The sequence below is a fragment of the Balearica regulorum genome, chromosome 2 (assembly GCF_011004875.1).
Source record: "Balearica regulorum gibbericeps isolate bBalReg1 chromosome 2, bBalReg1.pri, whole genome shotgun sequence".
NCBI classification, from domain to species: domain Eukaryota; kingdom Metazoa; phylum Chordata; class Aves; order Gruiformes; family Gruidae; genus Balearica; species Balearica regulorum.
The window spans coordinates 55,087,096-55,159,184 of NC_046185.1; positions in this window are offsets into that span (position 1 = coordinate 55,087,096).

Here is a 72,089-nt window from a genome sequence, read left to right on the forward strand (position 1 = left end):
CCCCTAATGTGCTGTAGTAATTACCTGAAAACTTGTAGCAAAGAATCTGATTTTTTTTTTATTTTTCCTTCACATGCATCAGTGAGACAATTTAGATGCCTAACCATGACATATTTCTTGCATTAAATTTTTTAAAATGATTATATTCTGTAAGCAGGCTTACCCAAAAGATGACACATGTGGTTTTTCTAGTTCCTAATCATTCTCTGCCTGTTTCTTTTAGTTGCTTCGGAATTTCCATCTTCTCCTTCCCAACTTTCAAACTGCCTTCTGAGCAATACAGCACATCCACAGAGTAGATGGGAAGAAGAGCATCTTCCCATCGTAGCATATGGATCCTTCACCTGCCTTCTCCACTTGCCTCCCGTCTAGCCACATAATTGGCATATAGAAGCCAGGGCTAAATGATACACATCCTCTTAGTCCTTCCTTACTTTTTACCTTCTTGCCTCTTCCTTCTCTTTCCTATTCCCTGTCTTCCAATTTTGTTTTAAAATCACGTATTCTCCCCATTGCTATCTGGAGTGAGGATCAGGAAAGTAAAATGGAATTTTATGTTACATACAAAACTGTCTCACCTATGCACTGGCTGTCAATGAAAGAAAAAAAGCCTTATAAAGAGAAATCACCATCAGGAGGCTGAGACCAAAAGGAACTCATTACCATGTGCCTGTTTCCTTTTGACAAATACACAATACATTTAGTATTGTCAATGGAAGACCTCCTATTATTTTAAATCTCCTGTTGAAAAATAATTTTCTTATGCAAAATTATTCTGCTTCTTTTTTTTCAAGACCATCACTCTCATGATTATAATTTCCCAAGTCAATGTCTGTTATTTATATCCACACTTTACTCCTGCTGAAAAGGATGAAGCTTAGACATATATTCAGTGTTTTCTGGAGACAGAAAATGAACTGAAAGAACAAAGCCAGGGGTTGTATTACAGAATTTTTTAAAGTAAAATTGACTTTCTGTAGTCACTGCACATCATTTTCCTGGTAAGTAGGCAGGGGTTTCTTATCAAGAATAAAGGCACCTGAATTTTTGTGTGTCATTTTTATTTCAGTTTTAATGAGTGTATGATTATACATCTTCATTTTGAGGATATTTTTCTTGAGATTTTGTTGTGCTGGACTTTTCACTTCACTGTTGGACAGCCAGGACATGACAGACAGGCATGGGAAATTCAATCCAGCCAGCCTTGCTTGAGAGACTGGAGCTCTGGTCTACCTCAACAGCCTGCTATAAGGAAGCCAAAAATCATGTCCAAATGGGTTCAAGTTCAGCATGTTTGTACCCTCATATTGATTCTCATTCTTCCAGCTTCCTTCATGCTTTTCTTTTTCTTTTGGCACCAGAGCCAGAGTGACAGACAGTTACAGGATGAAGTTGTATAACATCTGCTTTGAAGATAAAGGAAAAAGGACAAATAATAAATCAGTCATTAAAGGTTTTCTTTCTTAGTAGACTATATTCCTCTTAAGTTTTTATGTAACTTCATTAATGCAAAGCTAAAGACCGAATTAATTTTAAGTGAATGTGATAGTAATTTAGAATAATCCTTATTTTTGTGCAGAAAAGAAGAAAAATTGTCTGCTCTCTGATGTGGACCCTAACTCTAGTTTGGATCAGACATGTGCGCAGTGCTAAATCTCCTGATGCAGCTAAAATCTAACTACTTAGGTCCTCTCACCAGTTGGTACAACACAAACCTCCAACCCAACAGAGTGCTGCTGGCAACTTTTCTTTTTCACTTTGTGCTCCAGACATTTCTTGTTGTACCTGAAATAGTATTGTATCACTGAAAAAAACCTAGAAGCACTGGGGTTTACTTATATTTTTCTTAATTGCTATTAAACTGGTTACCTCTCATTTCCACAAAGAATATTTAAGTGAAATGGCCAGTCATAATCACAGACTACTGTAAAGATCAATGTGCAGTATATACTTAAGGGCATTACCATTAAAATATAAAAATAAGGCAAATCATAGCCATGGCTGTGGAAAGGGTCTAACACTGAGCTGTTACAGCTAAGGCCGAATGACAGTTTCTAATGCAACTCTCTGCCACTGCTCCCTCCTTTTCTGGATATTTCATCTTCTTGGTGGCAATGTTCTGTGTCTCATTCCTACCCCAGGGCAATTAAAAAAAAATTGAGCTAAAATAGTCCTTTTTTCCTTGAATATAAAGAGAGCACTAAACCCAAATTTTTCCCATTATAAAAAGAAAAAAAAAACAAACCTCTCTTTCTTGAGCAGCCTTATAGACAAAATAGCCATGTGCTTTAAGATTCAATGCAGCACAGGAAGTATAAAAATCCTTTCCATTGTTCTGAAGGAAATTAATTTTAATCTGACCCAGTCCTGATCCTACTTTTACCTGTGTCTTTAGAGCAGTCAGAACAGATCCAGCAGCAGAAGGCTCATAAATTCCCTTTCCTCATCTGAAGCTATTCTAGGATCAGATCACACAGACTTTATACAGGGGAGCCCTTGTTCTCAGAAATAATTCTTAAGCACTCCAGTAGGTCTGCTATATGTGTTTAAGGCTCATCAACACATATGAGCATTGAGCAATTTTTCTTCTAATTGTTATCTATGCTTTAATCCTTTTTTAGTTACTACTCATACCATCCTTTCCAGAAGTTCTTCCACTTATGTGACATATTTGGATTTTAAATGGCTTATGCAAGAGATCACAGGATATTTGGAAGAGATTCTGGTTTTTCTGCACTCGGTGGCAAATCACCTATTAGCTTCAGAGAATCTAGAATTAAAAATCATAGATCTCTGTTGGCACAGAACTCTATTATATCTAACAGACCATGTAGCCTCCCCGAAAAACTCTTTAGATTGGTGCACTTGGTTTTATCGTCTCTGAAAAAAAGAATATAGCCTTCTGCCAAGTGCATTGATCTTCTGAAATCAATGTTACACAGCTTTCAAGCACTGATATTAGGTTCATTTTACAGACTGTAAAGCTTGAGACATGCTTTATCTTAATTTACATCCTTCTCAATGTGAAGTCCCAGTTCTGAACTTGAAAATATTTCTTCTCCATAGGAAGGGATGTTTTTGGGTTTTTGTTTTGTGGATTTTTGTTTTGTGGTTTCCTTTTCCTAGTTATCTGTCTTCAAGACCATAGCCTAATTTGTATTCTTCTACTTTCTTCTCAAAACTGGAATCTCATCAAATATCTTAGTGAAGTCAAGTATACTTCAGTCCACCTGTATTATATCCACAAATCTTGTTTTTATATCTCTGAAAGATTCATTTGAGTTGACCAGCTTTGGGTTTGACAAGCGCACATAGTATTAGCCAATGTACTTAAACTATCTATCTATCATCTGCTTTGTTAATGAACCCCTCTTGTTGTTGAAACTAAATTTTTCAGTTTCAAATTTCCCAAGTCTTTATATATCTTCAATGGGAAAAAATAGATTCAATAATTTCACTTTAAACCTGAAACACTATGTCATGCAGGTATGTCATGCCATCAAACCAGCCTTCACGAATCCTATATGCTAATTGAAGATGTGTTTCAATAAATGCATTTGTGTCTAAAGGTTATTAATATTATCAGTGACTTCTCATTTATGGGAAGAAATCAACAGTTTATTTTTTAATAACCACATCTCAAATTACTTTGCAGCTCATACAGCTGCTTCCCTTACTCTAGCTTCCACAAGGGTTTTACAGAGAGAAACACAGCTGAACTGTACTCAGCTTTGTTTGCAGAAGAAGTGCTCTCCTCCTTTGCTTAGACACAGTGTTTCCCTGTGAGTTCATTCATGTACATCAGGCCTAATTTGGGCCATTTTATGAAAAAAAAAAAAAAAAAAAAAAAGGGAAAAAAAAAAGGGGGTGTGTGTGTGAAGCTTGGAATGGCTGCATACAGTCCTAGCTATCCAGAAGGCAAATCAGCTGGAGACGGAGCACGGTAACAGTATGCCAGCTTCCGAGCCCAACTCAGTCTGACAACAAATCCCTGCGGGACCGAAGGAGTCTGTCACTGGTAATGACACACAGCTATTGGCAGTAAAGGTAGCTTTAAGGTGCCTCCTACCTTCCTAGTAACAGCAGGCCCGTTGCTGAAAGCACTGAGAATTTTACACATTAGCTATTATGCAAAATTCAGATGGCAAGTTAGCAAATCCAGCAGTCATATTAATTTGGTTTGCACTTAGGAGATTCTGCATAGTTCTCCATACACAAGTGTTAGGAAAATGGTATTTTATTTTTTGCAGATATTGTTAGGACTGATTAAAGTTTTGGTTTCTGATTCCAATTCTGATGTGTCATAGCAATTAAATGCAAAGTAAGGATACATAAATCATATGCTACAATAAGCATGTCTCTAAGATAGACATCACATGTCAGTACAAAGATTTGCAGACAGACAAATCAGCTGTCAACCATGCTAATTGCAATGCTTTCTGAAAAGTGACTCTACCTCCATCACCAAAAATAGGACAACGTAACCTGTAGCTAAATAAATAGCATAATTATGTGTTTGTAGATAAGCCATTTTAATTCCTTTTGGGATCAGTCCAGAAAAGACTTGAGCTCTTGTCCTACTGCTTATGTCTAACTGCTTAGAAGACCAGAAGTTATTTTTTTCTTTCTTAAATCAATAGATGCTTCTTCCTCCAACAAGGTTCAACACGGCTCATTTAGTCTATAAAAAATAATTTTATTAAACGTAACTAGCTATCTGTGCTGCACTAAAAAAAAAATAACAAAACCAGAGGTTAGAGCAATCCCATCTAATAAAACACAACTTTTTATCCATCTTTGTCCAAAAGTTGTTTTTAATAACTATCCTTTTCATGCTACAGCAAAGTGGTTATGATAATAAGAAAAGTCAGCTTAAATACAAAAAATATTAGTAAAAGGCACTATTTGGATGACTTCAGCATTTGTTTAGTTCTAAACCTCTGATTTTTTGGCATCTTCAAATTCCAGCACACCAAAATGTGTATGATAATTCTGCAAAATGGCTCCCACTGGTCTTCACTGATTGGATAGACCATGATCCCAAGTCCACTAAACTCATGAGGGAGGTTGGCCACGATCTTGGAGCACTAGTGCAAGTCACTGGGGTGATCGCACTCCCAGTAAGTAGTGAATATGTCATTGACTTCACGGTCTAATATCGAGTCTTGTTTGTGAGTACCAGGTGCACAGGACTTGATCACAAAGACAGGTTGCGAGAACCAGCATCATTTTAAAGATTGCCATGGATAAACACTTCTCCAGCTAAGAGAGTTCATGGAGATTTTGTGCTGCAGAGAAGATGACAAAGAAAAAAGTAAGCACAACTATAGCAAGAGAAGATAGCAATTGCTAATATCCAGAGTGACAGAACAGAAGCTGGATGTTACTAATGACTTAATTTCTCTCCTGCCTCAGCCTAAGATAAGAGTTTTCAACCTCAGCTCATCTGATCTCAGAGAAGATGAGGCAAAGGAGAAAATAGAAACCAAAGTATCAGAGTGAATATGAAATATCAATGAAAAAAAGAATAGATATAGATAAATATGAGTACTCTAATTGCCTAGTGCAAATACATGAGTGTGTGTTAACTTACTGCAATTCATAGATTGTCTTTCATAATTTTATAGAAAAAAATATTTTATCCTCCTATAGACCCCTCAGTAAAATAAAAATAAAAATAATCCTAGCCTGTGAAAAGCCAACTGCTAAAATATTAGTAGCTGTTCAGTTTACTCAGAAGAACTAAAGTGGTTCATCCTCCTTCTGCTGGCTCTCCACTCAGCACCCTTCCTTCTTCAACCAGCTGGGTGTCATCCTGTGGCTCAGTTCCTCCTGCTCCTAACCCTTCTTTCCATCAGTCCGTCCCAGAGGAATCACTTTTGACGGCACTCTTTTAATAACCTTCCTAACAGGATTGTAAACAACTGTACTAGCATAAGGCGGATTACCCGATTCAGTTTCTGCAAAACCATACCACAAATGCAAGGGAAGTTTTAGCAGACGTGCACTTACGGGAAAACACACGCAAATGGTCAACTGAGAAGGGGGGCTATGCCAATTTCCTTGGGCTTCATTTCCTCTCCATTCCTCTCTGCAATACATCCAAGCAGGCAGGAGATAAACACTTCCCTATAGTTGCAGGGTAGCTGGCTTTAGCTGTTCAACACTGTGAGAGATTTCAACACCTAAATCTTGCTGAGACCCTAGATAATGCTGTGGACCTGAAGATAATACTGCTGTTGGGAGAGAGTGAGTCAACTTTCCAGTGCAAATATTTGCTCTTTAATGGAAACTCGCACATCTCTAAGCATGTTCAGCTCCAGGACTGAATCCAGTGATGAAAAAGTAGGCTTCCCATGTAATTACTGCTATGCAGCATGATATATCTTGCCTTCTGTTTCCTGTCTGAAGCAGACTATTCTTTCCACAAAATATAATGCCAACTGCTGTTATGATTTTTGGCACATTCCCAGGACTTTCTGGAATGATATGGCATCAATAATGTTATTTATGCAAGCTGCCCATCTAAACTCAGAATACCTTGGCACTCATTCCTATACCAAAGCTCCCAATCACTACGTGAAGAGGCTGAGTGCCATCTGAAAACATAGACGTGATGTAGGCAGCCAACACATCCTTTTTTATGATCATATGTGTGCTTAGGGCAGGAGTGCTAGCAGACGGTCTAGCAGCTTGCTGCTTAGACTCAGAGAGATGCCCCTTTTCTTTATGAATTTAAACTTTTTTTTTTCATTTTGAGGAGTACTTGACTATTCTTAAGTCTCTTTTAGAATATCAATGTGTTGAAAAACACCTTGTATTTATTGTTATAATGCAGAGATCTTCTTACATTATTCCTGGAAGAAAATCTTTTCCAAGACAGAAATTCTACTAGTAAATATTTTTTGCCTCTTGGCCAACATTATCAAATGTAAAAAGTCTTAAACACTTTTTATAAAGTCCTGAAAAAAATGTTAGCAGGTCCTGTTATGTGTGATATGACAGAGGAAATACTGTATTCATTCTGACTTGGGCCTGATTCTGGCCTCTTCTGAGTTGGAGATGATGAGAAAGGATTAGGTCTTGACACAGTAGTCTGACCTCCTTCTGGCAAGGTATTACAGCAACTCTTTATACCCACATAACATTCTCAATTACTTTTTGAAACTTTTTCATTTCTAGGATAAAATGACTGTGTGTAATGGGTCACCCATGCTGGGTGATAAACTATTTCCTCTTTTTTTTTTTTTTTTTTTTTTAAATTTTGAATATCCTATTTCTTGTGCATTAAGAAACAAAGACTTATTTGATTTAAAAATATTCTGAAAGCTGTCTCAGTCTTGTCAAACTCTTTGCAAGAGCTTTTTCTCACCCAGTTATTCTTATCACTCTTCTCTGAATCTTATGTGCTTCTTTATTATGCATACTTTATACAATATTCCAGACAGGAATAATACAAAAGCTGCATTTTTGTTGCATATAAAATAATTATTATATTCTTCATACTATTGATTGTTCTGTTCCTTATACATAATTAGCATAGTATTTGCTTTGTATCTGGAATTGCATAGTGAACAGAGATCTCAATTTAATTGACTGCAATGATGTATAAGATCATTGACATTAATGTAAAATCCTGTAAAGGGTAGGAATGTTTAATTCCTCTCCACCTCATCCCTCGCACACTTCACAGTACTTGCATTTATTGGTACTAAAATGCATTTTTCCATTGTTGTAACATGTTTAAGCCTTTCTTTGACTATATGTTACCCCCGACTACTTTCCCTAGCAGCATGGAGCACCTTGGAAGTCAAACTGTGGCAACTGAGTGTCTTATAGCGACATGCTTTATCTATAGGGAGATGTTCAAAGTGTCAGAGAAGATAAGAGAGAGGCACAGTGTTTCTTCTGAAAACAATGCTAACGGCAGCCTATCGTCTCACACAGGCATTCTGCTATATTGTCTTTAATTCTTGTTTCCACCAGATACAAGCACAAAAATTTCTTGTCTCATGCACTTGAATGAGTAAGAGCAATTTAAAAAATATAGAAAAAAAATTGCTACCTGTTAGTACTTTGGAGCAGCAACTGTGTTTGATTAGATACTTCAAATTTTGGATAACAAATAAGCTATTTAAATTTATCTGTTTCAGAACTCTGAATATATTAACTCCAGGACTGGTAGTTCATTGCTGCTGCTTGAGATATCTGTAAAAATTATTCTTTTGAAACTTATTCTTGTTTCTCATTATTTTTCTTTTTTAAAAAAATGAAAAAAGGGAAAGGACAAAGAAACAGTTGCTTCTCAGCAATATGCTTGATTGTTGCTTGACTGAATATTCAGAGGGCCAGTCTCTTTCACAGGCTTCCTACTTCTGTTATACCACAAAAATGCAAAACAATCTATGGAATGCTATTTAAAGTTTTTGGAATTAGAATTTAGAATACTTAAATGTGGAACAAAATTCTAAGTTTAAGGAATTCCAGGGCCTACTTATAAATATCCTGAGTATTGGAAGTAAAAAAAAAAGTATTAAAATATACATACATCATATGCATGTACATGTACATATACATATACATAGGCATAGGCATATGCATATACATGTGTGTGAATTTAAGGTTCTAAGGTCTAACTTTGTCATTCAGCTTTGATAATGTTAATGTCAAGATGTATGTTCTAGGGCAGAATATATCCGATAACTTCATGAACCCAAGTTGTGGTCATCTGTAACATTTATAACATTGTTGCTGTAATGTCTAAAGATAATTTGCTAGATAAGTTTTGGTCACTTGCTTTTGTTCCTGGAGCTTGGGCACATGACAAAACCACATGATATTACAGCTGACTGTTCATGAAATCTGTTGGCCACTTGTATTCTTACAATTTCAATATTTTGCAGGATGTTATTGTGCTACTGATTAAAAAGGCTTTTTTTAACCTGTTTTTCTGTCATGGATTTACGATTGAGGAAAAATAGATCTATTGTTTTGAGGTAAATTCTCCTCCTTTTTATGCAGATAAGAATGTAGAAATCTCCTGATGAAATTTTTATAAAAAGATTTTTATTGTTTTTTTTACTAAATATAAAGCTATTAGTTTCTGATTCACAATGAAATTTTTATATCAACATTACCAGGAACTAAAATATAAAATGAAACAATCGTGTTTTGGAAATACAGACTGTCAGCTTTTGATTTACAGTCATGTCTTTGATGAATGCAAAATTCCTTTTCTGGAGTTTTCCAGGCCTTTTTGGACCTAGAGCTCCAAGAATAGTTTGGAAAGCCCAGGAAGGCACAGGGTATAGGACAGGGTATAGAATAAGGGGTATTACAGTTTTAAATTCTGCAATGAAATAAACATTTGAACGATCACTACTTTTAACCATGCATGTGCGTACATCTGGAGGGGGGAGAGGGTGGGTGGAGAGCCAAAGCTGCTTTTGCCCTGTTTGGGTTGTCTGAGTTATCACGTAGGGCTGGTATTCCTACACCTCAAATTCACTGAGCAAGGTTGCAGACTGGATGAAAACCAATTCCTCCTGCATAAACTAGCACTATACTGCATATATTAGTCCCACTTTTACTAGTATCCCCCCCTTGTTTTTTCATAAAGCATCTTACCTGCGAGCATTGCAAACAAGCAAAAGTGTTCCCTGCTCTCTGCAGCTCTCTCCTCGCTGCAGGAACTGAGCAACAGAGGGAAACAAACACCTCCCGTCGCTTCGATGTGTGCTAGCCCCTTCCTCCTCCATCACCATACCCAGCCTCAACCAGGCTGCGATAAATATCCTTGCGCTAACACTGTCGCTGTTTATATGACATTCAGAATTGATAGCTTCAGGGAACGGTATTATACAGTGGAAATAGCTTGCAGCTTGGGCCTCAGCTGCTGAAACTAACTACTGAAGTGCTGTGAAGGGTGACTTATTCCCAGTCAGCCAGCTATTTGGTTTCTCTAAGGTCTTTGACAGATGAGCAAATCTCGTTGCAGTAGTTTAAGACATTATCATCCCCAGCTGTCAGCTCGGCGATTCTGCTGGAAGTTACCACCTCCATAATAGCGTTTGCTATTTGCAAAGAATCAGTCCGTCTAATTCACAGCCTGGCATTTTGCTCAAACTCAGTTTCAGGGGAAGATTAGGTTAAAATACTAGACTTCTTACCAGGGGGTCAGAAGTGCAAGTAGCTACAGCCTTCTCCAAAGTGGGAACTCTTCTGACTCAGCCATAATAACTTGAGATTGAAGGTATCTCAAAATCTAGTTTTGTAATTCATGGGTATTCTCAAATATTCTTTCTATCAGAATCAAAATTAAACCATTTTTATTATTAAAAAAGTATCCCACATAGCTTTGTTCATCCTAAACTGAAAGGTAGAACCGATAGTACTAAAGAGGTTTCAAATTGTTTGCAATCTGATATTAAGAATCTATTTCACTGCTTATGGCTTTTCCATACTCAGAAATGTTTAGTCTGAAATTCTGCACAATCCATGCTTAATTTTCCTGGAAAACTGTTTTAATGAAAATAGTTCTACTTTTCTGAAGCATGAAACAAAAGAAAGGAGTATTTGTTTGAAAACATTAGGGGAAAAAAAAAAAAAAGAATTCATTCATCTTTTTAGGACACCCCTTTTAGAGCAGAGAAAAAAATGCAACAAGAAGTGGCTGTTTGTAACACCAGCATGTCCTCTTCTGGGCCCAGGAAATTAACTTGAGAAAATTTGCAGATCTCATTGTGGATTTGCTTGAATCTAACAGCGAAATCCTCTGAAGTCATCCCTTCTAGAGATCACCGTAGCTTTACATCTCCTATTGCTGATAGCTCACAAAATTAGCTGATAGCTCTGGAAATTAGCTGGGCTGTCCTCCACCACTCACAGCCCTTATCTGTGCAGGGCTCTTCACAAAGTGTCTGACTGTGCGATAAGGGGTTGGCACTAGATTATCTTTAAGGTCCTCTGCAATCCAAACCACTCTATGATTCTGTAGCCTCAGGCTATGGGGATAAAGTTGTCTAAAATGGGTGAAACACCTCATTCAGCACACACAAAGATTTTTTCAAGAGAGAAGAACATAGGCATGGCCACAGTGGGTTATGACAGAGGTCCATCTGGTTCCTCCAGGACTGAACTAGTGATACCTGGATCCACAGGCACTGACAGGAGTGTACTCTCCCAGCGGTGTGTGGCTTAGAAATTTCCAGACCAAAGAAATTTCTGGACCCAGGCCTTACATGTTGATTGATTTATTTAACTGCTTTTTGAGCCCCTGTAAACTTTTGGCTTCTGCTGTCTTCCATGGCAACAAATGTTATATTTGAAAAATGTGAAGAATGGATTTTTCTTTGCTTTGAACCTTCCAGTTGCTAATTTCTTGTGATGGCTCTTATTTTTGTATCATGAGAAGCAATGTCATTCTCTCTTTGTGTTCTCCAAGCTACTCATGATAGCCTATGCATCTGTTGTAGTCCACTTCAGTTATGTTTTTCAAGGCTGAAGAATCCTACTCTATGTAATGTCTCTCCCCATAGTTGTCTTGCCTTGTAACTCTCCTCTTGACTTCTCTGATTGCATAATACCCTTTCCTGAGACGGGACAGGGAGACGGGAATACACAAACCATTCAATATGAAGTTACATCACCAGTTCACCATGTCATATTAATGTTTTCTGTTCTTCATTCTTTTCTTCCCTTGCTGTTTTTTCTGACTTTGGTAAGTTTGGGTTTTTTTCATTCTTTAGTACTGACCTGATACTTTAAACTGCCAACGTTAGTCTAAAGTTTCTTTTCTGAGGAGCAGCAGCTAATCTAGAGACTGTTGTTTATGTATGGTTAGAATTACTTTTCCACATGCTTTATGTTTATTGTAAATAAATAATACCCTCATTGTATTGCTCAGCTACCCAATAACCTTACAGCCTTTAATAATTCTTTTCAGTTGTATTTTCTTTTTACTGTGTTGAATAATTTAGTATCAGCAGCAAAACTTTTGTATTTGTTATCAGTTCCCTCTTATGAAATCCTTATAGCTACAGGTTGTGCAGAAGAGGCAGTTTCCTGCATGACTTTTTTTTCAAAAAATGAGACATTATATAGTGAATGAGGCAGGAGTTTGCCAAGAAGAAAAGAAAATCTCAGGTGTCATGCTACATATTCATTTAGGGGAGAACATTTGCTTGACTTTGCCTGATGTTTGATAGTTTTCTTTTATGGTAGCAGCTGTGCAAAACATTAATCTTGTGTAGACTGAGTTGCATATAGTACATACATATAATTTCACATAACAACAGAATCACATTGTGTTTTACAGTTTGCTGGCTAAAGTCTCCTTGCAAACTAACGATGACAAAATTTCTCTATTTCTGTTTGTTAGCCTACTTGTTCACTGGCTCTTGAAGCACTGAAGATGCATTAGTATTTCCAGGAAACCTGTAGCTGCTTGGAGAACTTAAGCTGGGTTTCCCCTTCCCCTACATGTGAAAAGAACCGTCTGATGAAAAAAAAATATTTTTTTTTTTTTTGTCTAAGCAATCTGATCATTACTATACTCCATACCAGAAAGGTCAAGGGAGTGTTTGTGAATTTTTGTTCTATCTGCTTGAAATAAAAACGATAGTTTATGAAGTTATTTTCAAAGTAATTTCTGCATAGCATAGAAATTATTACAAAAATAACATATTCAAAATCCATTTAAAGATTTCTATTTCATCTTCTGTATTGTATTTATTCATGGAGATAAACAGTGTTTAGATGATAGGAAGTTTTTCAGCCTGTGGCTATTTCATTTGGGGCTCGATAGGTTTGTTTCCAGCACTTCAATGTATCTGATAATGAATCTACCCTTAAAATCAGAATTTCAGAACCCAATATTTTCTCACCATTTCCATTATTTAAGGGTGAAGGATTTTCTGAAGTTGCCAGAGGAAATCAAAGGCAGCATAATGCATCACGTACTTCTCTTTTGCTTCACATAGCATGCCACCGACAAAGCTCAAGTACTCGATACAGTATTTGAAGAAGAAATTAGGTCCAGGAGCTGTCTTTAGCTGAGGAGACAAGTTTCTCTGGGTCTGCACCAGCACACGACTTCAGGCAGAGGCATGGACACAGGCACTGGTGTGTGTGTACGTGGCTGTCTACACCTTTTGCCAGCACACTTCTGGCACAGTTTTGGCCTGGGCCAACTGTCATGTTCCAGGCAATGTCTGGGCGTGCCTGGGACATAGCAGAGGGGAAAGAATATTCTCCATAGTTCACTTGGATGGGAGAAAAGCAGGAATACATCTGGACACATGCTGTGCAGCACCAACTGTGATTCACCAGTACAGCGCTCAATTCTTCCAGATACTGAAACACCTCAGAGATCACTCCCCACTGCTTCAGTCTCAGCTGGAGTTTGTGATGCCCCTTATGTGCCTATGAATGTTTGCAAACAGTCTTTTGTTTTTGTGCTCACACTACTGAAAAGCCAACATCTTTAAGAAAAAAATTTCTTGAAACGCATTGCATAACTTTTAATGAAAGGTGTTCTTGCATTGTTAGACTGGTCCTGCTTTTCATATGTGTGGTAATGCAAATATCATGCTTTTGTATGCTGTAAGATTACTCTTGTAATATAACTGTAGAAATAGTAGAGCAGTGCCATCTGTGATGCTGAGAATCTGAACGTACAGCGTTTATTCAGCTATGGAGGGTTTATTTTGCAAATACCCATCTGAATCTCTGTAGAATAAACCACGTACAGAGTGTTTCATTGTGCCAGAGTTATGTTGCATACCTGATACCTTCCCCTTCACTTTCCCATTTTAGTCTTTCTTAAAGACCCAGAAGGGAACAGTTTGACTTTCCAGTGGAAGCCATTTCTCTTCTTAAAAGACTTCCAGGGCTGTTGACTCCTTCATAAGTTCCTTCTGCCTCAGAGGCTCTCTGATCCATCTCTGCTAGAAGATCTTGAGGAGTCCTTACCTCATTTATTTGACATTTCTTTTGTACGTGCTGGATCAGATGTACTTCTGCAAAGGAATTGTGGTGGTTGTGTTGGTTTTGCGTGGCAAGGTTTTGGTAGCGGGGGGGGCTACAGGGGTGGCTTCTGTGAGAAGCTGCTAGAAGCTTCCCCTGTGTCTGACAGAGCCAATGCCAGCCGGCTCCAAGACGGACCCGCCGCTGGCCAAGGCCAAGCCAATCAGCGCCTCTGTGATAACATATTTAAGAAAGACAAAAACAGTTAGAGAGGGCTTTTGCAGCCAGAGAGAGGAGTGAGAAGATGTAAGAACATCTGCAGACACCAAGGTCAGTGAAGAAGGAGGGGGAGGAGGTGCTCCAGGCGCCGGAGCAAGATTCCCCTGCAGCCCGTGGTGAAGACCATGGTGAAGCAGGCTGTCCCCCTGCAGCCCATGGAGGGAGGATGAGGGGGTGTAGCGATTCCACCTGCAGCCCGTGGAGGACCCCACGCCGGAGCAGGTGGAGACACCTGAAGGAGGCTGTGACCCCGTGGGAAGCCCGCGCTGGAGCAAGCTCCTGGCAGGACCTGTGGATCCGTGGAGAGAGGAGCCCACGCCAGAGCAGGTTTGCTGACAGGACTTGTGACCCCGTGGGGGACCCACGCTGGAGCAGTTTGCTCCTGAAGGTCTGCACCCCGTGGAGGAGACTCACGTTGGAGAAGGTCGTGAAGGACTGTCTCCCGTGAGAGGGACCCCACGCTGGAGCGGGGGAACAATGAGTCCTCCCCCTGAGGATGAAGAAGCGGCAGAAACACCGCGTGAATGAACTGACCGTAACCCCCACTCCCCGTCCCCCTGTGCCGCTGGGGGGGGCAGAGGTTGAAGCCGGGAGTGAAGTTGAGCCCGGGAAGATGGGAGGGGTGGGGGGAGGTGTTTTTAAGATTTGGTTTTATTTCTCATTCCTCTACTCTGTTTTGCTTAGTAATAAATAAGATGAATTCCCTCTCTAAGTTCGGTCTGTTTTGCTCGTGATGATAATTAGAGAATGATCTCTCCCTGTCCTTATCTCGACCCGTAAGTTTTTTTTTTCATTGTACCTTTTCTCCCCTGTCTAGTGAATGAGGGGAGTGATAGAGCAGCTCTGGTGGGCACCTGGCCCTCAGCCAGGGTCAACCCACCACAGTCTTTTTTGGCGCCCAACGTGGGGCTCGAGAAAATCGAGATAAGGATAGTGATTGGAAGAGGTAACGGGCAAAACATTGACTGAACATAACTTGAGAGTGATATAGTGGTGAAGGGATTAGAGGTAGATTTTGTGTGTAGATTGTCCACTCCTGTTTGGTGTTGTGATAGTGTTGTTTTGATGTTGGTGTGTGGAATTCTTTTTTCCTTTCCTTTGTTGATGTGATTAGTGTTTGTGAAGTTTTGTGTTGAATGTATATTTTAATGATAATTCTTAAATATGTGATTCACAGAGGCGAGGGGTGGAATGTGTTGGTTTTGCGTGGCAAGGTTTTGGTAGCGGGGGGGGCTACAGGGGTGGCTTCTGTGAGAAGCTGCTAGAAGCTTCCCCTGTGTCTGACAGAGCCAATGCCAGCCGGCTCCAAGACGGACCCGCCGCTGGCCAAGGCCAAGCCAATCAGCGCCTCTGTGATAACATATTTAAGAAAGACAAAAACAGTTAGAGAGGGCTTTTGCAGCCAGAGAGAGGAGTGAGAAGATGTAAGAACATCTGCAGACACCAAGGTCAGTGAAGAAGGAGGGGGAGGAGGTGCTCCAGGCGCCGGAGCAAGATTCCCCTGCAGCCCGTGGTGAAGACCATGGTGAAGCAGGCTGTCCCCCTGCAGCCCATGGAGGGAGGATGAGGGGGTGTAGAGATTCCACCTGCAGCCCGTGGAGGACCCCACGCCAGAGCAGGTGGAGGCACCTGAAGGAGGCTGTGACCCCGTGGGAAGCCCGCGCTGGAGCAAGCTCCTGGCAGGACCTGTGGATCCGTGGAGAGAGGAGCCCACGCCAGAGCAGGTTTGCTGACAGGACTTGTGACCCCGTGGGGGACCCACGCTGGAGCAGTTTGCTCCTGAAGGTCTGCACCCCGTGGAGGAGACTCACGTTGGAGAAGGTCGTGAAGGACTGTCTCCCGTGAGAGGGACCCCACGCTGGAGCGGGGGAACAATGAGTCCTCCCCCTGAGGATGAAGAAGCGGCAGAAACACCGCGTGAATGAACTGACCGTAACCCCCACTCCCCGTCCCCCTGTGCCGCTGGGGGGGGCAGAGGTTGAAGCCGGGAGTGAAGTTGAGCCCGGGAAGATGGGAGGGGTGGGGGGAGGTGTTTTTAAGATTTGGTTTTATTTCTCATTCCTCTACTCTGTTTTGCTTAGTAATAAATAAGATGAATTCCCTCTCTAAGTTCGGTCTGTTTTGCTCGTGATGATAATTAGAGAATGATCTCTCCCTGTCCTTATCTCGACCCGTAAGTTTTTTTTTTCATTGTACCTTTTCTCCTCTGTCTAATGAAAAAGGGGAGTGGTAGAGCAGCTCTGGTGGGCACCTGGCCCTCAGCCAGGGTCAACCCACCACAGTGGTGTACTGTAGTACCAGTGAGGTTTACTACTCATATAAAAAAATGAAGAATTTGCAAAAAATAAAAAAGCTTAAAAACTAAATCTAGAAATCCAAGCGGCTTTGTGTTTCTTTAATGTTTCTTTGGCAAAATATCTCCTCTTAAAGATAGACATCTGGTAAACTGGGGCAATAACATATTCTAGAATACAACCTGGTATTTGAGAAGCGTTTAAAATTTATTTTTTTTCCCCTGATTAATGTCTAGGAATTATGAGGTGGGGTTTTTTTGTTGGTGGGGTTTTTCTTGTGGTTTTGTGGGGTTTTTTTTTGTTTGGTTGGTTTTTTTTGTTGTTTTTTTTTTTTTTTTTTTTGTGGTGTAGCTTATCTGTGGCCTCCCTACAAGTCAGAGGAAAGAGAAATCCAGTTCTACATAGACAGTTCAATCGCTTGATGAGTTTGGCCTAGAGCCTAAAAATAATGATTGTGGATGTCTATTATTAGACATCTAAATAAAAAAGTTACAAAGCTACTGAGCACCTTTTACTGTTTTACTGGGTTTATGGATTCTCCCTTTTGAGACTGCAGAATATCTCTGTTTAGGGAAATAAATATACATTTAGGTCATGAACACTCTGAATCTTGGTATGAAGAGTTTTTTCTTTGGTATTTCGTAGGAATGAATAAATGAACAAAAATTTAGATAATCTTACATGAATAAGGATAATACCAAGAGAGTATATGAAGAAGAACAAAAAGGTTTTGAAATTTATACTAAAGGCTTCAGGTTTTTTCTACATATCTAAAATTACAACATTACGGCTTGAACAATATTTCTTTTCAGGGATTAAATAGTTTTTATAGAAGGATTTTGTGCAAGATTTGGTTTCTAAATAAACTGATTTTCATTGTACCTCTGTCTTGCTCTTTCTAACTTGAGAAGTGCAAGGTTGCGCTGATGTGAAATGGTGGTATTACATAATTCCCAGAAATGGTTGCTTCAGAAGCATCTTTTTTTCTGACTCTTTTGTTATTCACTCTCCAGTTTTTGTAGTATTAATTTCCAGTAGGTTTGTCACTGTCAGTTCCAAAAGCACAGGACAGGCCTTTCTTTAGCGCTGAACTATAAAATTTTTAACTAGCTATTCTAGGATGTGTCAACCTCGCTTTCATTTGTTAATTACTTGTATGCCAATTAGAAGTAGCTTACTTTCCATCTTTTATTCTTTTGGAAACACCATATTCTCATAATTTCTAATTTACTTCTCTCCAAGTATCTTGCATAAATCCTGGGAAACATGCTGCAGGATCATTTAAAAAGCAAGTAAACAAAATAAATCAGCCAAAATAAAAAATGTGGGTGCAAAGAAGAAAATTAAGCGTTAGAGCTGGGGAAAAATTTAAGATCTTTGGTACTCAAGATGCAAGTATTTTTCATGTTCTTTGCATCAAATTTTTTAGCTGCATGAATACTGCTTATTTTTTCTTTAACCCATTGTTACGGTTTTTAACCCATTGTTATGGTTTTTAACCCTTTGACAGGTTTACAAATGCTGCAGTTTCTGCTTTTTCTATTCACAGCAGGAAAATGATATTTTAGTCATTTTTATGACTCACTGTCTGTTAGTTACAAGGAAAACCCTAATCTTTACTTTCATGTGCTGAAGAGGTTTAGGCCATTGCTCTTTCTTTTGCTCAGAGTGAGGTAAATGAATCATTAAGATAAATATACTTTTATTTAACCCCCAATGGATTTTAATACTGGTACTTTATTGATTTATTGTGTGTATAAAACAAAGCAAAACAAAACAATCAAATACTTTGCCTTTTTTGCGCCAGACCTTTTAAAGGCACAATTTGCCACAAGCTTTTTGTTATAAATGGCATCCAAATCTCAAAACATAGTTCCCAAGGCCCAATCATACAAGCAAAGAAGGAGAAAGTGGACAGAGCTTGTGGTTTTGTATTGCTTGCCTGCTAGCTGGATTTGGATTTTGAAATAACAGGAACTCATGTCTTTCAGTAGACTTTCTCCTCAGAGTAAAAGAAGAACCCACAGAGAGTTGGGACTTTGTGTGTCAAAACACAGTACTTATTTGGGACTGACAGCAAAAGCTCTAACTGGTCCCAGGGGAGTAGAAAGTTTGATCTGAAGTGAGAGAAAAGCTACTGAGAAACAAATGGAAAAAGGAAAAATAATATCCCTGTAGGTCAGAGGGGTAACGCTCTGGCAATATTAACTTCAGATTAAGTATCCAGATGTGTCAGTTCTTGATGGACAAAAAGCATGCACAGAGCAACAGCTTGGAATTACTGATGTCTTGCGAAAGCCAGAGGAGAGGGAACATGATGCTGTTTTAATGGCAGATATCATCACAGATGGTTCGGACTTCTGATGACTCCGATATGTTTGCTGCCTTGCAGATTTTGTCAGACAAGTCAAGAGAATCACTGCCAAATGTGCTAAACAGCTGAAGGGAACACCTCTCATGCAGAAATCTTGAGTTCCACCTGAATTGTAGTTTAGAAAGAATATAACCTTTGAACTGCAAAATCTAAATTCCCAACTACCAAATCCAGAGATGCTAGAAGGTATCCTTTGAAGAAACAAGTAAAATTGACTCTGTGTGTATATATTATACACCCGCTTCCTCTCCAGCACAGAACGTTACTGGAATGGTGGGGATCGACAGTCCTAGTTACTGAATATGTTTAATCTTGGAGACAAATTCAAAGTTCAGGTAAACAAATAGTGTTATATTTATATATTAATTTTATAGTCACCAAAGTTTCCTTAAAGCTAACATCAGTTAAGTTTATTGGTATATTCTTGAGGAATTGACTAAGGTATTTGCTGGTTTGTGCAATATTCCCAGATACAAATTCATCTTGTCTAAAGGGAAATGTATAAGAAGAGATATCTTTGTTAATTTTTATTGTGGAGACTGGCAATCAAAGTTAGGCATTAATCTGATACATGAAGTTCATAGAAATCAGTTGTTTCAAAAATTGTAAATTTATACTGATGAGATAAACTTCATTCTACAAAAGCCAGACATCAGCATCTCACCTGCTGAGAACAAAAGATTAAACCTCATTATTTTCTTTTCTTGTAATTTAAATCAGGAGGTAAGAGTTTTCCACTTCTCAGATTTTATTCAAGGAACAAAAAATATGGAAAGAAACTTGATTTTTTTTTTTCGGTATGAAAACTAAAGACTACACTAGACATGTCCACAAAGTTGATTTCTCCCTTTAGAACTGCATTTCTTTTTAGGAAGCCCTTGATAATATTGCTTGGACAAGATCAAATGAGGTACAGCAGAACAAAGATCAGCACAAATAATGCAGCACCTGTTCCATTCAATCCATTTTAACTTTTTTAATGGGAATTATGAGGACAGTAATCCTCTGTCATGTAACAGCTGGGTCATACGGAGGGTAACATCAGTAACTGTCAAAGTAGATCCTTAAGCTCACTTAAACAGTGTACACTGAGCTCCACAGAATTCAACTCTGCAGATAGGATACTGTTGTATAGTACAATACAGAGATAAAATAATGAAGGTGTTTAAGGAAGGTGTTCTGCTAGAAAAGAACATTAGTTTGTCATGGTCTTTTAGCTTAATTTAGTGCTTCAAGGGACAAAGAAATTGTCTCGTCTTTGTTATATTGCCTACAGAATCTGGACAACTCTGAATAAAAATCACTTAGGTATCCAGAGGGCAACATAAGGGGAAAACATAGACATCTAAGTTAATATGAGTGAATGAAAAGACTTCTATGTGACCCAATTAGCTCCTTGAGAAGCTAAGCTTTTTCTCAGAAAGCTCCTTCTATGCCTGAACTTCACCTATTTTACAGCTGAGGTGATAGTCTAAGGACATCTATTTCATTTAACTTCAGTCACTCTAGTCAACTCAGATTGACAGGCATTTCAGGAAAATAGCTTATTCCATTTTTAAAACAGGTAAAAGGTGTCTATTTCTCCCCTTAAAAGGGAAACCAAGATTGCCAAGATGGCTAAGGGATCAATTCCAAAGTGCTTGTTCCTTCCCATATTTGACTAGGTAGAGTTCCCATACTGGATGTCCTATGACTCCGAGATGTCCTATGAACCTCGGTGGCAATTCCCAACCTCATGGCTAAAGAGATCATCCCTCACCAAGGCAGTAGGAAGAGATTCAAAGGAATTACTCCCATTTTTTCAGACATCCTTAATATTAGCCTTATATCCTGGGTTCGTTCCAACTTGCTGTTGAACCTGCACTGCCCCGCAGCCCCAAGGCATGGGCACAGACACAGATGAAATAAGAAACGTTGACTTTGTGACAGAGATATTGGAGTATCCAGCCAAGGATGCTATGACTTCAGTAAAGGCCTTTGTCTCTGGGGCTGTATATACAATTTACATTAAAAAGTTATTGACTAAAAGCATCAGTCATGCAGTGAAATGTCTGTCTGGGAAGCAGAAAATGTGGGTGTGAATCCCATACGGTCAAGGGACTAAGACCCATCCTGTCGTCTGAGTGCTTCAACCAACATATGGAAAATGGGCAACCCTCCTCTGGTTGTATCTAAAAGGACCGTGAGGCATTGCTTTGTACCAAGTACACAAGTGAGGTGTCCGAATGAATTGATTTCTAGTTACAAATCTACTCGCATATAGGCATCTAAGGTGTATGTACAGGCAACTAAGGCATATGTCTAAAAGAAAGAACGAATTTTAAATATACTCCCTCTCTGGCATTTTCTACCAACTGACCTACTTGTTTTTCAGGCAGTTGTCAGTTCCAGGCACTCTCAGGGGCCTGCATTTCTCCATTTCTTATGAAATGAACTGAGGCATTTAAATCAAATTCTCTCTCTCTCTTCCCCCCCCCCCCCCATCTGGTCCCTCTCCTTCTGTTTCATTAATTAATAATATTTTCTTCTCTTCTTGTCAGGTGCTTTCTCCTGTGAGAGACTTGAGGTAGAGAATTAATGTCAGAGAATGTGTGAAGGAGGTATTAATGTTAATCTGCTACTACAACAGTATTTTCAACATAAGGTCTGTAACAACAGTACCGTATAATGCAAGACAAGAGACTGAAATAACTGTGAAATTACCTAGCATTTTAAGGGTCACATTAGCTGCGAAGTAATATGCCAGGGTCTTATGCAAAACAGTGATACTGGATAAAATTAGATATTGCCAAATAAGAGAGAACATCTCTTATGAAGCTGCTCAGAATTCGTGACCTGCATCAAATAAAAAACTCTTCAATAAGAAGTATATGAACTGTGTACACAGTATCTTTGAACAGAGAGTACAGTTTTTGGCAGATATTCATCTGATTATAAATTGTTCTTATTGAGCTCACAAGGTCACTGCCCCAAAAAATTAATGTGCTCCTGTCATGATTAAGGAGAAAATTGAGTAAGAAACATGAAGATGACTTTACATCTCTGTTTGGTATAGGTGTGATTCAACCCACCTCTGCTATATGACGTGACCGTTACCACCTCAGGTCTGGTGTCTCCAGGTCAGGAAGGATGTTAATAGATCAGAGTGGGTGCAGAGGAGACTGTAATTAGAAGCCTGGAACTGTGCTACGTAGTAAAATACTTGAGAAGTTGCCAAAGAGAAGGTTAATGGGGCACTTGACCAAAGCTGATGAATATTGACATGGAAGAGTGAAACTTAGATGTGTGTCTGAGCCTAGAAGACAAATATAACTAGATCCAGTGGCTGGAGCACTAGAAATGAGCTGCAGGTTCTTGGTTCTGCTGGCAGTTAACTATGGGAACGGTTTTACAAAGCACTGTGGTGAATTATCTCTCCCTTGGCTATTTTCCCTCCACCTTGGTTTGGGTGGGGTTGTTTGTTTGTTTGTTTGTTTGTATGTCTGGTTTTTTTTGGGGGGGGAGGGAGTGTGTTTGTGGTTTTTTTGTGTTGTAGTTTTGTTGGGGTTGGTTTTTTTCCTCTAGAAGGGAAGCCCTAGTTTAAAGAAGAATTAATTTAGGAATTTGTCTGACATCTGCCACATGTCTCAAACTGCAGTTCTCAAGCTGGAGTTTAGAAAATATTTTGGGGACATGGATGGGTGGTTCCCTGACAAGCCCATGGAAACCAAAGGGGAAACGGGAGGAGGAGGAGGTATCTGAAACTGGTAAGAGCCCACTGGTAGAGAAGTGGGGGAGAAGGGCTCTTACCAGGAAGGGTTAAATCCCTTAGCTTTATGCCTTCTTCCCTATACTAAGAACCATGTGCTAAGCAGATGCTCCTGGGGATGTGCAGAGGACGTACTTTGAGAAATGTGACTGCAAAGGATGCCAGACAGGGTGATTGCACGGATGTCTTCTGACTTTCTAACTTATGTACTGCCCCCCTCACACTGGTTCATGTAATATTTTATTTTTTATTTGTATACTAGTTATTAAATTTATTCATAAAAATACAACACTCGAGAAAAAAAATGAAAGTTTTTTCTGAGAGTTATATTTTGTAAATTTTGAATCCACTAAGTTATACATTTAATGATCACTTTAAAGGGGCATTTTACAATCATATTGGTTTATGATTGTAAAGCAGGAACTGATAAGATAGATAACCTACTTTCCCCAAAAAGTTAATTTCTCCTCAAGTTATATTGCAACAATGAGCAATTTCTCAGCTGCTTCCTGCAAGATCTCACAAATCATAACAATTTTTAAATTCAGAAGCTATGCCAAGAGCCTACATCAGTATTTCAGGCATGTCAATATATGACTTCAATTTCAAAATCACTCAGTGCTTAGAAACTCCCACTGACCTCTGTGGAAGCTTCTCCCTACTAAGTGTTTTAGAATAAGGTTACTTTTTCAGATTCAGTAATAATAGAGAAGCCTAATTTGTGTCTTGAAGTCTTAATAACTTTGGCTCAGTTCTTATTGATGATATCTCACTCATATAGTCACAATTCCTTGGCAGCTTTGGGCCAGGATTTTTTTCTTTTCCTATGTGATAATAAATTATTAGGTTTTAATTTAAAAAAAATCTTAACACTGTAAAATGATAGAGAAGCCAAAAGAATAATTGACTGTGAAAGTAGCTCCAAAGTAGGTCATATGGCCAAAAGCAAAATCTACTTTTGTTGTGCTATCACATTTGTACAGAAGTACCACTAGTATTAAGGATATTTTAAAAAAATGACAAAAGCAAGAAAAGTCCAAGTTAAATGACTTGCAGAAGTGCTGAGTACCCACAGATCTGACTGAAGTCAGAAGGAGCTGCAAGCACTTAACACCACTGAAAATCAAGGAAAATGTTATTTTTTGCTTTTAACTTACGCTGATATGTCTTTATAATGCTAGGATTTCCAACACTGAGAACTTGTGGTTTCTGGTGGCATGGCACTGTATGAAGTCCCCAAGCCTTACAAAGCAGACCTCCAATAGCACTAGCAGCTTGGGTCTGTGTGAGATTTGGTGGGACTGGTGTCAAGCTCTTCTTCCACGCACACATCCCAGAGCCCCGCAGAAACCTCGGTAGCCCATTCCATTCCTGGGATTGCACTGGTCTTTGGGCAAAGCAGAGGTTATGGGCACTTTGGACTGAATGAAATTCACCCCCGAGAGGGCTTCCCAAAGGCTCATGGAGAACAGGCAAGCACTTAAACTCAGTGAATATGCCTAGCATAAACCTATTACTGATTGTGACTGTTCTGAGAAAGAAAAGAGAGTAAAAGAATGCAAATTGTGCTCTTACAGTCTTTTCCTTCTTGACCTCGTTCCTCTGAGGTTCTATCTGTTTAAAACATAATATTAGTGGTATCATCTGTTTACTTGGTAAAATTGAAAGCTATGAATCTAAGATAATTCAACTGGAAAAGAAAAAATTCTTTCTTTCTCAAGAGTAAAAAAAGTTTGATATCATTTGAGCGATACCTGAAAGAATAGGCAATAACATAAGAACTAGGGAAGAGGACTCTATGTATGCAATAGCCTCAAATCCAGAGATTATGATATTCCAGTTTTTATATATTGAAACTTCCAATAATGTGTTAGATGTGTGGAAAACCTTGAATGTTTTTAAGCCATCCTGAAAAGAATTCAACCTGGTCCTAATTATATTCTCTCTCTCTCTCTCTTTTTTTTTTTTTTTTTTTTTTTTTTTAAATCCTAGACAGCTATGAGACAGGAATCTTCTTTTCCATTCTCACACCTTCCCACCATAAGAATAAAATAGGATCAACATTGTTGACTATGCCATGCCAAATGGAATTTTTTTTTTTTTTTTTTTAGCTTTTATATATGATTTATACATAATGTCAAGTGCTGGATTGTCTTGAACTAAAAGGAGAAACATCTCACAGAAAAAGTTGAACCCTTTTCAAAACATATTTTGTTTGCATGGGAAATTAATTTGAAATGTCTTGCTCAAACAGTGTAGTTTTTGCTAATTGGGGGGAGAAAAAACTGTGCGGAAAACTCCTTTTATTTGCCATTCTTGGAACTCAGGAATATATCATTATTGTCTCAGAGAAACACATTTATTTCTTAATCAACACATTCAAGGATTGCCATGAACCAGCAAGCAACGTAGGATTACATTTAGCTGAACTTTGATATGACTTGACAAATATGTGGAAATTCACAGTGTGTGTTCACTGTATTAGGTGGACTGTTTATAACCCATTGATATTGCTTCACTGAAAACAGCTAAATAGAACAGATAAGCACATTTGAACAGTACAAAGCAGTCAGCTAAATGACACTACATTATTATTTTTCCTCTATGTAAAAGACATTGGAGCTCCTGTATTAACTACAGAAACATACAGAACCTTATTTATGTCCTGATCCCAGGAGGAGTAGGAGCATCCATAATTGCTAGGGTGCCTTCTGTACCAGGAGATGACTTCAGCAGAGGCTTTAAACGCTGAGCACCTCTCAGTTTCAAGCCATTAGGATTCATCTCCCTCTAGGGAATATGGACATATTACTCACACGTGAAATGAGACGCTGCTGAAGTCAGCAGCCCTCATAGCTCTTTCCAGCTTAGTGTCAGGATGAGTAAGCGACACCAATATATGTTTGCAGCCTAGATTAAATGCATGCTTGAAGGGGGCTGTGCGAGGCAAGGTGACAACTGTCCTGGGTGGCAGCCTCCTGCTCCCAGGCTGCAGATGCTGCTCCTCTCCTCTATTATGTTCCCAGTAAATTTGACAGGACAGGACGATATGGTGCAAAGGCAACCGTGGACATCCTTGCAAAAGGGAACTCGTTCAGCCTGAATCCAGGATGTGACACTAGATTTAAGAGGATGGCTGTCAAATTCAAATGGTCTTGCTCTATGCTGCAGGCTCACTGTGGAGTTGTGGTTTTAGTTTGGAGGAGACTCTTGAACACGTTTTCATAGGTCCCATGTTTAGAGAAGGATTAAAACCAGACTAGGTTAGGCTGTCATCTAATGGTAATTATGTGGCTCAGCTGAAGTTCAGGCTCTTGGGATGCTACAGCAAGATCAGAGATATGGTTTAACTGATAATTTAGGGGAGTGACTTTCAAAAAGGTATTTGGACATAGCCAGAAAAAGGTGGTTTTGCTGTGCTGTTCCAAAGGTTGTGCTGCCATACCTTTACTGCTTTTGCTACCACTTCATGCCAGAATTAAGGCTAAGCATTTCCATCCGTACTATAAGCATGCTTTCATTTTGTAGGGGGAGAAATAGCCTGTGCAGCCTGGGCATGCACCTCCACAGGTCCTTGGAACTGCACTGGGGCGAGGGCATGGGCACTCACAGTTTTAGGGCTGTTTCTGGGGAAGCACAGTAACGTATCTTGGTTTGGTATCCCCCCCCCACCAAAAAAAAAAAAAAAAAAAAAATTGGGTCTCTTGTAATACCCTGTATTTTGGAACCTGGACTCTTCCAGCCACCAGGAATTTCTTCTCAGGTGCATATTACATTGGGTTTTTTGTTGGTTTGTTGCTGGTTTGTTTTCTGTTTTAAATTTTTAACATGTTTTTACTTAATATAGGAAGGATCACAGCAAATCATTTTATAAATCATTAACACGGTCAGTGCCAAAAATCTCTGTGCCTAGACAGAGGCCATGGTGAAACCACAAGGACTGCCACCTGCCTGAGTAAGAAATGCCATTCTCAGCTGCTGAAATGATTCCTACCACTATAATAAAAAAGAAAGGGAGGATTTTTAGAGCCCCTCTGTGGGCACGCACTGTTCAAGCTTCCAGCTTCTCAACTGTGGCCAAATGTGTCCCCCAGAGCCTGCACATGCACTTTCCCAGAGCCCCTTCTCTCTCCATCACGTGTCTCAGCATGGCATAGCCCAAGAAGCACCGGCACTTTTCTTTTCCGTCGCTCATTCTGTAGAAGGCAGGCGGCTTGCATTGCTGTGCTGAGGTGCACGGAGCATTGTTTGTAACCAATTATTTTGCTTTTATTTTCTAGGCAATTGTTTTAGTCAATGTTGTGTGCAACTATATTGTAATGTATTTAAAAAATATTTTAAGGCCATAAAGCCAAAAATAACTAAAAGAAGCATTTTATTATTTTCTCTGTTTGCTTTATCTTCCCAAGACATCAACTACAAGTTGGATGGACAAGTACATCATCAACTACAGGACAAGTATGTCTTTGTTTTTGTCGGTAAACCGGCACTGAAAATCGTGATGGGAATACGGTATTTTATTTTTATCCAAAAAAAAGCAGAGTCTGGAATACATATTCACATAAGACTATGGGAGGCTTTATATTTTTCCATAGAAAATTACCTCATGCCATTTTCATAGTTGTCTAATCTGAAATCATACAAGCCACATTCAGAAAACTGTGGGAAAGTGAAGTGACTGTATGGTAGTGCAGAGCGGGGATGAAGTGGTGAAAGAAACAGGAATCGTATAAATAATAGATGAAATTGCTGCTTTTTCTGGTAAATAAGTGCAAGACAAGAGTGATACAATATGTGCCCCACAAGGCCACTGTAACTATGGCAACGACGATACATGTAGTGTCTTCATTGCAGATTAGCCACATAAATATCGGACTGATGGAACATACACGGTGTATGCTTGTACCACAGTCACTCTCTAGCTGTCTTTTTATTGCCATGAGCGGTCCTCATGTCTCGTCTTTACATTTTTAGAATCTTTACAATACCTCCAAAGAGAAAAAAAAAATGTTATAATGCATCCAGCTGCAGTTCCTTCTCACTTAATAAATCGAGATTATTTTCTGTGAGAGAGGCAGAATATGGATGTGTGTGTGTAGGTGTGTGCGCATGGGCATCGGGCATGGCCACCAGCCCCTCTGCCCTTTAGTCACCTGCTTTCAAGATTCTCCTTTTTGCGACTCACTTCTTTTAGAGAGAGCTGTTTAGTCAATATCCTTGTTTGATACATGTATTGCACATCACTTATACTACAACCTAGAAAAGAGGATTATTTTCTATATTCCCTAACTGCCTTGTATTAGCTTTGGCTGCAATTGAGGAAAATTATATGAGATTTCCCAGGGCACATAATTTCCAGCTGCCTCAGAACAGACTGACCTGTTCATACCGCAGATGGATAAAGCTCTTTAAACCCACAATGTGCATGCCAGGAACCACAGGGGCGTGAGGCTGAAAATAGTTCATACCATGTGTTGAGCCTCTGCATCTTATAATCAAAACTTCTTTCTTATGGATCTATTCCTTTTCCTTGGTTTACTGGGTTACTTGCTTGTTTTACCTATTTAACAGTGCGGTTATGTCCCCATCCTGCTGATACTGCTATTGCCGCCTAAATGCAAATTGTGTCAAATTTATAAATGCCAATAATTTCAGTCTTTTCTTTGAAATATGGATAAATAGCTGGTGGTTTTTAAAGGTCAATTCATATTCAGAATTGCTTGACTTAATTACAGGGATGAATTTTCAAATGGCATTGTTCATCACCCTGTGACACACTGTGTCACACTCCATCATTTACATAGCAGGGAATGATATTTTTGGTCCCTCTGGTCTACCTGTACTGCATAAATGAGAAGCCCCTTTTGTGGTTCACAGAGTATCTGAAAAGTATATATTACATATTCAGTCTCTCACCTAAAGAGACTTTTCCATTCTTTAGAAAACTTATATTACTATTTGCAGTACTGTCACTGTCTGAAAACACTATTGAAAACAGAAGCATGTCTGTCTGAAGAGAGGTAAACAAACACAAAACCACACAAAAGTGGTATAGATCTGCAGGGTGTGTTTATGAATATCTGCGATTACTAAACCTGTAGTCATCTAGAATTGCTTAGGGTCACCTGGTCCCTGTAAGTCTGGAAAAACTGGAGAAAACTGAAGGAGAGTTGCTCTGTGATAAACTTTATTAAAGTCCTTTCCCAGTGAAATCCTAGATAAGAATCTGCTGCCTTGGAAGGACATATTGATCACTACTGTCCTCTGAATTGCTGCTGTATTTTTTGATTTGGGTGACCGTGCCCTTGTGAAGTGGTTTCTTTAGCAGTAGATGATCCATTAAGTCTGCCCACTGCCACTACTTGATGGCAAAGTGCCTTTACGTAGCAGGTGAAAAGATCCACGGGTATCGCTGAATCCAACAGATGTAGTGACGGGGGTTTGTATTAATATAACCACTAATCCAGTTGAGTCTCCAGTTAGATGTTTTATGTTCGTTGATACTGACATCCCAAGTAGATGACAGTATTTAGTCATAAAATGATCACATAAATAATTAATCTGAATTTGGCATGCTCACACAGTAGCTACACAGAGTCCATTGCAGCCTTTTTCATGTGCAGTAAAATCCATCCCAAGACTGAGAAAACCTCAAGCCTCATCTTCCCCAAAATGTGAATTTAATTTAACAAGCCTGGTTTTACCTAAAAAAATGAAAGTACCTTTTCAGCACTTGAAATTTTACAAACCATTTCTTGCTAAACTGCACAAAACAAGTCCGCGACCCAGAATTGAATATTAGCATTTAATTGGCTATTTTTCCTCTAGCATTTGCTGTCATGCAATTTATATATATATATATATATATATATGGGGTTTTTCACTTTTCAAAGCCCCAGGTGCTGAAATGGTACTCTGTGTGGGAGAGGTTTGAGATAAGAAGTTTTCTCATGCGATGGATCAGCACAATTTCCTGAGCCTGTGTCGCAAGGCAGCAGCAGCCTAGCAACTACCCACATTTTCCAGTGCCTCACTCTGGACTGGCAAATGCACCCAGTTGCTCCCCTACACACGGCGTAATTACAACAACTCTATCTTTTCCCTGGATGTCCGTAATGAGCGGAATCTGGCGTTATAAGCTTTACCTGAGTAACGGGCAGTTTGAAAGAAACGCCGATGACACAGACCTCTCATCCTGCTCTTGTGCTTTCACTGAATGCCAAACTGGGTGTTTGTTCACTGGTCTGCTACGTATTGCGTGAGAGAAGCATTCCTCACAGCGGTTTTGGTGGGCTTTTTATTGGTCAGTAAAATCAACACATGTTTTATTATTGTGTAACTGTTTTACAGAGAGTATCGTGAGCAAAAAATAAACTAGAAGTTACACAAGACATGGAAAAGACTATACCTGTTGCAAGGGCCACTGCTACAAATATCTGTATTTTTAAACAGCTGTCTCCCATTTGTCAGTTATTCATTGTGTATAGAGACAAATTACACTGAAATTCACTATTGTAATAGTAGTTGCTGGAAAATACTCCATTTTAGCAGTGACATTTTATATATTGTATAACATAATGTGATTCTTTTGAAACACGGAGCAGGACAGGAAACAAAATTAAAGGTGCCACAGACATTTATAGAAAGATTGTTTGAACAGGAAAATTGGAATTCAGAGCAAATGCCCAATGCTGCTTTTTGTCTCAGTATTTCAGTCCTGTGTTCATTACTCCCTCTATTTCCACGAGAAGGAAAAAAACACCCTGCGTAGGATGACCTGTTACACGGAGGCAGACTGAATTTCTGTATGCCTCAACCCGTGGACAATTATAGATGCTTACAGAAGACAGCAATATCACATTCTGCTTAGAAAACCACTTTGGAGATATGAGTGTATGGAAGTTGATATGACACAGCTTCATTTCTGCTCAAACCATCTCTATGAAAACCTAATATACACTAAACCAAATGATAAATACAGAATGTCTTCCTTAATGTCAATTCTTGATTAAATCATAAGAAAAGGGACCTTGGCAGTCTATTTAATACTGCTGACTCTAGTCAGTGAAAGCAGTATGTGTAACGCAGTTTGGATGCCATGCAATATACAGCCAAATATTGTGTTGTTTTGATGTGTTTATAAATGACTAGGCTCTCAGGGAGGTAGTTTTAGGCACATATCTTAAACCTTTGTGGCTTTAAACAATGTTAGGAAAACATTTTCAAGTACAAACATATTCATACCATGCTTATCATTGCACTGGCAAACTTCTTATGGACATACAGTTTCTATACATTATATCTCCATTTTGCCATTCTGCTTGCTCTCTTTCAAGTTTCCCAAGATTATACTTTAAGGGAGTAATAGGATGGTAAAAATATCCTGAAGTGGCAAAAGCTTCTATGTGAGTTGTAATGTTAAGCCTAGAATTATTTTTGTTTTACACAAATTGGGAAGGGAAAATCAATATCTGTCTTGTAGTCATAAAGAATAATTTTTTTTTAGTTTTTTTGTTGCAGTTGAAAAAGAGCTTTGTTAGTTCAATGAAATGGTAGTAAGGATTATAAACTAATCCTTTTTGATGAAAATGAGAAATATGAAATAGCGTAATCATTTCATTTTAACAGTTAGTCATAACCGTTGCCAAATGCAGACTGTTGAGAAACTAAGGAGAAAAGAGGCACTCTCAGCTTGTCAGCTTTATGAGCACAGGTCAGAGGCAGACAGCTGCGGCCTCAATGGAGTTGTTCCTTGGAGCGCTTAATGAACTGATAAATTAGTTTTCTTACTTTGGAATACTCCACTTTAAAGAACACATGAATGTCCCTGATCATTTTTACTGCATCTGCATCAATCAGTGTTGCAGTGAAATATTTATATTTGAAGCAAAATGTTTACGCAGAGAGACTAACGTTAATCTGACCTGCATTTCCAATGCCACCGCCCGTAAGCCAGTATTGCGTAGGGGGAAGCCTCCTGCAGAATGGCGCGGCTTTAGAGAACACAGTTAGGACAATGCCAAGATGATAGTATGACCATCTGCAGTGCTTACCTTAGATCGTAACTTCTGGCATATTAAAAGAAGATTGAATCATCATGTGTTTTAATCTGAAGGCAACCAGATTAACTGGCAGGACTCCTTAGAGGTTTACTGTTCTACAGCGCCAGCTGGCACAGTGCTAATCCAATCTCTTGTCTTCCGCAGCTCTTAACGCTCCCCTGCATCTGGGTTTGAGGTTTTATTTGGGAGGGTGGGTTGGGGTTGTTAATCCTCTCCCTTTCTATGTTCTGCTTCAGATTCATTTCACTGGTCTTGGTGAGATAGATCTCAATGAGCTGTGGGTATGGATGTATGGATGAGAAAGCCATGGGTGAGGCAGTCCCCTATATTCATTTCCGAGTCAATGGAGAAGAATAGGCTACTTTACAGTTTGAATACAAATACCTGGCCTGGTTTTGATGTCTACATTAGGATGGGATGCATCACGTCTCAGAAGTATGTATTTCTTTCCTTTGACTCCAGAGGGAAGCTATATGACTAATTTATATGTAGATGTCTACACTATAGATAAACATATTTAATCAGAAGAATTGCACCTTTTGAGTGGTTTGGTTAGAACAATAACAAAAAAGCTATACTGCATAGCTCATGTAGTATTAAAACTCCAGACTTGGTAGGAAGTTTGGAAACGCAATCACAATTCTAAGGTCAGTTTAATTTTTAGGGCTTCATCTTGTACCAGCTAAGTCAACGGTAACTTTTTATGGCAGAATGAGGTCTTGCATGCACCCTGGGACTAAAGTCTCTTTACCTAATGAGGTATTTGGTGGATAAGAAAGAAGTTTCTTTAGAGATCTGTAGGTGAAATTATTTAAGCCGCTTATGTGGTCAAGGTGTTAATGCCAACTTGTCATTCAATAGCACTTCTGCTCCTATCCAGTGAGTACAAGTTGAAGCAGAGTTCACTCAATCTGCTTGGTTGTGTTACGAGGACTGGAAATTCCCATTGTGAACAGCACCTCAGTGCTGTGGTAACTGGACAGGCACCGTGTGCCACTTCTACTTGTTCTGAAGGATGAAAAAATAGCATGGTGTCAAAAATAAGGAAGAAAATATATGCCTGAATAGAAAAGAAAGAAAAGCCATATCTGCTGCCATTTTGTCTGTTTCAGTCGGCTGGCAAAGTGAATTTACTGCCTGAATCTCTCTGCAAGAACTTGACCATGTCCTGTTCTTGCACTAATGGCATGAATGGCTTTCTGCTTTTCTTTATTCGGTGCTCACACTGAAGAAGTACTGAGATGGATCTGTCATGGATGTGGGGATATTGCTGTGGGCACCATACATGCACAGTCTTCAGAGAGGCACGTAGAGGGGCAGCTCATTGGGAACTGAGGGGTCCCTTTCCCTTTCTGCTACAAGCAGATTTGTATTCATCAATAATTATGTTTTAGGATTTCTTTGAAAGCTGAACCTGAACGCACAGGTCAGTTAAGACTCTGACCAGGCAAAACACTCAAATGCATCAGTCTTGTTATATTCACCTGTGTCTTTTTTGTGACTGGAGAGGAAATGTTTAGCAGAGCTGCAGTTATAACCAGCTATCAGAGTGGTATCTAGATCACTTGGATGAAAAAACAACAAATCTCACCTTCTTCTCATTTGGAGGGAGTGGGAAACTTATCCCAAATTTGTTATACGATGTTTCTTGCCAGAAGTCTTTTTTCTTGGCGGGGGGGGGGGGGGGGGGGGGGGGGGGGGGGAGGAATCATCATTAATTCAAAATTAATTTTGCCAAGTGAACAGCTTCTATGTACCCTTACCTTTGCTTTCCAGATATTTATCCTGCAGTACACTCCTGCATAACTAGCAGAAATAAAATTTAGACTCATTATCTTCTGAGGTGGAACTAAATCACTGTAGCAGCACTAATCTAAATGAACACCATGGGGCAAACAGCAGTGAATCAGCAGACCTTTTGCTGCAGCAAATTTTTCTTTGTAAGCGTAATACTGTTTTCAGGATGAGAGTGTAAGAATTTGTTCAGATGCCACACTGTAAGGCACTTAAATCCTCAAATCCACATTAGGAAACTCAAAACAGGTACCGCATATTCATAAACCTTCCCCAAATGGTTCCATATTTAGAAGCTCCAGGACAGTGGCAAGTATACATAAAGCTAGTTTGTTGAATTTAACACTTATTGCCACCACCTACCTTGAATCTAAATTGCTTCAGTAATTTAAATGACATTGAAGGCACACAGAAAAAAAATAAATCTATTGAGTTCTAGGAAAAGCAGAAATATACTTTCTCTCTAAGCATGTGATCTGTTTTTGGCAGGACATCAATGTGTAATCTCCAGTATTCCAGGTCTATATTCCTGACCACCTTGGACAAAGTTTGAGATTATAGGCTTTTTCTCCATTACCATATTACACATCTAAAAAGCTGGAATGAAATTAGCATAGTGCATTGAAATCACAAAGCTGTATTGATGAATAGTCTTTGAGGAGCTTGCTCAATAGTTGAAGGAATAAAATGGTTTCAGTCTGCAAATATTTGCACAAATTCTAGCACATGGCACATGGAATTAACTGTCAGTATTAGGAACACTTCTGTTGGATAACACTGCACAAAAGAAATATTATACTTTCATTATATCTGTATATGTACGCACATTTTTCATCCTTCCGTTCCTTAGTATAAAAGGACTGGGACGTTGGGGCTTTATGGTACAAAAGAGGGAATGTTCTCCTTTGACTTAGTGGAGAAGACCAATAAGTCTATGGGCCCGCTCTTTGAAGAAAATTATGCTAAATTTTAACCATACAATTGAAACTGTAGTTGAACTGAATTGAATGGATGCAAGCTATCCTGACTAAAAACACTTTCTTGAATTCTCTAGATAACAAGAGGGCTCAGGCACTTCCAAGATCAAACTCTCACGTAAATTTTGATCCCAAAGACCAGAGCAAAGCATTTGCCATGACCTTCATTGTTTTTTTCTCTTCTCTGAGCATTGTTATTTAATGTTTAAAGGCAGCATTGAGCATGAAGGTTTACACAGAGAACAAAGAGCTCATTCTTGACTCCAGGAACCTGCAGTCTTAGTGATGAAATTAAAAAAGAGAGCAAATGATGAAACATCAGCAAAAGTTTGGAGCAATGAGGAAGAAGGCATTGAATCAGATATAAGTTTTTTCATGCTAGAACACGGTCCCTTTTTTCAGTTGTATTAAGAGGGAATGGCAGTTGCATGACTGTTGAACATAGGGTAGAGATGGTGTTACACTGTCTATTGTAAGTTGGTTCTTCATCACTGTTTTTAATCTTACGGGATTCAAGGAACAACATTCAGAATATTTGCAGGTTTTTGACACCAGCATTAATCCTGTCAAGTTCATGAAGTCAGACTAATTTAAGAGAGATTGTATGAGTGTTTTAGAACTGTAAATAATATATACCAATTGGGCTAATATTTTTCTGATTATTTAATGTATTCAACTGTTTTTCTGAAGATTTTACTCTGCAAACTAAAGGTTTTCTTTAGAAAGGTATTATTATCAGATTCTCATCTTATTAAAATGAGAAATTAGATTCCCTCCAATTTATTTTATTTTTTTTTTTTTTAAATATTACCTCTGTCTGTTGCTCTACCTGTAACACTGTGGTGACATTCTTAGGAAGGAATTCTAATTGCTTTGGATTATATTTTTAATTGCTTTGTTTAAGCCCGTTGCACTGATTTGTGGAAGATGTCAGATGTCTTTCCCAACTACTCAGATCAAGAGCATTGCCACTGAGACAGTTAGGAAAGAGTCAGTCCCGTTGGCGTCATTAGCAGTCTCGAGCCTTCCCAAATTCAGCTCAGACTCTGACACTCCAAAGCAGGCTTTGAGAATATTAGAGAAACATGAGGTGACAGTACCCTGGCCACCGCTCTTGGGGAGCTGGGCCTCATGTGTCAGTAGGTTGAAGAGGCATGGTGTGATTTCCACAATTATAATTTGTTTTAAAGGTTACTTTATAATGGTATTAATCCCTGCTGGGAGAACATTCTTGTTCCTGTATTAAAATGTTAAAATGTAATTGTTTTTGTATTTGGCAATGTAATAACCAGTTTTAAACTGCCATATACAGTTTCAAAGGTACAGAAGGTTTGCAGTTAAAAATAACATAGCTTAACTGCATTCAAACTCTCAGCACCGAGTAGTCAATCAAGTAGTCAATGTTTATATAAACACGACAAAATTCAGCCTACAGATGTACAAACTTACTGTTTATTTCAGTAGGAGCTGCATATATGAATCTGGGGGCGGCATATGTTTCACGAGGGCTTGGCTGGTGCGAATAGGAGCTTTTATTAATCTTATGGATGTTAAATTGGAGAATTCATTATTGCTTCTGTATGGGTATGAGATTTTGATCAGCATTTCTCATGGATGTGAGTCCAGGTCTCCATCTTTGTGATTTCTGACACTGTCTGGAGGCCCTTAGATCCTTAGCGCTGTCCAGGAGGTCACCAGCAGGACCAGGACGAGCTTGGATCTTCACGGAGGAGGATGCGAATTTAAAGCCTTTGGGAACAAACTTTACTATCCAAGGAAGAGTGACAGAAGAGACTTAGTATAGCTGCAGACGTGGGGTAGGACACAGGGAGGACTGTGCTGTAGAGAGCTCCCGAGAGAGGTCCTGGGGTGGGAGGAGGGTTGTTAAGCGGGGTCTGAGCTGGGCTCTCCCCAGCTTGCAGGCAGTGGCTGGATCCCCGGTGGTGGTGGGGGAAAGCAGCTGCCACATGGATGCTGCAGCCTGCAAAAGGATGAAACAGCTGCAGAGTTGCTTTGCAGCCAGAGGTAACCGTAAGGATTTAGTCCAGCTGTGAGCAGGAGGCAGAATTTCCCTTCAGGAGATGCATAAAATGCAAGCTGGCTGAATTGCAGTTGCTCTGGAAACCATCCTTTGAGTCTCTTTACTCTAGTAAGTGTAATTTCTCAATCATAACATTACACTAATAATATTTTGGGTTTTAATAGCCCTTTTTTAAAGCCAAGAGAGAAAAGGGAAAGGAGAATTATGACTGATCGCACATTCAAATAAGTGAACATACATTTACCTGAATATATAACATAGTATTAACATTAATAAGCACTACACTAACCTTTATTTGAACAACTAATCAAAATAATTGCAAATGCATGTAGTTGATGGTACGGGTGTCTAACCAGATTTTTAAAAATGTCTTCCGTATTGCCTTGGGGCTAAGATCCATGCAAAATCCACTCGCGAGCCTTGAAAAACAGTCACAGTGGAACAGTGGAACCATTGGATATTTTAAGGGACATTTCCAAATCCTGTTTAAGCAAAAATATATGTTTATAAAACAAGCTATTGAAAAGGGCACCAATGCTTAGATGTTGTTTTAAAACTCATTCATAGCTTCTTTCTGACTCTTATAAGAATAAAAGGCAATCTCCTGTATGTCGTGTAGCTTTCACAGTGTTTTGCTGTTTAAAATAACTGTAAGCAAAATGAGGCTGGTGGGTTGTCTTTTTCCTACACAGAAGGAAACAGCAGTAGCATCAAAATGACAAAGCAATAATCATCAAAAGCTGTGTGAGATTTTTTTTTTTTTTAACAGTGGTTAGAGGGGATAAAGCTTTTGTTGGAAGAAAAGCGAGGAAATATTCCAGAGGGGATAAAAATCCATGGGAACATCTGTCCCTGAAGTGAATAAAGGCAGAAGGCAAACACACTGGACGTGTACTGTTGGTAAAATTGGTTCATCGGTATTTAGGAGGGATGATTTCTGTTTTTGTAAAGAATGGAGAATCCTAGACAAAAGGAAAGCTCATATTGTAGGAGCAGATACTCTGATTTTTGATGACAGATTGGGTGGTTGACAGATTAGCTGAGAGAGTCAGAAAGGCTTTGAAGTATCTGTGAAGAGGATACATTGGAGCAATCCCCGAAGCACATCATCTGATGTCTAATAGATCCAAGCCATGTAAGGTATAGCTGCATTTGTAGCATTTTTTACTGCTGATGCCAAGAGTGTCGACAGTCATCAAGGTGCTTTGGAGATGTCCAGGAACTGATGAAATATGGTGGGGTCGGTGTTAGTGAACTTGAGTGATAAGTTTTTTCTGACTAGGGTTTATGGATTGTGATTACAGTTTATTCTCTAAGGACAAAATTGGAGGAAAAGCAGTTGCTGATTCAGACCCACAGGCAATTCAGAGTTGCAGGACCCAGATTCTTGCGCAGTACAACTCTGACGAGTAAAAAACTAAGGATGAGGGAGCTGTGGGCAGCTGTTACAGGTTACCAAATCTCAGGGCAGAACAGGACAAACTAGTTCTTGAACATCCGTACCTAATACTTAAGACGAAAGTTAAGACTTTAATGTGTGTTCTTGTAGATGGCTCCTTTGGTATACTCCTGACCATGGTGGAGTTCCAAGCTGCCCCAAAGGACCATTATGATGTCCATTTTTGGACAGGCCCTCCAACCCTTCCATGCTTACCGCCTCCCTGCTCATGTACAAAGTGCTGTGTTGGATGAGGATGCCCAAAATGGGGAATCGCAACAGGAGACATTAATTTAGTGCAAGAAACCGGGGGCAATCTCTGGTTGCACATTAAACAGAGAGACATTTTAGTATGCTGAAGTTTTACAACTCTTGACATCCAACTGTTTTATCTGAATATGTGATATCCTGAATTACATATTTGGCCACTGTAAATAATATTCACGAACTGTTCTTTGCAATCGGCATGCAAAGCTGATAAATCACGTTTCTAGAGATTTCTCTCCCTCTCTCTCTTTTTGACCTTCATGGATGTGGTAGTGTACAGGTGATTCGAACAAGTGGGCTTTTTCCCACCCAACCGCTTTAAACTGTGTTTAACAATAAAAGTAAAGGGGAAGGCTCCTTTGGGTTTTCGTGGCACGCTGCAGTGTGCTGAAAAATAGTCATTTCAAGGACAGGTAAACATAAAGAAATAAACTGATTTTGCCGATGCTTTGCTTCTGATGATAGAGGTTTGGTTTTCCTGGTGTGCAGGGACCCAATATTTAGATTTTATTTTTTTTAAAATGCTGGAAATCTCAGGCAATTTAAAGCACAGGTTTGACTCTGACATTTATTTATTTGTTTAGCTAAGTAAACCTTGTCATAGCATCTCTAGACTTCAGAAGACTATGCAGTATGCTGCTCCATATACATATCCCTTCAGGTGATTCAGTTAAGGCAAATTACCATATCTATTAAATATTTTCATTGTTTAGGAAACAATTGCCTTTTTTTTTTTTTTTTTCATGGATCTACTATACATCTATCTAATCTTATCAGATCTTCATATTACTGGATGTATACCTCTGGTCTTTTTTACTTGGATCTTTGTATCCTATAAATGACCTTGTCAACAGCTTTCCCTGTCTTGACCTCAGCATTGTGTCCCGTCCTGGAGCTTTTACCAAGTTCAAGAGAACCTGAATTCTAATAAAAACTTTATGCCTTTGCAGCTATGAGCATGCAGCAAAGTTTGCAGTGGCATATGGCAGTATTTCAAAGCACAAGCTTTTGTTAGCCAAGCAGAATATAGTATCTTTATCTTTATATTAGGACAGAAAAGCAAACATGTATTTGCATACATATGGAAAGTGTTCTCTGCTTTTTTAGTATCAGTGTTTGGGAGTCTCTCTTCCCCAACTGCAGTTGTCAAAGTTCTTATGCCAAGACCCCACTGCTGCTGTTTTAGACACTCTGGGTGGGATTCGTTTGATCTAAGTGTAATATCTTAAAAACTACACATTTAGATCCATTCTAAATGTTTATCTAAGGTAAGTCGCACTGAAAGTGCACATTTCTTTCCATTTCTCTATTGCAAGACATGAGACAATTAGTTTAAATGTGTAGCCTTTAATTCCTGACTTGTAGTTAAATGGAGATGAATCCCAGCCTCTATTTTCATACACTCCATTTCCTGAGCAGCTGCTTGTTTTAGGTCAATGTGCGGTTGATGTCTTTCAGTGCACCATTTGTATTTTTCTGCCTCTTAATTACGGTTACTCCAACCTGGGGAGCCTAGGGGCATCTTTACGAAGTACTCCAGAGAGCACGCAGAGCCCACACCACCACAGAGCTTTGAGCTACTCTGCGCAGTGACATCTGAGGGGACCGAAGCAGTACTGCTGTGCTGCCTTAGCACAGCGTTGCATCCAAGGGGCTAGGGAGAAAGCTGTGCCCGGCTTCAAACGGGTGACAAGGATATTGGGCAACCTGGTCTAGTGGAGGGTGTCCCTGCCCACGGCAGGGGGGTTGGAACTAGATGGCCTTTGAGGTGCCTTCCAACCAAAACCATTCTGTGATTCTATGATATATTGCTTCCAATTTTGAAGCAGACTCTGTTGCCGTCATCTCTGAGCTCCATGCACTGGGCCTGTTACGTGGTGTACGCTGGACCTGCGTGCCCAGCAGCTGCACTTTATTCTCCTGTCCCTTCAGTCCTCAACAACCCACAACATAAAAGTCAACGGATACATTGAATCACACATGATCTCCAAAAAATAACTTTATAGTTCCTAATGTGGTGTGTTGCCACTGAGTCCTCTGGAGTTACTCCTGACTTACCCTGTTGAAAATCGAACCTGCCTGGAGACGAGTGGGGTTGTAAATGAGGTCACTGCTATTGATCATACTTATACTCTTCTTGCATATACTGATTGATGTTTTCTGATTAAGTCTTTCTACCAAAACAAAATGTATTCAAGGTTTATTAAGCAGCTATGGAAGAGTCTATTTACCCTGATATTGCTTCCTTATATTGGTCACATATTACATCCACCTCTGAAATACAAGCATCTGTTGAATCCCCAATATATATCAGGTTACATTGCCTCATTTCTTTGCTAAATAAAACTTCTTTATTACTGTGGGATGGGAACTTTTTTGGGTGGCGGGGGTGAGGTAAGCCTTTGTAGTGGGTCAGACGCAATACAGCTGTGTTATTATGCTTTTGGTTTAATTATAAAACCTTGTGAAAGGTGTATTTATGTTTCCAGCTTGAAGTTTGACTTTGGCTTAGGCACCAAAGAAAATCTTGGTGCAAATTGAGAACCAAGAACTTGTATCCTTTGGGAAAGTGAATATCTGGAAATTTTTTTCATCCCTGAAATTGATATTTCCAAAAGAAGGAAAACTTACTTAAAAGATTTTTAATTCAGAACCATCAAAATGCTTATTTCAAATCTTTCTGCTCCCCTAATATGCTTACACTAGATATTACTGTACTAAAACCAAAGTTGAAACTTTTTAAAAAACTAATGGAAAACCAAGCATATTTGATATTATCAGAACAAAACAAGAAAAGATCTTTAACTTATTTTGTTTAAAATTTAGACAGAACTGTCCCAAACCCAGGAAATAATTTTAGTACGACTGCACTTTCTGATGGAAAACTAAGGTGTTTTTTTCTCCTATTCATTCTCACACTTTTCTACTAAAATTTTAATAGCATGCTTTAGCATTTTTTATTACAAAATAAGAGACATTCTACTACAGCTGGACTTCTTTTTGTTTGTGATGGGCCATTGGTGATTCCATCTAGAAGGTTAACCATCATGATTTTGCTGCTTCTCTTGTCATCTTAAATGCAAAGTGCCATTTTAAATTCTGAAAAATACACTTGAGTGCAAGAAACTGGAAATGGAAAGCATGTGTGCTTCTGTCTGTGGAATGATTCTTTTTGTTCATATAACACAGTACTGGATCCTATCTGAGTAGAATACAGGAGATCATCCAGTTGATGAGTGTCACTGGAATGTTGGGGGGGAAAGCAAGTGACAGCTTCCTATTTATCCACCATGACACAAGACTTATGGCAAAGTAAACATTTAAAGCACCACTGAAAGAGCAATATTCCTCGTAGGATTAAAATCAAAGTATATCTCCTCTTCTTGATGACTGATGTCCCCCAGGTGGGACTTCTGAAATAAGATATCATGAAGGTGAGTCAAGTGGCTGGATGTTCCTAGCTTTTACATTTGTTTGCTATGAAATATCCTTATTAATCACAAATTGGTATGGAAGTAAAATGAGTAACAATTCTTTCTTTTTTATTTTGATGGATTAACATATTAATTCCAAAGGCTATCTTGCTGTGATGTGAAACAAATGTAAAGATTCAGCCATATGTTGCACAGTTGGAAATGTCTATCAGAAAGCAAAATATGTCTTGACCCAAAACGAGGCATATCAACTAGAACTAACCTGTGACTGAATGGCAGAAGAGACATCATAAAATTGACATATTCCTTTAATTTTGCAAGCAAACAGTGAACTATTTAGGCTAGAAGGAATGGAGACCATCTTTAGAATTCCCAAAAGAGAATTAATTGTAGCCCAATGACCAAGGTACTTTTTTGTCTTTTGCTGGAAGGCTGTTCTTAGGACAGGTATATGTGATTCTATTCAGTAAAGTATATTAAAAAAAAATCAGGTTCTTTTTTCCCCCCCTTTGCTAGAGCTTAGACAGTTTGGAATGAAGAAGGCTGATGTGTCAGCTTTGAAGCAGACTGCATTCTCATATAAAATATGGTTCTACAGGACTTCGAAAATGAAACCATAAAACAGTGATTGCTTGTTTTTTCCTGAAGAGATTTACAGTTGATTTGCCTCCCTGGCAGGCTGCAAGGAAAATGGGAGTAATGCTCTCCAGAGGGGAGCAGGGTACAGCGTCTATGCAAGGAGATTTAGAGAACATCAGTTTCTACAGTGAGGCTTAGTGTGTTCCCAGCAAGCAAAATTAGGAGAAAGGTGTGCAGCACGATGCACCCATGCGCCTTTGTAGTGCATAGAAGGTGTGGAAGACCACCCAGTTTGGCCTGATTTGTATCTCCCATGCTGTGCCAGCACACACTGCTGGAGGAGTCTCCTCCAGCTCCAGAACTCCACTCGGTGCCAAACCCAGATTAGTGGTCAGCTAATCTTTCCTTGATGATATGACAGGCTGCATTTTATTTCTCACCTGAAGAAATTTATTTGCCTGATATGGAATATCAGATGGACAGTTTGAGTATTGCTATGGAAGAAGAGTCCTTTTTAGCTCTTCAATAGTGGTTTGAGGTAGATCTTGGAATCGTAGAATGGTTTGGGTTGGAAGTGACCTTTAAAGGTCACCTAGTCCAACCCCCCCTGCAATGAGCAGGGACATCTTCAACTAGATCTTGCTGCTCTTGCCCCGTCCAAGCTGACCTTGAATGTTTCCAGGGATGGGGCTTCTACAACCTTTTAAATGTTATTTTCTTAACTTTATAAAATTTCTACTCATAGAGGCACATGTCTTTCAAGAAGAGATTAGTGTAAATATAAATAAACATACTATTACAGTCATTCAAGATAAATTTCAGTTTATATAAAAACTTAGGTTACTGAGCCAGGCCTTCATTTCTAATAAAAAGGATCTGAAATATATGGGAGTTAAAAGAGAATCTTTTGTCTAAGATTCTCCATTCTTTACAAAACCAGAAATCATCCCTCCTAAATACCAATGAACCAATTTTACCAACAGTACGTGACAAATTCAGTGTAAGTTTTCTTTACATTTCTCTCAGCCAATGCTAGAATTTCTCTCTAGCTTCTAAGATGCGTGGCATGTTTCTTTGATTTACTTAAAATAAAAAATTCAGTACCTGAATTATAGCTGTTGCTTTTGGTGGTAATACATGAAGAGCAGAATTCTCTTCTCTGTTCCAGAGCTTTGTTTACTCTGCAGTGTTGACAATACTATCAGACTTTCTGTCTGTCAGTAAAGTCAGAAAGAGTGGCAATGACTCTGCAGAAGAAGAAATGCTGAATGTGAAGTGTAATTTTTTTTTTTTTTTTAGGAGGTTGTTTCCAATGATGTGCCCTAAGGAACACTAGGTTTATTTTTCATACTTCCTTTTGGTCTGGAAGATAAACCTTAAAATTTGATTTTTAAAGCAGAAAGTATAGAAATTATACTTATATATATTATATAATTATATATATACTTATATATATTTATATATATGTGTATATATACACTTTTATATATTTATATATAAATATATATACTTATATATATTATCATGTATAGAAAGTAGAAAGTATAGAAATCTGGAAATAAGAAGAGCCTCCATCCCTTAATGTGACTGTCAAGTTCTGAAGCGGATCACAGTTAATCAGTGCAGCTGAGAAGCACTTGGTGAACCTATATAATAGTAGGGCAGGGCACATCCATATCTAAGATTAACTGCCAGTAAAGATTATGTCTTGTATAGGGAATATGTGTTCTATAGAGATTATGTATCTCATGTTGAAAGGCTCTTACACTGGTATGGTGGAGCTGCTTTGGGAGATTACAAATATTTCATCCTGATTTTGTGCTGGAATCCATACATTGGTATTCAAATTTTTAATTAATTTTGTTATTTTTTTTCCTTTCTTATGTGTTTTTGAGTTTATAACTGTGTATGTAGACTAGTAGAGCTGAGTAAGATCAGATGCAGAAGTAACACAGAGATGAGCAACCCTGTGAAACCAAGGAGGAGGGTGAGTGAAAGTGTGCAAGGGGCACAAGGCAGTAGGGGCTGAGAGTGCAATTGGGTTGCAGCATAAGCTGGGAGCTTGCCTGAGTGGTGAACCTGAAGAGGCAAGATTATAATCAACAAAGATTATAGAAAAAATGCTATTTTCCATCCTGTCTTAGAAGAACATTAAAAATGTAAATTACTATATCTAGATACAGGCACGCTTACACAAAAGGACGGCAAGACAGGATTGATCAGCGTGGCAGACTATAAACAGGCACTTTGGCTTGTGGGCAGCTCATCAAAGGAAGCTGTAAAATAGGTCTGGAAGTGAATAAACACCCCCTCATGCATTTCCATTCTGAGGAGCAGCCTCGAAACCTGAGTGACAGGAGGAGGCTGTGCCCAAAGGCACCACAGGGAATTGGCAGCGCAGACTGGTCATGGTGCCCCGTTACATCTCCTGCACGAAGGCGACGAGGGGTGGAACGGCCCACCAAAATATTGTGGAGAGGCGACAGGCTCATGTGGGAGGAGCAGAAAATTTGCATTAACAGCAGCATTGCAGAGGGATGCCAGAAGGCCCTAGGCTTGCCAGAGAAAACTCAGTGCCGATTTACAGGGTCCAGGGACACTCTTGCGGCAGCAAGCTCAGCTCTTCTGCAGAGGGGACAGTCTCGTGGTGTATTGGAAATGATACATCCATCCAATTAATGACACTGATGAGATCTGAAGGGAGGCCATCCAGTTGCTCTCAGCTGGAAAGATTTGATTATGGAGCTGTGAGGAGATTCGGGCTGGGAAGTTTTACAGCAAAAAATGGCTGACTCTCAAAAAATAGCAATGAACAGGTGAAAAGCTTTTGTGTTGAGCACAGTGATTATAATAATATGGAGGCTTTAAATCTTTTTTTATTGTGATCACTTCTATATGTGCCAGCAAAACTCTGCACTACCTGTGATGACAGTTCATGTTGTGTTTTCTGTTACAGTATCAGATGACAATGTTCTTCATCTGCTGGTTTGAAAGCCCAGAAACAGACACACACACACACACACACACCCCCCCGCTCTCAGAGGCAATCTACCTTTCATGCTTTATGAAAACGAAAGGAGATTGATTTTTGTAGAGTCAAGGTCTCATGTATTACTTAGCAAGGGTGATGCCTGCCATCTGTGCTGGGACAGGGTCAGAGCCTCTGGGGCTGGCAGAACAAGCCTGGGCTAAATACTCTGTAATGGATGGTGGAAAGGACCCAGATCTCCTTGGACCAAGCACAGGAATGGACCTATAGCACCCACCAGCTACATATACCCTGTGGGGCAGGCACAGGATGCTGCTTCCTTCTAGAAATTTTCCTAGACAAAACAGTTCATTTTAAGATTAAAAACCCAAAGGTTTAAAGCTAATTAGTAAGGTACTGATTTTAAAAGAGTTTAGCTGTCCTTATGGCATTTGTCTTCATATTACCTTTTTTATTATTGTTATCTTGATAATCTACTTTCAGATTTCAGTTTTTACCAGCTTTTTATATTGATAAGAAGTAAATTAAAGATATCTTCTGGAGTAGGCCTACATATTGCTGCAGCTGGGCAGGAGATTCTTACAAAAAAGATGGTGGGACAAAGGATTAGGATTTTGTTTAGCAAGATTGTCTCTACTACTCACAAATGAAGCTATTTCTGTTAAGGTTCATACCACCACCTTTGAGACTATGACCCCTTTAGTGGAAAAGAGGCAAACCCATCATTGCCACTTATAAAACCAACTCACATCTTTTAGGGATCTCCAGCTGGGAAACAGACTACTGAATTGACTTCATGATTTCATACTTACTCTTTCAGACCCATGTAAGGATTATCAGTTTATGGAGGGCACGCAATAAAACTGAAAAAGCCCCCACACAGAAAACTTTGAAGTAGAAGTTGGAATTCTGAAAATTAGGAATCAGCAAACTAAAATATCTTCCAAATGCTTTCTTGATGATGCAGATATATTTCTGAATGAATGACTAAATACAGACAAATGCAGAGATACCAAAACCAAGTTACAATTACCATATAGATTATCCAGATACACGGGAGATGCAAAACATTTCCCTGATAATATAAGCAAAGAAAAGAATAGCAGTGTTTTCAGAGTTAAAAAAAAATAATCTTCAACTACGTGCACAACTCCAGAATTTAGAGGCATGAATATGAACATGCTACCAAAGACTGTATGCTAAAGCTGCATTATTATTACTTAATTTATGGCAACAAAATTTTGAAAAAAAGACTGTTCATTGAACTGCGTGGTAAATTTAACTGAAAGTAGTACAGTTATGGCTATGCAATGGGAATGGGATGGAAGAGGCAAAGGGTGGTGAGAAGCTAATCAATTAGCAGCACCTTTAGAACAGCAAGCCAGTGATAAGCTAACATTTTCCCTGGGCTCAGAAAGAGTGCTCTTGCATATTATGAGTTATTTCCATGTGATAAGTGGCAAGGCCATTGCGTCTACATTTAAGAGCATCTGAAATTTGTCAACTAGGGGAAGGGGAGAGGAGGGAAATATTTTTAAGGAGAATAATGCACACCTTTTTAACAATGTGTGGGTACTGGAAAAGGATATTGAGTCATACTAAAGCAGTTTTTCATTAATGACAAAAGTGCAGCTTTTTTTCTCATCAGGATTTCGTCCACCAATGAAAATAAGAAACTAAAGATGACATCCTGAACCTACTGAAGTAAATGGAAACACTTCCAGTTATTTAATGGGAGACAATTTTTTCTTATTACTAATTTTATCATCAGAGAAGTATAATAAGAGAGAGAGGACAAGATTGTGGTAGAAATAGTCCTGATCTGACCTGAAGCATGTAGTATGATGAAATGATACTAGTTGGTGTGTACATGAAGAGGTGAGAAACTGTAATATATGGTTCATATAGTATTGCTTGCTGTGTTGGGTTTGCATGGCAAGGTTTTGGTAGCAGGGGTGGGGGGAAGGCTACAAGGGTGGCTTCTGTGAGAAGCTGCTAGAAGCTTCCCCTGTGTCTGACAGAGCCAATGCCAGCCGGCTCCAAGACGGACCCGCTGCTGGCCAAGGCCAAGCCAATCAGAGCCTCTGTGATAACATATTTAAGAAAGAGAAAAAAAACAAGTAAGAGAGAGCTTTTGCAGCCAGAGAGAGGAGTGAGACGATGTAAGAAACTCTGCAGACACCAAGGTCAGTGCAGAAGGAGGGGCAGGAGGTGCTCCAGGTGCCGGAGCAGAGATTCCCCTGCAGCCCGTGGTGAAGACCATGGTGAAGCAGGCTGTCCCCCTGCAGCCCATGGAGGGAGGATGAGGGGGTGTAGAGATTCCACCTGCAGCCCGTGGAGGACCCCACGCCAGAGCAGGTGGAGACACCTGAAGGAGGCTGTGGCCCTGTGGGAAGCCCGCGCTGGAGCAAGCTCCTGGCAGGACCTGTGGATCCGTGGAGAGAGGAGCCCACACCAGAGCAGGTTTGCTGACAGGACTTGTGACCCCGTGGGGGACCCACACTGGAGCAGTTTGCTCCTGAAGGTCTGCACCACACTTGCTGTGGTACATGAGTAGGAAATAATAGTGCTGCAAGCGATTTCAAGAAAAAGGTAAAAATAAAGTTTTGGATGGGTTTTCTATTGTTTTGGTGGGAAAAACAGATAAATACAAAGAAAACTAAACCCTCTCATTCTAGTGCTGCTGTATTAAGCTCTGAGAGGGCTGTTTCTTACCATAAAAGGTGTTGAAAACTCATCATATTATTTAGGAGGTGACATGGTTTGTTCTAATTTGACTTTCCTGCACTGAATTCCTCATTGTGGGCACAGGTCTACAGAAAGTTCTGACTCCTTGGTTAATCACCAGCAAAAATCTTCTCTTATTCCTAAGTTCCAGGGTGAGGAGAGCAGCAGAAATGCTGTCCTGAATAAGATCACTTCACTTTTCTAGGCCCAGATCACAATGACTCTGGGTAACAATGACTGTGTCTAATATTTAAGTTGTTTTATACACTAAATCAGTGAATTAAGAGAACAGTCAACTGTTTTGTACTCCCCACTCTGAGATGCGCTTGCCTCCTATGCAAACAGAAGCTTTTTGGAGATGTTTTCAAACCCAAAGAATAATTGCTACAATTGAGTGCAGCCTTGATAGTTAAGACAGCCAGTCCCTCCTTATACATTTTGTATGATGCTACGTAGTTTAACAATAATATACTCACTCTTCGGGCAATGTTTAATATAGGAGGAAAAAAGTTTAAAGCTGACAGAAAGTCCAGACAGAATTGCACTGAGGATGTCAGCATCGCTCAACAGCCATCATCAGGTAGCCTTCACCCTTTCTCTTTCCATGTCACTAGCAGGAAGAATTATAGCCATATAACACTGTTTCAAAGGGAGATTTTCAAAAGGAAGCTCTGTCAGAAATAGACCCTTCTTCTTCCATTTGACCCAGACAGGAAATTTTTCTTTCTCTCGGAAATCCTGGGGAAAAATCCCACAGCTGTTTCATTCCCCAGAGGCTGCTCCAGGACTGTCCTGCTCTGATGTAACCCTCCGCTTTGGCACCAAAAGTGCTCTGACTGTGAACCATGATAATTTTACCAGGTGTTTATGTCCTGGCATTGAGATTAAAGACTCAATTCTTTCCCAGCCATTTCTCTTCCTAATTAACTGAGGAAAAACTGGTTACTCACAGGTGCTGCGATACTCAGGCTAAACTGGTGTTTATCAGAAAAAAACAAATGCAGAAGGAACGTAAAAATAGCAGATTTTAGTAGGCAAACGCCACTGAAAAACATAAGTTAGAGAAACCTGTCCTCTTAAGTCTGCTGTAAAGAACAGAGACTGCAAAGGTCTTCTGCAGGTCAGCTCCCTTTGGCTTGCATTTCAGCAAAGCCAATTCCACTGCTGTTCAGTCCAAACCCGTGAAGTTCCTCCAAAGAAGCCACAGTCAGTGGATAGAAAACCCAAGGAAAAATAAGAGCAATCTTTATTTCCCTTTTCTGTTGGACTGGACTGAACAGTCTGACATATTATGTGGTACAAAGCAGTTCTGGGATGATTCATTCTGAAATTAAATCGGATGTAGTCAATCTTTGCCAGTATCTCCTAAAGGCAAAGAATTAACTTTTTCCTTAGCATGCCCAGCATAGAAGCAAAGACGTTCTTTCCCTAACAACATGTTTTTTCTTCTGAATTTTCTATCTCTCTCTTGCTGTTTTCTTTCTTGGTTCTTTTCTCAATATGATTTAAAAAATGCATATCATACTTTGCATCTGACACAAACAGCGTATCTGTAGCATTGCCTGCTGTTCTGATAATGCATGTTGCTTTGTGTGCTGAAGTTATATAAGAAAGTAAAGCTCCCTACATTCAATTCAGTAGCTGAACTCTCGTCATGATACAGAACTTCTCCTCTTGTCAGAGTGTTGTTGAGGGTCCCTTTGGATAAAGAAAAATGCCAGATTCTTTCTTTAAAAAATTTGCAGATCAAGTTTGACATTTGTAGGACACCAATGCCTGTCTCTGATGTGTGCCTCTGTCTCCCAGCCACAGAAATGTTTATCCCTGCTTGCTTTGCAGTTCATGTTTTCTCACTTATGAGGATGTCTTATATTTCTACCTTTAGAGGCATTATTATGCAAGGCTGTATTACAAAACCACATGATTTTTTTGTGGAAGTGATTAGGAAAAGGATGCACAGACTGATCCAAAGTCAATCTTGACTTCACTTCCACATATTTTAAAACAAATCTGGGTTATGGTCCAGAAGGCAGCCCTAACATATGCAAATATATTTTTTACTAACTTTTTTAGAGCATCATGCAATTTAGCTACCATGTTTATGGAGATATCCATATTGAGAAGGATATTCAAAATATTTTATCAATATTTAAGTATGAGAAGCATATTCTGATTAAAATTAGGCATGATTCACAACCCTCTTACATAATACTATATTTAATGGCTAGTTCAGCTAGCTCTGTCTTCAGGTTCACTTGAAATATCAGATGAGATTTCTGTATAAAATTACAGTCACTTGGAGAGTCTCCCTAGAGTCCTTAACAGCTCCTTGACTTAGACAATTAATATGGGTCAAATAATAAATTTTGTTAACTTTCTCCTGTCATCTCTTAAGGGGAACCCAGAAAAGCAGAATATTAAAAATGACAGCTTGTTTCCTTCTAGTTGCCTCTTCCTAGCTCCAAGTCAAAGCAAAATCAACTGCTATTTAAAGACTCACTGAAAGCACACAATAAATTTCAAGATTCATTGATTCTGAAAATTTCATTGTACAAATAAATAGATTGGTTGGTTTGTTTATCAATTCTTATATCAGTGAAATCTTCCAAGTGATGATTGTTCTGATTCCTTACCTATTGCTTATTCACTACTCTTAAAAACAAGATCTGGTCTTGGATGGATGACCCATACAGTCACTTTTAGCTTTTAGTATTCGTATCTTTACTCCCTAGAGAATGCAACTAGCCTTGCTTTTAATCTGTTTTTTGAAAACAGTCCTAGCTGTGAAATTTATCACAGTATAACTATCTGGGCAGAAGAATTCAAATAATTATAAAAAGCAGAAGCAGGCAGATTATTAAGATGTATGTAGGTGTTCCTATCAAATAAAAGAGAACAAGAAACACAAATATTTGTGTAGCACGATCATATCATACAAGGGCAACTCAAATAAGGCTGCTATGTATTGCAGTTATTGTAGTGTAAAGGAGATTTCAGTCCCCTCTTTCATAATGTAGCATTCTTTTATATAATTTGAAAATCAGCTCACTGCCTGAAAATTCGTGGCTTATCCACAGATAAGCCATTATGCATATAAACCACAGTGAATCTACAAAAAAGCTTTCGAGAAACAACAGGCAATAACTTATTTCTTATCATTAACTCTGTTTTGGTTTCCTTTGTTTCCTTTTTATTTTTTAGCTTTAGGTATTGCTAGGATTAGATTAAACCTTATACAACCTTTTTCTGGTCGTTATTTACTAGGTTACCAGTTTGGCAAATGGCTGTTTTCAAGTGAATTATTTCCCTGCTTGAGTCACCGGTACATTTTAGTGATAAAATTTGTAAGAAATCTATGGTTTGTGCTGTGTAATCACAGGGTAATCAAGTAAGTTGCTGTATATATGTGTTTGTGGCCAATAACTTCTAAATGTTTGACCACAGCGAAAATATCATCCACTATTTCAAATTTTCTTGAGAGGCAAGGAAGTCTTATTTCCATCACTGCAGAAATGAGAAGGTGAGCACAGGGAAAATGAATGGTTGCCAAGGACCCCAACAGAGACCCGTACGAAATGGGTAATTCACCTTATGTTTTCCCAAGTGCCGGTCCAGTGTCTTCACCATAAGATGGTCATTTTAGTTTTTTCCATTCTCATCATTCGCATCAGCCCCACCATATTAATGCTTTAGAATAACAATTAACTAATTAGTCAAAAAGTGGAATAGCTTATTCATTCTCCATTCTGAAGGTGAAAATAAAAAGACTAGCATTTTTTTCTCAAATAATAGTACCTGAAAACTTCAAACAGGACAATGACTGTTCAGGATTCAACATTTCTATTCAAGAGATTCATGAGCCACGAGCCATGTTCCCAGGGAAAGTATAACAGCCAGTCTTTCAGGAAAAAATGAAGCGCTGCTGCCATCTTATCTGTATTGCTTGAAGTTGTTCTAGACTCAAAGCTCCATAATATTGAAAAACTCAATTAGAGGTTGAAAGTAACAGTATGAGATTAGAGAAGAAAAAAGTGCACAGACCCCAAGAACTTCGCAAGAGAAGATTTAGTTTTTAATCAAACCAGAAATCAACATAAATATTATTACAGAGCATGATGAAATATCTCAAAATCAGTGTTAGAGTTTGGCTTATGGTCAGGCTAAAAATGCATAAAGATGGAGAACTAATTTGCTGAAATATCCTTTTGAGACGTCTAAGCATTTAGCTATTTATTTATTTATAAGAGAAAATATGATACAACAGAAATATTAGAAGAGTTAGTTGGAATTTGTCTGACTTTGCACATTAAAAAGTTAGCTGGCTTGACTAAACACATTATCTAGGTTCTGCTTGTAGTCAATAGAGAGAAATAGCCACCTCCAAAGGATAATATACCATATGTTTTAATCATCTGTTTCAGGATGGGATGAATTCCTGTGTGGGAGTGTCTCTCTCTTTCTGTCTTCGTTGATCCTTGCTAGACAATACTTACTGGACTAGAATCCCGTGAAAGGGTTTTACTGGTGGTTTAGGGGAATATTACTGTCTGAATGGGGACTGCGGTTTGGTCCAGAGTATATTCTGGATTTCTAGCTTTTTACATGAGATGTGCAATATTTTCTAAACCCAGCAGGTGTTAGTATGAATAAATATCTAAGGAACATGGTCTCCAACATCACAGGCAGCACAGACTACATGAGAAATTACTGTAACTGCCATAACATGCATTTTATATTTTTAAATGAAGGCCTTAGATGTAAGATTTCACATCAGATATCAGCATTGACTTTTTTACCAAAATGGAGGGTTTCAAAATCACAGCAAGAAAGTCCACTGAAAGCTTACCCATTAAATCATTCAATCTCTATCATTGTATAAGCCCCAATGATTTTAAAATTGGTGTATGATATGTACTTTTTACAAAAATATTGACTTTTTGAGATGAATTATTGGGCAACAAAGAAGCTTGGTAACCTACATAATATCTTTTATGTCAAAAGCTAAAAAACTAGCAATCAATTTTATACGGCTTTCCACATATTGGAAGCCACTGCAAAATTTGTCCTGTTGAATCTCATTTAAATCAAAAGAAAAAAAAAATCAGAAATGTGTCCTGAGAAAGCCCGGATAATCTTTGACTGACATTCACATTTACTACAGATATTCAGTTTGTTACAGTCAGGAAAATAAGAAAAAAAACCCACTTTTTGCATCTTTTTCTTGACAGCACCAAATATCATCTAGCTATTGGAAACAGACATCAATTCATTGAAGTTATTGCATCATTATATGACAACGAATATCTGCAACATAGCTGCAAAGCATGGCAATATTTTAATCCTTGAAGAAAGGAATGAACAATTAGAGGATTGATTTTATTGCTCTTGGTATTGATTTTTATTATTATTCTTACTATAACAGTTTACTTGGATAAACCACATCGAAGATAAACACCTAGCCTAGCAGCTGTAAAAAAATATATTGAGAAAAATCCTGCCACAAAAAATTTAGTAGTCAACAACACAGGAAAGGAACATTTACTAGCTTGCTTTGCTTAGTTTGTTATAGACGTACTTAATAGAGTTTAAGAAGCCTAATCTACTGTTTTAAAATGCACTATCTCATTTTAGGAAATGCATACACAAATTTTGTCACAAAACAGGATGTTAGCAACTGTCCTTAGGTGAGCTCTATTTCTGCTAATATTTAAGATGCTGTGCTACCAGATGTAGCTTTGAAGATGCTTTAACGGTAATAATGTAGTGCTTCATAATATGGCATAGATGTAACGTGAATGTATGTGAAATTGAGCAGATGCATGTATCCACGTTATACAGCTCAGTGTGCTGCAAATGATCATACATGCATGCACACATAGGTGTGCAAATTTTTATTCCTTTTTATGGTACAGGAGTTAAGTGACTATGGAGAAGATAAAATGATCATCCATCTTTAAAAGAAATTTTGAGTTTACGTTATTTCTGGTTTGGTTTGGGTTTTTTTGGGGTTTTTTTTGTTTGTTTGGTTGGGTTTTTTTTAAATAATGGTTGAAATCTAATGAAACTCAATAGAAAGAAATAGAAAATTTACTTTTGAAAGAACAATAGATCATGGAATTATATGTATAAGTTGTTAAAGGAAAACATGCCTGAGCTAATTAAAAAAAATTCAGGCTCCATTAAATCCAAAAATGTTTTACACAGGATCAGAGATGTTTCCATGGTTGAAGGTAATCCAGAATGCTTATGGTCTGTAAATATTAAATCTGATCCAAAAGTTCTCTTCATAAACTTACATGTGGATCATTTCTGAAATACCTTATAAGCAAAAAATTTACAGCTTCCCAAGGAAAGAGAATTAAAATTAAAACATAAAATTTTAACATTTCCAAATACATTCTTTAGAAATATACTAATTTTTGCTCCATTAAAATGACATTTTTAATGAATGTATACTTTAAGGAAGTAGATGCTACATTTCATTAAAATAGAATGGTTTTCACATTAATTTTTACAGCCAGATTTTGGCAAAGGTTGACAAAGTTAAAAAATTGTCAGAAAATAAATAAATTTCTGCCAACAGAAGATCACAAGCAAACCCAATTTTTTAGTAGACCATGCACACATACACTCTGGCAAGTAAGCCATTTGCTTTCTAGTCAGCCAGTAATTACACATTTACCTGACTCAGTGGTTTTGGGAAAACTTAAAAGCTTCCTAACCAGGTATTTTTTTTCCTGATAAACAGCTATACTCTATCAAAGTAAGAGTATGGTTAGGGAACTGTAACACAAGTGACCACCAGCTTCCATTTTCAGCTTAAATCCCCATCATGGAGAGGTGCTAGATTCTTAATGGCTGTTCTGTCCTCCTCCTTGGTTCACTCAAGGAAAACTGCTGTTCCTCAGTTCTCATCTCAGATGCTGTGGGATGGTAGCTTCTGTAAACAGAGATCATTTTTCTAGCCTTCACCAAAAGGTTATGCACTTCTAAAAGTTGGTAAGCCAGTAGTTTGGGAAGAAGACAGGAAACAGATGTTCCTCACCAATCTTCTTACCATTATTTATTTCAGGGTTGTTTTTGTTTTTCCATTCAGTGTTTTTCCATGTAAGGACAGCATCTCTAATTATACGGAGATTAATCTTAGCATTTACAAAAAGGATACACAGATTGACAAAGCCACTAAAATATAGCATATTTCTGTTACATAGGACTGACTCAGTGGACGACGTTAGTACACACATGCAGTGCAACTGGATAAGTCAGTGTTTGCACACACCTTTTCTACAAAGACACATAGGAGGACTCAAAGAAAAGATACATCTTGTATTATTTATCAATATTACCCTACCTCAGATATCCTACTTTAAGTCATTAATAGTGGATTTTGTAGGGTGTTTTGGCATGTGCTACAATTTGCAATGAGCCTTGCATTCACCCCCAGCCAAGTATGTTAGCTTTTCTTCAGTTAAAGTTTTTCTGAATTTGGACATTTATAGTCAAGTACTGGAACTATAATAATAATTTTTTCTTCCATCCAATAACTCCATATACCATCTTCCTTTCCATTAAATACATGTTAAGGTCTGATACCTGAAGTTTTAAAAAGGATTTCACTGGTAACGGTGGGAAAAAGTCTTATTCTAGTCAAATTTACTGGCCTTTTCTTGTATTCATTGCAGCAAAGATCATTTGATGCAAAACTAACTGAAAATGCTCTTAAGCTTCAGAGAGTCATGGAAGTGATATCAGGAAGGGACCCCTGGAGGTCATGTAGTCCAGCCTCTGGCTCAGAGCGGGACTAGAGTGAATTTCCCCAAGGAAATATCTTTTTTTCATGTATGCCATTATGTATCCAAAATTATTATACAGAAAGATAAATTTAAAACAAAAGTTTAGAACACTCTTCAAAGATGTGTCAAAATAAAGAGGGTTATATTTAGATTAAGAATAAAACTACCTCCTCTATCTGTAAAACTTCTTTTAAGACCAAAACCTTCTTTTAAGTTTTCTGAAAGCAAAAGTGATCTTGAGAATACAGCATTTCTCATTTAGGTATTATTAAAGGGAAATCTCAATTATTTTATTTAAAAATGCTAACTGCAGTATAAAGTTACATTTTACAATGTCGAATTTCCATTACAGGATAAATGTTTTGAAAGTAAAGTTCAAAACAAATGTTTTGAAAGAAATGGGTTTCTATGGTAAAATTTTATATAATCGGTTTTTATAGAAATCATGCAAATATTCTTGATGAAGAATTCTTCATTTTATATTTTATCTTGTCTAACAGGCTTTCATTGACTGTCATTAATTATAGGTGGGACAGAATTCATAGATAAAGCAAATCTGTCTCAAAACTGGAAACTCCACATTTAGTGACGAGCTATTTTAGTGCATGGGTGGCTCCTTTTTTAATTTTATTTTCAATTTGTTTTCAGTGTTAAGAGAACAAGCATGTGTTTTATGTAACTAATGTTATTGAACTGTGCACACCAAATGTAAAATAATCATAGCATCACAGAATCACCACCTGATTCCCTTAAGGTATCATAAGAAGAGGTATTCCCACAGTTTGTAAGTGTCAGTAGCAATCCCACACCAGGACAGTTTCCATACCCTACCTCTCCAGTGCCCTTCTTGGTCTGAGAGCTATCACCTCACCTTAGCTTGGTGAGATTGTCTTGCTCTACCAAGCAGAGAGCCGTCACGGCTGTCAGCATCGTTCTCAGCACAACCTAGCAGTTTACAGTTAATTTTACCCAAATGGAGCATGTAATTAGGAATGTTAATATAGCCACAGAGTTAACACATTAATAATAAAACTTGACATTCAGACTTTCCAAGCTGTATTTATGTAAGGTTTGCTTTGACTTATAACTTCTTTTGTTAACCAGTAGCAAAAAAACCCTCATGTTGTGCATGTTTCAGCTGTCCTTTATAGCTGGGACTCATCTCAGCCAGAATTCCACTCAAAACCCTGTGTTTTCCTCATGATTGATTCACTGCTTGCGTACACTAGAACATCCATTAACCAGTACTTCTGTGATCAGCAGAGCAAATGTCTCCTGGTTATCAGTGGACCTTTATTTTCTGATTCTCTTATTGATATAAGCCACTTCTGAATCTTCTTCCTTGTTTGGGGCCACTGTAAAGGTGCCATTTCTGACATCAAATAAGATTGAGCCAAGGCTCTTCTAGGATAGGAGTGCTGATAAAATCTATCTTCCTGTCACTTATGGGATACCCCGTATAACATCTTTGGCCCACTTTGGCAAGAAATGTGATGAAAACTAAGTAACAAATTCAAAGTTATGAGCTGAGAAGGCAGAAATAGAGACAAATGCCCAAGGCACATTTGTACAATCCTCATTTCTTTAGGGAAACTGTAGATAAAAGGGACTGTAGATAAAAAGTGAAAGAATGTGCCCCTTCAGTGATGATCATTTATTAATGGAACCAGAAGCAGTGAAATACGTGGGCAAAGGGAGCTCTAATGTATAAATTTCTCTTAAGATACCTGAAAAAGTTACTGTTCTAGGCTTAACTCTGTGATGCCTTTGCCTTTATAAAGAACTTGAGACATGTTTCAGAGAGCTTATTCTCAAATGTTTATCAAAACAAGGACACAAAGCACAACCAATTCTGTGACCTAGAGAATTGTGTCAGCTTGGGATTTGGTTTTTAATTTCAGCATCCCCCTAAAACATCCCATAATCCTCCCTTTACCCAGGTCTTAAGGTAGGAAGATATTCTCTGTGTCATTATCAGCTCTTCACCAGGCTCAGCAGCCTGAAGGATATTTATATCGCTCCTGCTTCATTAGCAGGGAGCACTTTAAAGCCTTAGATTTAGGGCTATGACAGGGAAAAGTCCCTGACGGTTGAGCTCAGATGGGTCTCAGCTGACTGGCAGTTACTCACAACATCCAGAACTGCTTTTTGATGGGGGCTGCAGGGCAAATGGGTCTTGGTCCACCAACAGCCAGACCACCATCTCTTTCTGAGCTCCCATTGATTTCTGTCTGGCTTTCTTTTGCATAGAAATTATGGGTATAGGCTTGGAAATTAGGGGTCAGGCTGATATGGAGCTGACAAGGGAGCTCTGCATTAGCACAGCCGTAGCTGACAAGCTGCAGTTCCCCAGGGAATTGATGAGACCAGCACCACCACTGTCTTGTGGAGCATTGCTCTCACCTGTGTGAAGCACAGGGCTAAGCTCTCCCAAATGGTGCATGGTCACCTATCCAGCTGGGTGGAGAGGTTCTGGGTTAATTCATGGGGTCACCAGACGGGTGACTACTATCGTGCTTCATACTTGAAACATAACGGTGACTTTGCTGTCATGCTGTTTGTGAATATGTCAGGAATAACTTGACATACATGAGCAGAGATATGATGCCCTGGGAGCACAAACGCCTTCTGTCTCTGAGAAGATGTCCTGCAGTTTTGAAGAGATGGTATATGTACATATCTGTTTGTACATGCATCTGTAACTAGGTGACATTTATAAATTTAAGTATGACATAGATAGATGTCATATGGCCACGGTTACTTATCTGCAACAAAATTACATAGTCTTATGGATTCAGTTATCTTATATCATTATTTTCTAGTCCAACTATCATTTGAGATTTCTGCTTCATCACTCTTAAAAGGCTAAAAATTGTTCTTGCATATATGTCTGTAGTTCCCATTGCTTTCAGTTAATGGTGCCATGCATGGAAAGAGTGAGTCTGGGTTTACAGAATACCAGAGTTGCAATCAGCTCAGATTCAGTATTATTTTTTCATTAAAAATAAACACTGAGTTACAAATGCTGAAAGTGAACTTTGATTTATTGGTCTTTTAATGAATTTAGAATCAGATTGTCTGCTTCCTGAGAGGAGGGATCTAAACATCTGCATTCCCATGTTTTGTGCAAGGCAGCTCAGAATTCTGCTCATGGACTGTCCCAAATGCTTACCACATGCTGCTTCTTGAGCTACCTCTGCTGAAACTGTTTTGCATGAGGAAATACATAACGGCATATAATTGCCTATACATCATCATTAAAAACATATTTTCAAAGTAGAGACCAGAAAAAGAATCATAACTGAACCTTTTAAGAATTCTTGCAAATACAGTGGTGACACCAGTAGGAATAAAATGGGATCTAGTATGGACTGAATTGGTGTGTAGCTTCCATTTTATGTGGCTTGTAAAGTGTGTATGGCCTGACTTAAAGTTAACATAATTAACTCATCATGTTCACAACAAGACATGAAAAAGGGGTTCCGTAACAAGCAACCACCCTCCCCTGTGCTGTACATGTGTAAGGAGGTGGAGGTGATAGCATAAATTCCAGGACTGAACTGTCTCAGACCTTTGTATTGTTTCTTTTTCTGGCTATAGGCCCTTGTCCTGTATTTGTTTTGCCTTCACTATGCCACAGTTCTTGAGGACGCAAAGCATATTGACCACCTGATAAACCATTATTTTATTGTGAATTGTTTTGCTTTTTCATGAAAGGCTGTTAAAAGCTTGTATGATCTTTATTATTCTTTGTATCTTTAAGAAGCTCAGTGAAGAATTCATGTTCTGAGCATAGGTGAGGCAAGATTTGTCAGGGTAAATAATTTATTTTATGAGATCATCAGTTGTAGCTGAAGAAAAGCCTGGCCACTTTCTGGTTCATAAAACCTCCCACTGTGCTGCTGGTCTTAAAGAGTATCAGTAACTCTCATAAAAGACTTTTTTTTATCTCTCTGCAAACATCAATTTATTTAATTACGGAGCCTATCTTGGCTACTCCACTCTACTGTGAACATCGGCTAATTAAAAGGGTGAAAATCCAAACCTTTGTGCTAGGCTTTTGAGGGTTATAAAGGCGAAAGAAGCAGTAAGTTTGGCTCACCCTGCCCCCCTCCCCTGATTTAGCTGTGTGGTCTCCCAGGGCAGGACGGCTGAATGCAAGCGCAGTTAATCGTTTGAGCATCCACGGTAGGTTAGATGCAGGACAGGCACCCCTGGGCAGCGTCTCATGGTAGAAACTCAGGCTGTGCTGCTTTCCATAGGAAATCAGATTGTCATAAGGTGCAAAAGCTGCTGCAAACTGTGTGGTGGAGAGTGTGGTACCCCCTCCCAAAACCAGAACGAGGAGGAACTTCTCCAGCTGACCTTTCCCTCCCTCCTATAGTACACAGCCCACACATTCATTTATAATTTTCAGTCTCAGTCAGTTCATGAAGGCAGTATAAATTTACAGCTATTGAATAGCGTTTAAAGATATTCAATAGCTCACTCAGAAATTGTTTAACTGCTTTTCTCCCACCGCTGGCAAACAGCGACCTTTCCATTTTAAACTCAAACAATGTGCAAAGAAGTGACTGCACAAGCGGCAACACTGTCAAGAACTGAAAGGTAACCCAGAGCTCACTGTCTGAACTATTCAGTACCAATCAGTCATCCCAGTCCTGACATGTAAGGATGCAAATTTCTAAAATACAACAAATAATGGATGCTGAGTAGGGGTAGTAGAGCATGGTAAGAACACATTGATTTTGCTTGTAATTGAAATTTTGCAATAGAACATTGCATTGTTAGCATAATTGCAAAGTTTTCAGAAGGAAAGAAAAATGTTTTAGGTTTATATTCTGGTTTATGAAAGACAAGAATTGAGTCTCAAAATGCATGGCTGCTCTTTGGTCCTGACTGCGGTTTTGTTGTATGAAAGAATTCCAGCACCTTGTGCACGCATACTGAAATGTCATAAAAGTATTCATTGTAGAATAGTAGGATGTCTTACTGCCCCCATCATGCTGCCAAATTACATTGTTTACATACTGATTCCCTCCTCAGGGATATGCCTCAGTGACATGTCTTTTGGCTAATTAAGGCTTGAAAATTCAGCTTTCTAATCTGCACCTAAAGTCCATAAATGATAGTCAGGGAGAAAATTGATGCTCCTGTGAGTATCTCTCAGTATCCCACAATGAGACCCATGCATTAACCTTCAAAGATTTCTACAGTAATGGATCAGAGTGTTTTAAACACTTATGAGTGATCTCTTCTAACTTCATTACTGACTCTACTAATTACATAGTTAATCATGTCATCCTGAAAGCTGAAAAAAGAGATAACAAACCATGGCTCCTCTTTCCATAATTTCATTGCTCTTTTTAGTTTCACTGTAAAGATACAGTAAGATTAAAAAAAATCAACTATCTGCAATTGTGTTTTGACCTTTGTAGAGGAAAACAATTGCTTTTATGGCAAGAAAGAAAAAAAAAGATATTTGTGTTTCAGAATTTCAGGCCGTAATGCTGAGATTTATGCCTCTGCAGAAGTTCTTGCATGGGTTGATTTCCAGAGCATTCCATCAAAATTCAGGGCAAAGCCACCATTATCTCAAGAGAACTATAATGCAAATGAAGAAATGGCATTGAATTAAGCTTAGTACAGGATGGCCCACACAAGGAACGCCAGTCCTGGCACAGAGGGAGTATAGAGCAGAGAAGGTACTCTTTCTTCTCATACTGCTTCCTCAGGTGTTTTCCTTTCTACTAAACCCTTGGTATCCAAGGGATAGTCATAAAAACTGAAATAACATGTTGCCTGGCCTGCCACCCCGGAAGTTCCCTGACATTTGCGGTATGTCTGTGTGGGCTTCTGAAGATACATATCAACATCAATATAAAATTAGCCTACCATAAAACCTGTAGTCAAACCCCTCATTATTCTATACATAAAATTAGATAAAAAAGAATTTGTTTGCTTCTTGCTTTCTTATTGTTTAGGTGGTAGTGGAGCTGGACATGCCCTGATGCTTTGAGAACAAATAAGGACATTATGCTTGTTGACGTGTTACTATCTTGAGATAGGCTGGAAATCTGCCTATAAATAAGACCAGATCAGTAGATATTTCACCAATGGGAAGGGCCTTAAACTGTCAATGCCTTAACAATCTGCAGTAAGAATATTATCTGCAAAACAAAGCAAGCACCAAAGGAGTATCATTTCAAACTGATACTATCTCCTCCTTTTTACAAAAGCAGTTTTAATGAAAACCTGTTTTTCTGCAACAAGCCTAGTATTTGATGTATTATCAAGAACCGAGCACAGCATGCAAAGCTAGACTATTCCTACTAAAGATCCTAAGTGTGGGGGCAATTTCTAACTAGCAAAACACAAAGCATGAAAAGAGGCATTTGTACCTTGTTCTTACAACAGCAGGCATTGTGCAAGCAAGGAAGCCCATTTGCCACACTTTTCAGATCAGATCTGCTGTTGAAAAGACTCATGAAAACAAAGAGAGGGAAAAGATCCCATCCATGAACTGCTGTTAAGTGCTTTAGTCTTAGGCACCTATGCTGTTAAACACTGAGCACACCCTATGTCTTTCCTCATGCCTACCTGAGGAGAACATGGAGCCTACATGTTCTTGTGTTGCCAGGCCAGTGTCCACAGAGTAGCTGCATTGCTGCCGAGACCATGGTACTCTCTTTTCTCAAAGGAAATCTGTCCTCTGGACCACGTTCATCATACAAGAAGTAACAATGGTCCTCTGGACAGGGGGACTGTCTCACATTTTCTGCTTAATGCTCAGATTTCTTGTCTTTCTGAAGGGTCAAAGAAAACCGACGTAAGTTATGCTTGGATCTTACTGGAGCAGAGACCAGAGTAGTAGTAGACAATTAACATAAATAAAACAAGAAGACTGGGTTTCAACAATGATGTATCAGCTTTAAAATGCTTCTTTCTAGACAACAGTAAGGTATTTACAGAAAATATTAAAAAGGCATAAATAGCCATGTTGTTGCTCCTCAGGTTTTATCCCAAGTATAGATTTATTTCAAGTAGTGTGTTTTGGTGTGCATGTTAGTTGCTTCTCATTTTGGTGATCTAGCGCAGTGTTGAGTGGGACAATCCCCTCCTTCAAATGGCTAGCTGTGCTGTGCTTGATGTACCCCATGATACAGTTGGCCGTTTTGGCTGCCAGGGCACACTGTTGACTCATATTCAACTTGCCATCAACCCAAACCCCCAGATCTCTTTCTACGGGGCTGCTCTCCAGACTCTCATCCCCCAGTCTGTACATATAACCAGGATTACCCAATGCCAGGTGCAGAATCCGGCACTTGCTCTTGTTAAATTTCATATTTTTCATTTATTTTTATTATTTTTTTCTGTTTGTTTGGGATTAACTTGATACATTAAAATCAGGCCAGTTACAAGGAAGATTTTAATTTTAACCAAACCTGAATTTGTTTTAGAAGGACAAGATCTTCAAGACAGGAAACATAAATATATATTCAGTTCACGATGGGTTGAAATTACTTGTTCAGCTAACTCTCTAGGAACTCATTGTTTAGATAAATTTGCCTTAGCTTAATCTACTTTCTCACAAGAAAGATACCCTAGTACACCTGGCCCTTAAGAGACAAGGGAACAATAGATGAAATTAAATATAGAGGTTTTATAAGGTGATCTGATTACTTTTGGAGGTCCTGATGATACTTTCCCAAAAGCCCTCCTTATCTAGAAATACTTCTGAAAATCTTATCAGCTCCGTCACTGTTTGTTGTGCATTTTATACACTTTTGAGTACTTCAGATTTCTGATTTTCAATATATCATGTGCATCTGATGATAACTGAAATCAGAATGATTTTTGTTTTGATTTATATAGTTTGTCTGAAGGAAATCAGTTTGTGCTGATATCTTCCAGGTATGATTTATGTATTTCCATCTGCTGTAGGTAAAAAATAGCTTTCTTATTGCCTTACAGAATTTGGAATAATTCACTCAAACAGAAAAGGAGAAACTTTCGCATTCCTTGTACATCTAAAGCTTCTTCTCATTTTGGTTGCACTCTGTAGGGAGAACATGAACACTACTGAGTAAAGACCAGATGTAACAACCAGTTATTCTTAATCGTTCCTATAGCTTAGGAAACACTGTACATCTCTCAGGAATTTGAGCTGTGCCTTTTCATATCTTAAAATGCGTAAACGTACACATACATAATCAGAATGAATTAAAAAAAATGAAGAAGGTAACCTATAAACCTTTATTGACAACAAACTTATACATAAGGACTATCTCTAGTTTCCAACTCATCAGGCAGTATATTTGAAATACAACTGCAAGTAATTTTTACTTGATTTTGCTGTCATGTAAAAAGATCACATGTAAACTAGAGGGTAAAAGCAAGGAAATTCAACTCTATGCTTTCAAGATGCATTTAAGATTCTCAACAAGCAGTTCAAAAATTGTAAAATCAGAACATCTGAGAAAAATGACCTTGATTTTACTGTTAAGTGGTTGCTGTATAATAGGTTTATTCATTTTCCTGAAGCAGAGTCTGATTCTTTCCTTGTATTGTCTTTTCAATGCAATCGTGGGCGTAAACCCTGGTGGGAACATTTGAGCTTTGAGAAAGGGACTGTCAAAATAGATACAAAGATATTTTCAGAGACAATTTAGAACAGTGAATACTTGAATCTTCCTCTGTTTGAATCAGAACAAAGTAAGCAAATTCTTCAGAGTTTATTGACATTATCAGTTCATCCGAAGTATGTTTATACTAATTACTTGCTTAGAGTAGGTTTGTTTTGTATTATGCTTGATAAAATGAAACACATCTCTTGGGATGAAGAGAGGATGATGCAACCTCCAAAGAAATAAATGATCCTGAAAGATAAGTTTGATTTTCTGTGCCTCAGCCTTCCAGATTGCCAGCGATGGAAAGACGTTAGTCGCTAGCCCTTGTTGCCAGCTCTGTCCATGGTGTGTGGGCAACCTGCAAGAAGACCTTGTGTATGCCCTTTGCTTTCCAATTGCAAAAGAGGGGAAGTGATACCATGCCACTTGTAAAGTACTCTGAGGCATGTGGATGAAGGTCCTGATTATCATTAGTGTGCTTCTGCTCTTCAAGATGTTCCACTGTCTCTTCGTATGAGTAAAGAGTCTTTACATGAAGAAATGCACCAAATTATACTGCTATTTGAACACCTTATGTCCTCCTTTAGTATTTTTATATGAAAAGTATTTTATATTAGTGATTATATATGCAGTGTGCTGAGTTGTGAAGAAGTAGTTCCAAGAATGCAAAGCTATGGTTCTAAAATTGCTTTGCCTCAGCTGAAAATACCCTTAATTCAATAGACAGGATGCCAAACATAAATTATTTTAATAGAATGTATTGTGCTGGGGAAGGAGACTACACCAAGCTAGGAATATTGATGTGGGTAAAATGAGATTGTCACTCTTTCTGACATAAATGTTATTTCTCTTGAGAACAAATCTCTATCAATATACTTTAATAGTTACGACCTCTAGCTAATAATCATGTTATTGTCTGAATGCAATAGGCAGACATAAAAGACAACATTCTCCTTTCTTTCACAAGTTAACTGAAGATTCTAGTAGAGATTCTGAACTGGCCTCACTTTATTTTAATCCCCAAAACCCATTTTGACTCTCTGCATGGCAATTCTTAATTTTTATGTAGCTCCTATTTCTTTAGATTTTAGCCATTCTTTCTTTTCTTTCAGTTTCTTCTATTCTTAATATTCCTCATATTTACATGGGGAAAATAGGAGTTTAAATGTCTAGTCCCACCTCTCTTTCTATTATGTTAATAGAAATTCCCTGGTAACTCTCATTGCACTGTTTTTAAATTCTACCCAATAATGCTTGAGATTTGTTTCTTTGTTCTCAGACTTTTAAATTTCTCTGCCTCTCCTTTTTGTCTTCTGCATGACCCCTTCTGTTCTTGCATACTCATTTGTCTTTCACAAACCATTTTTGCTGCAGTGCAGTGAGCCTACTTCCAAAACTGAGGCAGAGATTGAGCTGTGATTCATTTATCTCAAAGGTGGAGTCCCATATCGCCTATAGCTTCAGGTGCCTGTAATGCTGTCCTGAGACTAGTCAAAATGCTGCTTTCATTTTCCCCAGATACCCATAGTCTCTCCAGGGAGTGAAAGCCATCCTTGATACACATCTTCAGCTGTCAGGAGAGGCCATGGGAAATACTACAGCTCTGGGCACCAAAGGGCCCTTTTGCTCATGAAAAGTGTGTTATGCGTAGTTATACAGAACCTAGAACATGCTGAGAGGAGACTCAGGAGTCCCATCAAAGGAAAAGATCAAAGGAGGATAAGCATGCTGATAGTTTAGTTAAGGGATGATCAAATAGAGGAAGCTTACTTGTAAACAAAAGTTGGGGATAAGGTTGTCAAGCCTGCTTTCACTAAACGCTGTGGAAAATATTTAGCTGTCTTCCTCTGGGGCAACTGAAAGAATGTAAAGTGTCTAAAAATCCCATCTTTCAAGAGAAAAAATGTTACACATTGCAAAATATTATTTTCATTCTCTGTCATTGAGGATTCCCTAGAAACACTGAAGCCTTAAGTGGCAACTTGTTTGAATGAGTGCTGCTGTAAGGACTAAGAGAAGCATCAAAACCCATTTGAACCATTGAGTTACCTGGCTATTACAAGGGACATTTATAAAACAAGACAGCATTTGAACATTGACTTGGTATTTGAATATTCGCTGTGTTCATACATTCCTTTTTTTCCCATAGAAAATGAAAATAAAAAGAGAAAAATAAGCATGCTTCTTTCTTTTAACCAAAGTAAATTGTATTAAGATAGCAGTTACTAGCTGATGTCGTAAGTGATGACAGTTCTTGGTGACTGTGGTTGGGTTGACCCTGGCTGAGGTGCCCACCAGAGCCGCTCTATCACCCCCCTCATTCACTAGACAGGGGAGAAAAGGTATGACAAAAAGCTTATGGGTCGAGATAAGGACAGGGAGAGATCACTCACTAATTATGGTCACGAGCAAAACAGACTGAATTTAGAGAGGGAATTCATCTTATTTATTATCAAGCAAAACAGAGTAGAGGAATGAGAAATAAAATCAACTCTTGAAGCACCTCCCCCCACCCCTCCCATCTTCCCGGGCTCAACTTCACTCCCGGCTTCAACCTCCTCCCCCCTCAGCGGCACAGGGGGACAGGGAATGGGGGTTACGGTCAGTTCATCACACGGTGTTTCTGCCGCTTCTTCATCCTCAGGGGGAGGACTCCTCTCATTGTTCCCCTGCTCCACGGGAGACAGTCCTTCATGAGATTCTCCAATGTGAGTCCTTCCCATGGGCTGCAGTCCTTCACAAACTACTCCAGCGTGGGTCCCTTCCATGGAGTGCAAGACCTTCAGGACCAGACTGCTCCATCATGGGTCCCCAATGAGGTCACAAGTCCTGCCAAAAAACTTGCTCTGGCGTGGGCTCCTCTCTCCACGAATCCACAGGTCCTGCCAGGAGCTTGCTCCAGCGTGGGCTTCCCACAGGGTCACAGCCTCCTTCAGTTGCCTCCACCTGCTCTGGCTTGGGGTCCTCCATGGGCTGCGGGTGGAATCTCTACACCCCCTCATCCTTCCTCCATGGGCTGTAGGGGGACAGCCTGCCTCACCACAGGCTGCAGGGGGATCTCTGCTGCGGCACCTGGAGCACCTCCTGCCCCTCCTTCTGCACTGACCTTGGTGTCTGCAAAGTTTCTCACATCTTCTCACTCCTCTCTCTGGCTGAAAAAGCTGCCACTCCTTTTTATTTTCCTTCTTAAATGTGTTATCCCAGAGGCGCTACCACCGTGGCTGATTGGCTCGGCCTTGGCCAGTGGTGGGTCCATCTTGGAGCCAGCTGGCATTGGCTCTGTCAGACATGAGGGAAGCTTCTAGCGACTTCTCGCAGAAGCAACCCCTGTAGCCCCCCCGCTACCAAAACCTTGCCACATAAACCCAATACAGTGACACAAGATCTCATGAACACATTCAAGTGGAGGTTTCCTCAAGTTTCTCCACTTATATTCAGGATCCAAAAATGAAAGAATGAATTCTGCAGTTACTGATCAAATAAGGATGTAACATGCTGAATTTGTTGGATGACATTTTTAATCAATACAAACAAACAAAGCTTCTCAGAGGCACGCTGATGTCACTTTCTTCTAGTTGTCTCAGAAAAATTTGAGTGAACAGCATTTCTGCTCAGCAGAAACATCTGATGCTGTTTAACATCTTTGTCAGTGAAATGGACGGTGGGATTGAGTGCACCCTCAGCAAGTTTGCCAACACCACCAAGCTGTGTGGTGTGGTGAACACACTGGAGGGAAGGGATGTCGTCCAGAGGGACCTTGATAGGCTTGAGAGGTGGGCCTGTGTGAACCACATGAAATTCAACAAGGCCAAGTGTGAGGTCCTGCACAAGGGTCCGGGCAACCCCAAGCATGACTACAGGCTGAGCAGAGAATGGATTGAGAGCAGCCCTGAGGAGAAGGACTTGAGGGTGCTGTTGGATGAGAAGCTCAACATGAGATGGCAATGAAGACTTGCAGCCCAGAAAGCCAACTGTATCCTGGGCTGAATCAAAAGAAGTGTGACCAGCAGGTCGAGGGAGGTGATTCTGCCCCCTCTCGTGAGATCCCACCTGGAGTACTGCATCCAGCTCTGGGGTCCCCAGTATAAGAAGGACATGGACCTGTTGGAGCGAGTCCAGAGGAGGGCCACGAAGTTGATCAGAGGGCTGAAGGACCTCTCCTGTGAAGACAGGCCAAGAGAGTTGGGGTTGTTCAGCCTGGAGAAGAGAGGGCTCCGGGGAGACCTTATAACAGCCTTCAAGTACCTGAAGGGGCCTACAAGAAATCTGGAGAGGGACTGTTTACAAGGGCATGTAGTGATAGGACAAGGGGTAACGGATTTAAACTGAAGGACGATAGGTTTAGATTAGATATAAGGAAAAAAATTCTTCTCTATGAGGGTGGTGAGACACTCGAACAGGTTATCCAGAGAGGTTGTGGATGCCCCCTCCCTGGAAGTGTTCAAGGCCAGGTTGGATGGGGCTTTGAGCAACCTGGTCTAGTGGAGGGTGTCCCTGCCCATGCAGAGGGGTTGGAACTGGATGATCTTTAAGGTCCCTTCCAACCCAAACCATTCTATGATTCTGTGATTCTAAGCCTTGATAATTTTAGGTAAATGTAGCATGTAGCTGAAAACATGTGTTTGCCTTATCCATCAGTAATGCTTTGTTTCTGAGACATAAAGTCTCAGCTCAGGGATTATAATTATCTATTTATACATCAACCAGCATAGTAGCACTAAATGTGGTTACAGTTCATCACTGGCTATAATAATGACACTAATCAATCTTTTTGCAAACTAACTAGAAAAATGTATTCATTAGAGGAAAAAATTGTTATTGGCAGTCCAGGTTAGGTAAACAATATGTCAGCCCTGAAAAATCTGATAAGGGAGAGTGTGGAACATGCACTCAAGTCAAAGTAAATCCTTCTGGCGTAAGGAATAATCCATTTGCTTCCTGCCATCAGTAACCTTCCCTCTTGCTTTTCCTGTCACATTAAATATTGACGCCTTCTGCTGAGCAGTAGAAATATTTGGAGCCCTCTGTCTGGGTCTGCTTGAAGAGACGTTATTGATACAGAGTGTGTAGCACATTTTCTTTGTGCAATTTATGGGTTTTATTTTCTCATACACAAATATTTGCACAGAGGGGAGGTGGTCAAACAGCATTGTCAGCTGTTTCTTAAGCTGTAGCTTTAGGTCTAAAGATGCCTGAAACACTTCTGGAAAGTCCTAGTGACCAAAGAAACAGTTCAAGTTCCAGAGATTACAGAAAACTTCAAGACATAAAATTTTGACAGAAAATGTATGTAAGAGTATGAAATTCTACCAGTCAGTAATTATTTTGCCCTTGTGTTGAGATTTTACCTGCTTCCTTTTAGAGAAAATCTGCCAAAAAAAAAAAAAAAAAAAAAAAGGTCAGTCAACATAGAATATCCTGTCTTAATGGTTCTGGAAGAAAACATTGATTTTATTTTTTTGTTTTAAATATAAAGCTAAGATAAAAAACACAGTCAAATGTTCCTTTTGTAGAATATTTTGAGATATTCTGGATTTTGTTTTGCTTCAGAATAAGGCAAACTTATTCTACTTTCTTTACAGTAGAAGATCTAGGTCTAGCCAATGCCTTTGTTTCTTGCAAAATTTTCTCACATAAGAAGTTGTGTCATCTAGTTGATTATAATGCAGGATTTCTGGTCATGTGCTAAGAGCATTTACTTATAACATTGTATGTAACACTCTTATTGCTCAGATTTCCTGTGCCATCTCTCTGATGAATTTGCTTACGAAGCTTGACTTACACAAAGACTTGGTAAACTGATAGAAAGGTTTGCAGACAAAATTTTATCCGTATGTAACTTTAGGCTGTGTCTCATACACTAACATGGCACACAAAATCAGATACAGTTTAAGGAGTAAAAGACTACGGACCCTCTTCACTACCTTTTTTAAAAATAAGAAATCAAACAAAGGTGGTAAATGAATGGTAATAGATTTTGTTGATTCCCCATGGCACTCTTCCAAAATGAGAAAGACATTTTTAGGATGCAGACATAACATTTAGATGAAGGACTATCATCCATTTAAATTTTGGCTGAATTAGGACCAAAGATTTTGTACCCTATTAAACACAAGTATGAAATTTTGAATGGGAGATAAGGTACCAAAAATATTCCCCACTGATGTCTACAGAGTTCAGACAAGAGGACTTGATTCAAGCCCGCAGACACTACCTTAAAATATTTATTCAGCATTTTCACAAGTGCCATTTCGTGTGGTCAGAAAAATATTGAAGTACTTTAAAAACATGAGATGCTACACATTTAAAACTCATCTCTGAAAAATTGTTATCCAAACCAGAATTCATTTATTCAAAGTTTTTAAAAAATGTGAAAAATAGAATCTTGTTGAAGTTCAAGGTTATTACAAACATTTATAAGCTAGATGAATCTATAAAAAATGGCACCATTTGCTCAGTCGATTGAATTATGATACAAATGCAGATCAGAACTTTAGCGAGGTATTAAGAAAAATATACAAATGTAGAGACTTTCTTAAGTCCATTATTTACTTAACAGGGTCTATCACATAGATGTGTAATTAGAGATTTCTTAGAAAGTTGTGGGTATTTAATTGTACCTAATACAGCATAATTGTCTACTAAGTTAATGAGTACATAGGGATTCCTAATTCTGCAGATTGCATGGTTACCATGTGTATATATTAAAGCCATATGGTCAAAATTATCAGGATGATACTGAAAACCTCATCTAGACAGGATATTACTTCTCTCAGTTAAACATCAGCTATCTTTATTAGCAATTCTTTTTGCCATTAATTGTAATAGCCAAACTGAAAAAGGGGAATTGACCCTTAAAGGATAGAGTAGGGACATTTTTGTAAAAAATGGACCATTTGAAATGAAATAGGATACTCCAAGTAATGGGCACACAAAATCAGCAGTAACTTTTGAATTCTGGGTAACAATTTCTCATAGATATTTGCGAGACTCTGTTTCATAGTGAGGTTACGTAAACTGTGTCCGAAGAGTTAAATAGTGGTGCTTCACTTAAAAAAAACCTATAAGGGAAGAAGTGTCAGAACTATGAAACCAATCAATTGTTAAATCCTTTTTCTCCCTCTCAGCGTGTTCAGTGATGGGTGATTAGCTTATATGAAATTTCTCTGAATCCAGACCTGATAGCAGATGTTGTGCTTGGCCAGTGTGATTGCTGATATAAAAGGATTTATTCTTATCTTCTCAAGCTGGCCACTGTTCTGTCTTGAAATACCATTTCTGCCTTGAGAAAAGGCAGTCTTGAGGAAGGCAGTGTCTCCTCCCCAAAACCTGAGTGCCAGCCCTCCCTTCCTCTTGTGGCTTTGCTGCCATGTGTTTGCATCTGAAACTGTTCAGGAATCTTAATCTAATGTGAGAGATTTCACTGGGGATTGCAGTGGAAAACATCACATGGCCTCTGAAAGAGTATTAAGTATTCTGATATTTCACTCCATTCTTGCTGGTGGGTACTGCCTGGACTGTTTTGCATCGATTTTCCAATTTATTTAAGAATAGGAGATACTTCCTTTTCTCAGATTTGGTTGGAATTTTACTTTGTGTCATAAAGGGCATTTCCAGGACTAAAAAATTTTAATTTACTAAGAAAGGGTTATTTTATTTCGTCTAGCAATGCCAGTGCTGGTAGCCATGTTCCAGAAG